This window comes from Cicer arietinum, chromosome 7 (assembly GCF_000331145.2).
Source record: "Cicer arietinum cultivar CDC Frontier isolate Library 1 chromosome 7, Cicar.CDCFrontier_v2.0, whole genome shotgun sequence".
Taxonomy (NCBI): Eukaryota; Viridiplantae; Streptophyta; class Magnoliopsida; order Fabales; family Fabaceae; genus Cicer; species Cicer arietinum.
This window is the reverse complement of record NC_021166.2, coordinates 3,138,491-3,209,065: the sequence shown is the minus strand read 5'-3', so window position 1 is coordinate 3,209,065 and position 70,575 is coordinate 3,138,491. Positions and strand designations below refer to the sequence as shown.

The 70,575-nt window shown below is 30.4% G+C and overlaps 9 protein-coding genes and 1 pseudogene across 14 annotated transcripts; 4 read left to right on the top strand and 6 right to left on the bottom strand.

Moving 5' to 3' along the window:
- Positions 1 to 2,135: 2,135 nt before the first annotated feature.
- Positions 2,136 to 5,008, bottom strand: LOC101506894 (stress-response A/B barrel domain-containing protein UP3). 2 transcript variants are annotated; one of them, XM_004507928.4, is made up of 2 exons: positions 4,127 to 5,008; positions 2,136 to 2,406 (listed from the first exon to the last, which is right to left on the bottom strand). In XM_004507928.4, exon 1 carries the CDS (start codon positions 4,923 to 4,925, stop codon positions 4,131 to 4,133), a length of 795 nt encoding a protein of 264 aa, XP_004507985.1. In that variant the 5' UTR covers positions 4,926 to 5,008; the 3' UTR covers positions 2,136 to 2,406; positions 4,127 to 4,130. The 2 variants fall into 2 exon arrangements, with proteins under 2 accessions (XP_004507985.1, XP_004507984.1); XM_004507927.4 differs by lacking the exon at positions 2,136 to 2,406 and adding an exon at positions 3,569 to 4,005.
- A 3,941-nt stretch (positions 5,009 to 8,949) lies between these two features.
- Positions 8,950 to 9,618, bottom strand: LOC101506559 (stress-response A/B barrel domain-containing protein DABB1-like). Its single transcript, XM_004507926.3, has one exon. It carries the CDS (start codon positions 9,616 to 9,618, stop codon positions 8,950 to 8,952), a length of 669 nt encoding a protein of 222 aa, XP_004507983.1.
- Positions 9,619 to 16,729: 7,111 nt separating this feature from the next.
- On the top strand, positions 16,730 to 17,480 carry LOC101506035 (protein ELF4-LIKE 4-like). Its single transcript, XM_027336617.2, has 2 exons — positions 16,730 to 16,829; positions 16,952 to 17,480. The coding sequence occupies exons 1-2, from the start codon at positions 16,730 to 16,732 to the stop codon at positions 17,335 to 17,337; spliced, it is 486 nt and encodes a 161-aa protein (XP_027192418.1). The 3' UTR covers positions 17,338 to 17,480.
- A 4,814-nt stretch (positions 17,481 to 22,294) lies between these two features.
- On the bottom strand, positions 22,295 to 22,999 carry LOC101505710 (uncharacterized). The gene has a single exon (XM_004507923.4). The coding sequence runs from the start codon at positions 22,883 to 22,885 to the stop codon at positions 22,517 to 22,519; it is 369 nt and encodes a 122-aa protein (XP_004507980.1). The 5' UTR covers positions 22,886 to 22,999; the 3' UTR covers positions 22,295 to 22,516.
- Positions 23,000 to 28,671: 5,672 nt separating this feature from the next.
- Positions 28,672 to 30,214, bottom strand: LOC101505377 (protein BIG GRAIN 1-like B). Its single transcript, XM_004507922.4, has one exon. It carries the CDS (start codon positions 29,867 to 29,869, stop codon positions 28,784 to 28,786), a length of 1,086 nt encoding a protein of 361 aa, XP_004507979.1. The 5' UTR covers positions 29,870 to 30,214; the 3' UTR covers positions 28,672 to 28,783.
- Positions 30,215 to 33,662: 3,448 nt separating this feature from the next.
- LOC101505056 (phospholipid:diacylglycerol acyltransferase 1-like) lies at positions 33,663 to 38,553 on the top strand. Of its 3 annotated transcripts, XM_073370885.1 has the most exons (7): positions 33,663 to 33,780; positions 33,945 to 34,405; positions 35,294 to 35,516; positions 35,639 to 35,922; positions 36,382 to 36,703; positions 37,153 to 37,411; positions 37,919 to 38,188. In XM_073370885.1, exons 2-7 carry the CDS (start codon positions 33,951 to 33,953, stop codon positions 38,047 to 38,049), a joined length of 1,674 nt encoding a protein of 557 aa, XP_073226986.1. In that variant the 5' UTR covers positions 33,663 to 33,780; positions 33,945 to 33,950; the 3' UTR covers positions 38,050 to 38,188. The 3 variants fall into 3 exon arrangements, with proteins under 3 accessions (XP_073226986.1, XP_004507978.1, XP_012573333.1); XM_004507921.4 differs by having other exon boundaries at positions 33,665 to 34,405; positions 37,153 to 37,415; positions 37,919 to 38,553; XM_012717879.3 differs by having other exon boundaries at positions 33,665 to 34,405.
- A 1,065-nt stretch (positions 38,554 to 39,618) lies between these two features.
- LOC101504307 (alpha/beta hydrolase domain-containing protein WAV2) lies at positions 39,619 to 43,776 on the top strand. 2 transcript variants are annotated; one of them, XM_027337071.2, is made up of 8 exons: positions 39,619 to 40,096; positions 40,730 to 40,765; positions 40,865 to 40,943; positions 41,059 to 41,113; positions 41,204 to 41,320; positions 42,368 to 42,532; positions 42,806 to 43,049; positions 43,451 to 43,776. In XM_027337071.2, exons 1-8 carry the CDS (start codon positions 39,859 to 39,861, stop codon positions 43,468 to 43,470), a joined length of 954 nt encoding a protein of 317 aa, XP_027192872.1. In that variant the 5' UTR covers positions 39,619 to 39,858; the 3' UTR covers positions 43,471 to 43,776. The 2 variants fall into 2 exon arrangements, with proteins under 2 accessions (XP_027192872.1, XP_004507977.1); XM_004507920.4 differs by having other exon boundaries at positions 39,621 to 40,096; positions 43,355 to 43,776.
- Positions 43,777 to 44,492: 716 nt separating this feature from the next.
- On the bottom strand, positions 44,493 to 48,364 carry LOC101503777 (protein PLASTID MOVEMENT IMPAIRED 1-RELATED 1-like). Of its 2 annotated transcripts, none has more exons than XM_004507917.4 (3): positions 48,219 to 48,364; positions 45,984 to 48,103; positions 44,493 to 45,880 (listed from the first exon to the last, which is right to left on the bottom strand). In XM_004507917.4, exons 2-3 carry the CDS (start codon positions 48,089 to 48,091, stop codon positions 44,731 to 44,733), a joined length of 3,258 nt encoding a protein of 1,085 aa, XP_004507974.1. In that variant the 5' UTR covers positions 48,092 to 48,103; positions 48,219 to 48,364; the 3' UTR covers positions 44,493 to 44,730. The 2 variants fall into 2 exon arrangements, with proteins under 2 accessions (XP_004507974.1, XP_004507973.1); XM_004507916.4 differs by having other exon boundaries at positions 45,984 to 48,098; positions 48,219 to 48,362.
- Positions 48,365 to 49,356: 992 nt separating this feature from the next.
- Positions 49,357 to 51,530, top strand: LOC101507448 (glycerophosphocholine acyltransferase 1-like; annotated as a pseudogene).
- Positions 51,531 to 52,187: 657 nt separating this feature from the next.
- Positions 52,188 to 68,135, bottom strand: LOC101503438 (myosin-17). Its single transcript, XM_004507915.4, has 39 exons — positions 67,816 to 68,135; positions 65,187 to 65,315; positions 64,559 to 64,702; positions 64,298 to 64,443; positions 64,055 to 64,211; positions 63,849 to 63,907; positions 63,422 to 63,581; positions 63,181 to 63,330; positions 62,943 to 63,079; positions 62,702 to 62,848; positions 62,097 to 62,198; positions 61,959 to 62,016; positions 61,769 to 61,870; positions 61,540 to 61,577; positions 61,186 to 61,312; positions 60,879 to 61,049; positions 60,590 to 60,721; positions 60,360 to 60,469; positions 59,997 to 60,057; positions 59,151 to 59,328; positions 58,615 to 58,820; positions 58,395 to 58,514; positions 58,195 to 58,293; positions 57,867 to 58,088; positions 56,854 to 56,993; positions 55,886 to 56,003; positions 55,753 to 55,803; positions 55,569 to 55,649; positions 55,268 to 55,438; positions 54,997 to 55,152; positions 54,689 to 54,895; positions 54,008 to 54,145; positions 53,861 to 53,931; positions 53,676 to 53,775; positions 53,543 to 53,599; positions 53,401 to 53,457; positions 53,232 to 53,312; positions 53,018 to 53,100; positions 52,188 to 52,922 (listed from the first exon to the last, which is right to left on the bottom strand). The coding sequence occupies exons 1-39, from the start codon at positions 67,816 to 67,818 to the stop codon at positions 52,799 to 52,801; spliced, it is 4,593 nt and encodes a 1,530-aa protein (XP_004507972.1). The 5' UTR covers positions 67,819 to 68,135; the 3' UTR covers positions 52,188 to 52,798.
- Between the last annotated feature and the right edge of the window lie 2,440 nt (positions 68,136 to 70,575).

Genomic DNA, 70,575 nt, shown 5'->3' with positions numbered 1-70,575 from the left:
CTAAGTTTTGTCAAAGTAGCCGTAGGTTTTATTACTTGTTACTTTCCTCATGATAAAATTCTTTTAAACAATTTTCGTTTTCTCGAGTTTTGATTGAGTAGAAGTTAAAGATCATATTGTAGCTAGTGAGTATAGTGGATGTTCTTCTTTATGTACACGAGAGAACCAAATAGCCCAAAACGAAAATAAAAAATAAGACTAGCAACAGCTCCTAACAAGACAGTGGAAGAAACCCTAATTATGTCCTGAATTAAGAGAAGATTCAATTCATCTGAAGTAGGATCAATTCACCATACTATTTAAGAAAAAATAATAAAAGAAAATTAATATATTTAATTTAAATTTTAAATTAAATATACTAATTTTATTTAACTCATTTTTATTTTTATTTTTATTTTGAGTAATATGTATATAAGCAACTTGTATCATTTTTAAAATATAGGTAAAAAGTGAATAAAAATAATAACAGAAGGAAAAATAACGTGCAAGACAGCCATTAGTGATCAAAGCTGTAGTTCATGCATTATATTATGCTTAAAATAGTTGAGTTACTTGAGTATGCTTTCAATTTTTCTCTTTTATCACTGATCTCAAATGTTCAATCGGCTAATCTAAATTAGACATGATATGTAGCTGTTCCGCCGCCTAATTAAGTAGAGTAGAGTCAGTATAAAAGGAAAGTTTAACCTTTAGTTGTCTGCCCCATTAAATGCACTCTAATTAATGTTGTTGTAGTTTGTTTATTTTCATATACTCTTAGCAAAATATATATGGAATGCATCAAGTAAAAAAGTTAATTTTATGTAACAACTAACAATAAAGGAATAATTTTTAACCATTAAAATAAATTATTGAAATTAAAAGTCAAATAAATGAGTCATGTAACTTAGCCTATAGCCACACCCTACCCCTTTCTTCCAATTTCCAACACCCAAATTCTTTTCATCAACCTTTATCGTCTCTTCTCTTACCATTTAATATTCTATTGTTTTTTTTTTTTTCAACCCACTTCATATATTTCCTAAAAAGATTTGGTCATAACAAAAGTCTATCGACATTTGATTTAAAATTTAAATTAAATATATTTTGATTTTAATTTATATTTATTAGAATGAGTATATATTAAAAACAATTATAAATAAAGTGCAACAAAAATGATACTTGATAAGTTTTACCAAGTGTTACTTCCAAATAAGTTTGAATTTATTTATTTACGTTTTAGAGATAGTTTTTTCTCTCACCTCCACTATTTTTTAGATCAATCAATTTAAAAATTTATTTTTGAATTTTTAACAATAAAAACAGGCTTGAAATGGTCAAGTTGGACATGTTAATTGAAGGCATTTGAAAACATAGATATTAGATAGTGAGAGAAAAAAAACTATTATTTTTTATGTTATTATTCAAAAATAGTCTCGTGTTTGTTCCAAAAAAAGTCTCATTTTAAAGGTCTCTTTAAACGTTCAAAGTTGTTGAATTGATTCTATAAGTATTGGTGTTCATCATAAACATAAATACAAAAGTAGAATTTAATAATTTCGAGTTATATGCATCTTATTAGTTAGATGATATAATTAAAAAAATAATTAATAATATATAATAAATTGAAAATGATTACATTTATTTTAGGATAACGTTTTTAGCATTCATTGTGGTAACAGTCACATTTAGTTTATTTTTCTGAATATACCCATGTAATTATATCATAATTTTTCGTACTATTATTTCAAGTTTTCAATTTTTTTTAAAATATTTATATTTATTTTTAATTTAATCATGATTCTAGAGTAATTTATTTGCAAAAAAAAAAATATTCCAAATTAAATGAGAATTTCAATTTTTAATATAACGTTAATTACTTTTTTCAACTGTACACTCTAATTAATATTACATGCATCAATTTTGTTGCATTATCTTTCACTCTACTCTAACAATAGTGGTGAGATAAAAATAATTTAGTAAAAATGTTATTCTCTCTTTTATTTATATATTTTCTTAATCTATATGAATTAATTAAATGAGTCACTTATTGTGAGATAAATAAAATATTTTAAATACATTATCCGTTTTTGTTAATAGTATATATTAAAATTGCAAATAGAGTAGCTCGTAATTGGAGCTAAGATAGTAAAAGATTGTATGAACATTTATATATTATGGCGTACTTCGAAACTACAATTTCACATTTTTTTACATTTAATGTATGAAAGTTACGCGGCTAAGTTTTTTAAAGAAAAAATTGCAAATAAAGCTTATAAATTTTTTAAAAGTTCACAATTCATGAACATCACCCCTATTTGCTTCTCATCAACAAACCTTAGACAGTTAGACTCCTCTCCAGTGGTTAAGACTCTACTCTCCCCACCATGTGTCATCCTCCAGTTGATTCATGATTGTGACGACATACTGAAATTAGAAGTTAGTATCGTCGATCAACTTGTGCAACTAGAACATTGGCACATATCTTCAACTAGGAAGGGTTCCAATTTTTCTTTTATAATATAGTCTAACTTTTGAAAAATTATAATATCCTTAATTTTGTACATTGAACACCTTAAAATTTTATATTTCACCTTATATCTTAAATAAATAATCAAATAACAAATTTTTCACCACTAAATATGTGACAATGGCTTCAAATGCCACCACCTACCATCAAATGTTAGAATCTTGGATCTTAATGTTATGATTTTGTGATTTTAGGAATCTGATTTTTTTTCGAACATGACCTCAAAAAATATTAAAACGGCTTTGTTGAAAGCTAAAATGTGGAACCTAGTTCGCAAAGAGAAACAGATAGGGGAGATATTGTCTTTTTTTTATGAAGTTTCGAGAGGCATACTCCTATTCAGATCCAACCTATTTGACAGAGATTCAGAGAAAGTGAAGGAACCAGTGAAAAATAACCAATACAAAGTGTTCGTTAAGAAGGTTCATCGCATTTGAGAGACAATTTTCGAATAACACATATGGAGGGGGAGGAGAAGCTAACTGGGAACCAAACTTTGTTTGTTTGGTGAACATGGTTTACAATTTAATGGAGGAGCAACCACAACCACGACTTTTGAAATGCAGTCATAACTTTTGTGACTTCTTCTCTAAGGATGTGTTTGTTTTAAGAGAAGTTGGAGAGAGAGAGAGTTTAGGGGAGAAAAAGATTGGGGAGAGAGAAAGAACATATCATGTTTAATAGACGAGAAATGTGAGAGTATTTGAGAAAAAAACGTGAAATCTACCAAAAATTCTCTCTCCATACATGAGAAATAGGTACAACGTGGATGAGAGTATTTGAGTAGGCTCAAAAAATTATAACATTTTGGTGTTTGTTTCATGATTAAAAAAATAATTTCCAAGAACATCGTGGTTACAAATATCTATGTTTGTTTGAAAGTTAGAAAATTAATTCCCAAACAATAAACTATTGTCGGAAACAAAAAAACTGTCCACTAACCCATAAATTTATTCTTTGGAAAATAAACAATTCATGATAACTACCAATATTCTCATTCTTACAAATAATTCCTAGGCATATGATGATTATTATTAACCCAACACAAGTTTTATAAAATATCCAGAAATCAAATTCCTGCTATTATTTATCATAAAAGTTATTCATGAGAGTGGAATTTTCAACTGTGAAACAAACTCCCTAGCTACAAACAGAGGTGCACACCCCATCACTAGTTCCAATTAAAATTTATCGATTCAGTGCTAAAAAAAACAAAAACAAAATATCTGTCAAACCCGAACCAACCTAGCTCGTTGATCCTACCAATTTAATAGTATCTATGAGTCATGCTTAACACCTCTTACTTCAACCCAAACCACCTTGGTTCCCAATTCTGACTGTGTTGGTTTAAATTAGACCCAAACTATAACAAAAATCCCAAATCAAACACTTCAGATTACATTGGATGATCGGATTCATCGAGTGAACACCCTAGCTACAAACATTTACCATGAAACTGCATCTAGAAGAGTTTAAAATTGAGAGACAACAGTACACTGCAGTGAAAGCATCAAACCTTATTATTGTTCCACATTGCATCATAACATAGCAGAGAAGATTTATTAAATCTAATAATAACAAGTCAAATTTCAAAAACTTTGATTGAAAAGAAATAACCTCATCATAAAAGGCTTGCAGATTGAGAAGCCACCGCCGGCACCACATAATCAACCACAAGCACACTATCAAGACGATCCCTAACCTTATCCTTCTGATAATTCACCAACTCCTGATTCGAATCAACCGCTTCCAACTCGCTAACTCCCGGAAAAACCGCTAACGAAGCAATCGAATAACCCTTAGCTCTCGCCGGCGAGAAATTCTCCCCACAACTGAGTTGATTAATCTGTTCAAATTTTTCCGGAATTCCTTTTATAACCTCCAACACTTGGTCGCTAACCGCATTCTCCTTCAATTTCAAAAACGTGACGCGAATCGCCGAACCCTGTTTCGGAACGACGTCAGCATTAAGATCCTCAGCGATCCAATCAACGGCCATGATGTCATCTACGATTGGAAGGACGTTTCCTTTAACGACGCTGACGTGGCTAGGGTGTGCGGCATAAGCTTCGAGATCTTCTTTGGACTTGTAGCGACTATGGAGCATGTGAGTGAAGGTTAATGAGGTGGAGCGATTGCGTAGGAGAGGGCCTACGGTAAGGTGGAGGACTTGATCTAATGAAATAAGGGAGCTTAGTCCGTTTACCATGGCAGTTACTTTTGAGGGTTCGGTGTCTTCTTTTACCTTGAAGAGCACGATGTGTTCAACGGTTTGGGATTGAGTTGACATTGTCTTGATTGAAGATCTAGACGGCCAGGATCGAACCTGAAGTGAGAGCTGTTTTGGAGATGAACAAGGGACACGAAATGAAGAGGGACGAAATGAAAATGATATGTGAGTTCTCAAACACAGCATCGTTTAGTGAGGATTGGATACCAGTGAATCACTTCACTCTTCGATCGTATTTCTGGGTTTTTATTTTTTTATTTTATTCAATTAGTTAATAAATTAATTTGCAAGTTGTTGTTGTCTTAAAAATGGAGCCAGGTCCATAAAATATATATGGGCTGAACTGGGCTGGACCAAAAGGAAAATGTGAATGGGGATGCTTTTTGCACCCTTTTTTTGCTTATACACATCCCTGTTTTTTTTTATTTTTCAAATTACCACAATTTGTAAGTTTTCTTTCTGGCAATCTCAAAAAAGAAAATGTATATTTTTTCTGGAAATTTCGTTACCCACTTGTTATGGTGGCCACATGTTTAACAAGCTCTCATATTTTTCCTATGCTCCAACACAAATAATACTAACAACATACTCCTCTACATTGTTTATCTAATATATAGTGTTTTATCAGTTGAAATGTATGAGTTCCACCATTTTTTTTTTAAAAATCTGCTTGAATTAGTGAGATCTATTTAATTTTCATCCAATATATTAGAGATAGTGTATTAGGAAGAATGATTTACAGAGTAAGTTGTTATCAATTCTCACTGTAATATTCTCTCTGATCATTTATTAAAAGTATTTACATTAACAAAAATTGATATTATGTAAATTAGATATATTAATTTTTATTTATTAAATTTTCTTTTATAAAAAATATAGAAGGAGTATTAACTAGTATATTATTTTTAACAAAATGGCTTTAATTTGCTTTTGCTAAAAGAAAAAAGTTGTACATAGAAGCGGTGCCGCGTATAAAATATGGGCTTAATGACTCAGAGTAATTAATAATATTTTACGAATCATTTTGGGCCTCTGCAAATGATGATAGCAAACCATCACCTCATGAAAATGAAGGAAATGACCTGGTTGTATTATTTTGAAACAAACTATAACTCCAATAAATTATTTTAATGGTGGATAAACATGTGACGTATATATTTGAGAATATGATATCGTTTTGGTATATGACTTTGGTGGCTATGTCAGATGCGATTTTAGTGATATCGGAGAATATCATATAGTTTTGAATCTTTTATACACTATCCATCACTAAAACAAATAAGATACTCCAAATAAGACCATTGTCCATAGAAACACTCTTCAAGTTATTCAAGAGTCATTTATTTAGATATGAAGTAAGAAAATCTCATTAGTTGTATTAACATGAAACACATAGTGGCAGATATGCAAGCAAATTGACAATAATGCAAAATATGAAGGATTGACTCGCTGACGTTACCACAAATTGGACACCGATCACTACTAGTATATGATGACAAATTCGTCAAAGGTTTGTGAGCAAACAAAAATGAGAAACTTTCCACATAAACTCCATCAAACATTCAGAACTCGACCACTTTCAAATCCACTGAAGCTTATCTTTCACCATTTTATTATTCAAGTCTTTTATCAAGTAATAGGCTCTTCTAGAATAAAATGATTTGTCTAGATCCCGAGTCCAAATAACCAAATCATCATTCGTAGAAAAATGAGGTGTGGGCATATCGCGATTGCGTTCAAAGACCTCAAATGGAACCAAGTAAATAATAGATTGTAACTTCCACATACCATTCATTAACAAAGTTCTCTATATTTTTCCATATCTTAATATCTAGAATCCAACACTCTATGGTACCCACAATGCGACCCACCAAAGGAATCCAAGTCTATGTCCAACAGTTAGTATCAACTTTATTATTAATCCTTTTAATAAGATTAACCATCAGAACATCTCAATTAGCAAATAACCCTATCTATAAATTTTAGCTTGACTTAGCCATTAAAACCTTGGGAATATTAGTCAAACCACATCTATACTTATTTCGGATGGCTTTGTCCAAAATAGTTTCAGGATTCGAGTGAATATCCAATCCATCCTTGACCACAAATATACTATTGATGTCTCGCGCCATTGCAAACCCAAGGCACCAAAGTATTTGGGAACTCACACCTCTTCCCAATAAATTAGACGAATTTTCCTATTATTTTTGGAATGTCCCCACAATAAGTTTCTACACTTCTTATCCACTAGATCACAATTTGATCTAGAAAGATGAACAAATTGCATTACATAACTCGACAGAGCTTGGATAATCGATTTCGATAACATGAATTTTCCTGCAAAAGATAGATTTGGCACCTTCCACCCAGTAAGACGTTGGTCAACTTTATCCAAAATAAACTGGAAAAAAATGTCTATTGAGTTTAATATGAAAGAGGGGAACTCTCAAGTCCTTTCTAATATCGTCAGTCATTTGAAATTAAGAAATCTTACAAATTTGTTACTTCATATTACGAGTGACATTTGTTTAGAAATAAATTATTATTTTCTCCTTGCTCACTTTTGACCCGAAGACATACAAAATATATCAATAATATACATAATGGTATGCTTTTTTATTAGGATTAGCTTCCGAAAATAAAACAATATCATCAAGAATTAAATGTGTAAGATTAGCGCATCCCTTTGCAAGTTGAAGAGGTTTCCAAGTCTTTTGATCCACCACCACATTGAGCAGGTGGAAGAGTCTTTTCAAACAAAGAACGAACATATAAGGGGTCATGAGATCTCCTTTACAAATAGCCCTCGACGGATAAATTCCTCCAAGTCTTCCCCGTTCTACAAAACTTACATTTTTGAAGTAGTAATACATTGTCAAGCAAGGCCCACAAAATTTTCAAACAGTCTAACGTTGACAAGTGTATCTTTCATAAAGTTTCATTTGAGTCGACCGTAAGCTTTCTCAAAATCCCATCTGATAGTAATTAGTTTTAGTCACTTTACTCTTCTATTCAAGCATACATATTTGGTTTAACTTTGGGATTGACCAAATTACGATTAGTAATTGTGCTTTTGCCAATTTCATCATAAACTAAAACATAGGCTAAAAAATCAAATTGGAAAGATAAAAAAAAAAAGTTAAGGTAACAACAACGACGACGACAACAATAATAATAATCTAAATTGATATAAGCTAACCAACTAAATAATTGTGTATTGATAACAAATGATTGATTATCGTTGCCACAAATCTATTTTGGCACCTCCGCCACAATCATTATTCTCAAATATATATTATTTTATTTGTCCGCCATTTTGTATCTTGTGCCGACGTCGCAATGTCATGTTTTGCATACTTCTCTTATTTCGAGTTTTTGAAATTCGCTTTGATCGTCATACTTCGACCAACGACAATGGATGTCTCCCTTATGCCTGATTGATATGCTCATCCATTCTGCCACTATAACTAATTTTCAATCATAGATATAGTGTTAAACAAAATTTAAATTGTGTATAGTAAACTCCTCCTAAACTTAAAAGCGTATGTATCATCTCTTGAAAAAAGTGCATACCATCAAGCTTAAGTGAGAGAGAGAGAGCCAAAGAGGTTAAGTGAGAGAGAGATTTAAGGAAAAGTTGTGCAATCCATGAAAAGAATAAAACAACTCAAAGTAAAGTACTCTTTGTCATTTGGTTCACAGTTAATGGAAAAAATGTTTTAGTAATCTGAAATTCAGAAGTAAGATTTAGTATAAATAATTTTATTTATAATTTAAATGTATATTTTTTAAAGTAAATCGTCAATGATTGAAGCTTAGTAACTACTTAAATAAATTAATTGATTATTTAAAATATTATATTTGATTTAACTCGAGAAGAAAATGAGTTTTAATAAATGAAAATTTTGAATTTATGTTTCGCCCATATAGTATTTTAGATCACATTAATTAAAAGAAAAGGATATTTAAGTATATGTATATATAAGCATGTTGTCTAATAAAACATGTAGTTTATAAATAAATATATGTTAGATGCATCGCACCTAACATGACATCACAATGCGTAAATTAAATCTAGCTAGTAAAGAAGACCATATTCAATTATATATTAAAAAATAAAAATAAAAATAAAAATAAAAACAAGAAGAACCATCTCTTGAGGATTGGATGCAGTTTGAAACAAAAGTTATTTATAATCGTAAGTCGGTGTTCAAGACGTTGTTTGCCTATGTGACAGATAATCAAGGAGCAGTACTGTATCCAGATTCTCCTTAATCTTATCAGTCATGTAATAGTTCCCAAATTCCTCATCCGAATCAGCTTCCTGCAATTCACTTAAACCCGCAAAAACCGCAGCCGAAGCAAAGGAAAATCCTTTGTCTCTACCAACAGAGAAATTTTCCCCAAAAGTAAACTGAACAACCTTCTCATGTCGAATTCCACTTATACCCTTCAAAACCTCATCTTTAACTTGTTCACCCAAACCCTCCTTCAACTTAAAGAACGCGACTCTCAAAGCAGATCCAGGTGGCAGAACCAACTGATCAGCTTGAACCTCACTGACCCAATCAAGGGCCATGATATCAACAACTAAAGGCGCGTTGGCTTTGATGGCTGCCACGTGTGTAGGGTGCACCGCAAAGGCATGGAGGTCTTCCTTGGATCTGAATCGGATATGGAGTATGTGAGTGAAATTCAAAGGTGAAAGAGATGAGGATCGAATACTACTTACTAATATTGGACCCATTGTGAGGTGAAGTGGTTGTGGCTTTTCGAGGGTGACAAGAGAATTAATTCGTTCTACCATGGAATCAATTTCTGATTGTGTAGCGTCTTCTTTCACCTTGAACAACACCACATGCTCGATTATTGACACCATCTTTGATCTTTCCTTTCTCTAGGTGGCTCTATGTTTCACCACAAAACAACTCTCCCAAATTTAATACTACTCCCCTTCTTTTAATACTCTTTCCTTTTATAATAAATAAATATTGGTTAAACAAAATCAACGTATGATGTAGCATCTCCAAATATATTCTAAAATAATTAAATAGATTGATAGTGTTCACAATAATTAAGTAATTATTTAATTTTTTAGTGACCATAGATATTGTAACTATGTATATTGAAGTGTATTTAAAAATAAGTATAGTAATTTAAGTAGATAATTGAATGTGTGTAATGGATTAACTAATATGATTTTATTGTAATTCAAGAATGTTGAATTATTCATAAATTGAAAATTGAATAGATCGAGAAAATTGAAAACTTGTAGATTTTGTAAAACATAAATTATAAATTTTAAACACACAAATTAATAATTTAATTCAAAAATAAACTCTTACATCTGAATGATTGATTTTAACTTTAAAGATCACTATATGATAATGAATTACAAATTTTATTTATCAATGATTGAATGATGAATTCAGGAACTTTCTTTATCTTTTCTTTCACTCAACTGTCTTCCTCTCTATTGTGTTTCCTCTCATTTAGTATTGAGTATTGAGCTTTTATATTTATAAGCCAATAAATTGAGAAGAAATTAGTTATAACTGACATAACAGAAAGAAACTAACTTCCTGCTCGCTTGAATTGTAAGCAAATTGCATTAAGAGAACATTAGGCCCATTTTATTTGTACCATAGCTCCACAAATTTAACAGAGAAAACCATTTAGAATTAGGTGCAAATAGTAAGTAGACTAATTAGTAAAATAGAATTTTTAAAGTAAAAAAGAAAAAGAAAATAGTTTAAAATGTGTGTCTACGAAAGATTTAATGAGATAATACAACTTGCTAAAATAAATTTTTCGAAAATTCTTTTAGAGTCAAGAAATGTCTTAAGTTAACGTTGACAAATGTACTTACATATCAATAGTGGAAGTTGAACTCTCAATCTTGTAGATGTGAGTTAACTACTTATTAATTGAATCAACACTCATTGACCGCTAAATTAAATTAACTTAAAAACGTAAAATGATATAAGTTTACCAACAATATAAATAGTTTTATATTTTTAATATGTCACACTCATTCATATGCATAACTTTATGAATAGTTATAACAAAAGTCAAACATATTTAATGATAAAAAAATTATAATTGATTAATAGTTTAAACACTTTTTACACTGACAAAATATATGATTTAATTAAAAACAAAAATTATTGGGACGGTGTATAAAAATTAAATTGGTATATTATTTGAATTTTCTAAAACAACCAATATTTTAAGGAAAACTATATTTATTGTTTTAACTTTTACAGAAAAAATATTTTCAAAATAAATGAAAACTAATTTAATGCCATATTAGTCATATATTCTATTTTCAAAATAAATTTAAAAAAATGAAAAACCAAAATTTAAAGCCCTTAGAGTATGTTGTGAGACACTTTTCCTAATGTCAAAACTTTTTTCAGAATGTGGTATTAAGAAAATATTTTTAAATAAATAAAAAATTATATTAAATATCTCCAAGATAAAAATATCATATTTATCAACGTGGTTGAATTTAACGAAATAGATTAAATTTCTAATACATAATTAATTATGAATTCAAATATCTGGTATTTATTTTTAGTATCTCACGTACTTCAAATAAATCACGTTATATAAAAGAAATTTATAGTAAACATTCACATGTTACAAAGGTTTTTGAGGTCTAGTATTACACACTTATATTTAAATGAGAGCCTTTCTTTTTTAAAAAAATAAATCGTGTATCTCCTTTTACAATCATCAATACTACTCTATTGGGTGTTGTGAGATATAAAGAACAAAAAAATTTCACTAAATGTTTAAAAGTTGTTGCTTAATTGCTTAAACTAAAGAAAAAAGAAAAAGGAGAGATTTGAACCTAAAACACTGATTATATTAGTAGATACATGTGTCATTCAATCTAAACACTCTTACATACAGAGGGAGAGATTTTGATCTCACCCACAACTTTTTTTTAATAAGACTACGCATAATGAATTAGACAAAGTCATCTTTTCCAACCAAGTTGACATGATTAAGCAAAATCCACAAACAACAGACATAAAATGTTATGAAAAGATAAAAGGATATAAATATTTCGGGGCATAAACTAAACCCAAGCAAAAACATAAAAGAACATAATACTAATATACTCATATTTTACATCGTGAAAAACTCATTAACTTACTGGTTACTTTCTTTTTTTAATCTAAACCACTTGCGTTTTTAACTTTTCATTCAAATTTAATTAAATGACGATACATAATATTAATGGTTTTTGTTTATTTTATATTTTTGGAAATTTAATCTTATTTGATACTTTTTATATAAATTTATCTTTCTTATATATCTATACTTTATTTATTTTGCTTTTAGTTAAAATAATTATTGAATACTTAATTAGTTAAAAAATAATGATTTTTTAAATGAACATTAATATTATGTGATTATAAATATATTTATATTTCTTAATTAATAAATTATAAATAATAATAATCTAAAGGATTTATTTGATTAAAACTATATGTTTAAGGATTTTTAAAATGTCAATAAATCATACTAATAAATTCATTAAAAATATAATTTGATTTTAATTATAATTAATTTAAAATTTATACCTAAAATAATTCGTGATTGATTGACTTAAGAAAAGTTTTAAATCAACCTCTATAATATATATAAAGATATTTTAAATACACGTCTAGCAAATATATCAAAGATAATATTATTAGAATATAAAATTTAATACAAAATGATACATAAATACAATATTATATAAAATATACTATAAAACTTATATTTTATTATTTATAAAATATTAAAATATTATATCTGTATTTTATTTCATATTAAATTTTATGTTTCAATAATTTTACTTTATATCAAATATACTTACAACTATTATATTATATGAGTTGAACTTATGGGACTTATAGTATTAAAGATTAAGACACAAATTTGTAAGTTAATAGTTGAAATTTTGCTTAAACGCATTGTGATTATTTTTACTACACAGAGTGTGATTTGGTTAACGTTCAAAATGTCTCCAACTATAATATATTTTAATTTTAAATCCTAATCAAAATTTGTGCTGCATTTATCGCTCAGTTAATATCAGTTTTGTTTATTTTACATGTATTATGTATTATGATATGATTAATATAAATAAAAAAAGGAGAATAATAATTTTATTAAATTATTTTTGTTATTTATTAGTGTATTTTTTATTATCATAAATACAAAGTGATATATGATATTTTTTTGTAATGATATTTTTTTTTTAATATCAGCAGCTATTTTTAGTAAAAAAATTATTAATTTTTTTCTTTCAAAATATGCTTACTTATAGTAAATATTTTTTTTTATGTAATTATCAATATATACTAAACTGAGAAAATTAATTAATTTTATCCCCCGATAAATAAATTAAAAAATAATACAATTTATTAATAAAATTAATATATAATACTTCATCATAATGATTCTAATTGAATTATTTTATCATTTTACATGAATTAAGAAATTAAATATGAGAGATAATATAGAATAATACTTTAATATATTATTAATGACATAAATGTACGATGAAACATAGTATATTAAACATGATACAAAAAATATCTATTAAATATAACAAGTGAAAAAATTACATTAAAAATTTTAAAAAATTATTTATTTTTAAACTTATTTTTTTAAAAGAAAATCGATTATTTTAAACGGAAGAATTATTATTATGGAAGTTTTTAATTTTTATATTTAAAAACTAGAGTTTTTTTATGTATATATCCTTTTTTATTATTTTTTTCCTTAAATACCTCACTCCCAAGTTAAATTCTTTGAATGCCCTACTTTTTTGTCTCAATTTCGAGAAAGCAACCTCCAACTAAATATAATGTTAAATAAATGTGATAATAAATTATTGTTATGCAGTTGGAGGTCGCTTCCCCTGAAAACGACTTCCTAATGAAATAAAAAAAAAATTCTGTGAAGATCGCTTTCCCCCAAAAAAACGACTTCTTTTTAAAATAAAAAAATAGGACATTTAGAGAATTTAATTTAGGAGTAAAGTATTTAAAGAAAAAAATAATAAAAAATAAATATATACATTAAAAACTCTAAAAACTAAGATTCTATATATAAAAAAATGTCCAAGAGGGAGTGTCAAATCTACATATTCTCTCTCTCTGAATTCACAGGATAGACCGTTTGCTCCGCAGATTCGACTCAATCGCCGATCTTTATTACTCGCTGCTCCTCTTCTCACCATCCCCTTTCTTTCCAATCTATGTCTCTTCTCATGTTGTAGTACTACTAAATGTTTCAGATTTTCAAGGTACGATTTTTCATTCATACTTGTACTTCCCATTTAATTTATTTTTTTAAATAATGTTTGCAAAAATATACTCACTTCATATAACTTGATAATAAAATGAGAATTTTGTTCTCTAGTGTGTGTTTTTATTTTCAGTTCCCTCCCTTTATTCAATCACATTGGTTTTATAAAAAAAAAATATTTTCAGTTTGTTTTATTCTTCCTCCTTCTCGCTCAATAAAATAATCCTAGCAATTAGGTCATATTTGTAATTGCAATTTAGTGGGTTTTGAGTCAACAATAATAGATTCTATTATTTTTTCTTCAATAAGTTTATGTTCTTTTTTATTGAATTTGTATATATTTAGATTTCCAATGAATTTTGTAGAATTATAGTGTGTCCGCGTAATTTAATAAAAAATATATGTTGAAGTTTCAATGATTCAAATGCACTGTTCCATTTCAAGTTGTCCAAGCTTAGTTCGAAGTCGGAACATTTTAATTTTTGATTTAATCCAACCACCAGAATATTAAATGAGTTTTTGGTGTTCTTCAATCAATGTGAGCGTGTTCGTGGGATTTGAACAATGTATGGAACATTTGGACTGTTTTTACTTCCTCTCTTATTTTTTTGACCAAGGAAAAAAAAAACCTCTTATTTTTGTTTTTGGTAATTTTGTCTGAAAAGGGTTAATGATTTTGTCTGTGCAGTGATAGTAGTACCTTCGCAGTCTGTGTATCATTGTCATTTTTTTTTCTCTTTATGAGATTCTTGTTTGAAACTCTGTGCTTTAGCTAGGTATTCGATGAGTACAATAAAAAAGGTTCCTTTTATGGAAATGAGATCCACTTTTTACCATCTCATGATTAAAAAAATACAATCAATAAAAGCCAAGTTAGTTGGTGCAGTAGTATCACTTTTGAAAATAGCTCAAAACACTACTCTCTCTGTCTCATTGTGACTTTAGGAAGAAAAAAAATTATTTTCAAATTTTAATATAATTTTTATTATTTTTATACTATTACTTAATAATTATTATATACACGATAATTTATAAAATATTATTATATTTTATATTAATAAAAGTAAAAAAATTTATCAATAGTTATGATGTATAATTTGATAAAATAAATTATCTTTTTGTTTAATTATTATATATTTTAATACATATACAAAAAATTTAAATTATATTCATTATAAGATAAAGAGAATATTAAAGTGTTGGAAATAAAAGTTCATGATTATCTCATGTTTGAAATATTAATTTTTCAATGTTAATTTTGTTAAAACATTAACAGAGTATATAGGGTCCGAACTAACCAATGTACAAACAATTTAAGTTAAAACTATGTGTATTAAAAATTGAGGGTAAAAAAAGTAAAAAATAATTCAATGTAGTTACATATGTATAATAAAATAGATTAGTTATAGATGTTGATCTAATTCAATTGATCGAGTTAAGAGATCTATTTTTTTTTGTCTTAACCCAAATTCGATCTTGAATGCACAAAAACTTGATTTTATTTTTTATTTATTTATAAGATTTGTGTTATTTTTATTTAAAAATACATTATTATGACATTTTGTTTGCCTTTAAACATATGGGGTCAATCTTATAAATATATGTATCAAAACTTATCTCATATATTTTATTTATGAAGTTTTGTCAAAACGATATAGAACCATTATGTACCATCTACTAAGATCATCATCAACTTTATAATTTAGCTCAATTAAAATAATATTTCATCTTTCTAATGATGAGTGATTTTATTTATAAAAAATATTATCTTAAATTGAATGATCATTTTCATTTTCAATATACTATTAGTTATCTGGCTTAATTGCATTTTTGGTCCTTCTAGTTTGGCTGAATTGCGAAAGTAATCTTTCCATTTTGTTTCTCCCCAGTTTTAGTCCCCAAACAAAATTTTAGTCCAAAATTTGGTGAAATTTTATTTTTTTAAAACCGTACTACACCATTTATGATAATAAATTTTAGGTACAATTGTTGCAAATGAGATCTTGAAGCATGACGTGACTTAAATAAATGCAAAAAAAAAAAAAAAATGAAATTTAATCATGTTTTGAACTAAAATTATGTTTGAAGGATCAAAACTGGAGAAAAATAAAATAGGAGGACTACTTTCACGATTCAGCTAAAATAGAGGGACAAAAACTAGAATTAAGCCTAGTTATTTTGTTTTCTTTGTGTACTCTCTGATTAATACTAATTATATCACTCACAAACTAATATATTTTATTTTGCATTTATGATAATTATGAACACAATTGTACTTGATAAAAATAATTTTATAAAATTATTACTCACTTTTATTTATTATACATCTATCATCTTAGAACAAAGAAAATAATAATAATATCACCAAGCAGTATAATTCTTTAAGTATTTATGAGAAAAGTTGATACAGGTACCCATAAAGTAAAATTAATCGTGAATTTAAAAATAATGATATAAAAAAAGTACATGGCTTCAAATACTATTAATTTTGGCTTTGGGTCTTTGGGCCCTCTTTATCTAAAAAAAAATATTTTCAAATAATTGGGTTATTGAGTATTATACTCCATAAAACTCTAAGATACAAATCAATAATAATAATAATAATAATAATAATAATAATAATAATAATAATAATAATAATAATAGCTTATAATCTGATTCCTCTAAAAAAAGAACTGATGATGGTCATCATTTATACCTCAGAACTTGTCTCATCTGCCCAGAGTCTTAAACAATTCCAAACTACTTATGTTTTGTCTCTCTGTTTGGTTAGTGCAGGTACCTACAAATATGATGGATGATATGATTACTATAGATCAATTTCAAAAATAATATTTTTCAAAACATTTTCAATATTTTACATCTTTCTTCTCATCTTATTTCAACATGATGCAGGACAGATTTTACCTTGATTAAGCTTTTTACTCTCCACACCCCCCAAATGGAGGATGACACATACTCCACCCTTCACAATGGTACTCATATTGATGGCAAAATCCTCCAAACATTTCAAAAAAGCTTTGTTCAAGTCCAAAACATATTGGATCAAAACCGAGTACTGATCAATGAGATAAACCAGAATCATGAGTCTAGGATCCCTGACAACCTCAGTAGGAATGTTGGTCTTATTAGGGAGCTTAACAACAACATAAGAAGAGTGGCTGAACTTTATGCAGATCTTTCAACTTCCTTCGCCAAATCCATTGATGTTTCTTCTGAGGGAGATTCAAGCGGTGCTGTTAAATCAGACGGTAAAGCCACTCACAAGCGACACAGACCTCTTTAGACACTTTTTTTTTTTTTTTCATTTTGCTTGGTGGTTAGAGAAAAAAAAAGGTTCTGTAGCTGTTTGTATTACAGAAATTTCTTCACTTCATTAATTACTTATTGCTTACATTTTAAATAAATATATGTATATGATTTTCACCATTCCTCTTACTATGTAACAGAACTTTTCTTTGTTTCTGTTTGTCAAAAGGGGTTTCATAAATTTTAATCGAGTAAATCTCTCATGTAGGAAATTACCCTCTTAATTTTTAATTCAATAAAAAATATAGATTAATTTTTTAATCATTAAAATTTCAATTATTAAGTCTCTTCTATCGTTATAAAATTTAGATATTATTTTTACAGTAAATTGTAATTTTCAAATATTTTTAAAATAATAAATCCCATGTGTTTCGAATTTTTTGGTAGTTTAAAGATTAATTTAAGTTTTTTTTGTCATAACAAATATAAATGTATATATAAGTTGAGTTTCGATCATCCCATAAATGAGAACATATTGGGCCCCTTGTTTTAAGCTCTAGTGTTTTGTTTTGAGATGAAATGGAATACTTTATATTTCTCTACCAACACCAACCATTAAAGTGCATGTAAGGAAATGTAAACATTAGTCAAAAGGCTCATCATCATTTATATGAGATTCTGTTCTTGTGGTGGTGAGTGATCGGGAACAAAAATTATTTTATTTTTATTTTTATTTTTAAATCATAAAGCTAGTACTTTCTTTCATTTGTTTCAGAACATGTGCAACATATATGTACGCAGTTTCCACTTCTCAAATTGTCACGCCCCACATTCAAACACATGAACTAACGCTGCCTACATGGGAATAGTCCTAAAACAGTAACCTCCAATAGTTCAACCTTTTTTCTCTTTCACTTCTCATCCAAAGTAAGAATTAGGAATTAATTGCCTAAATATTAAATATATAAAAAGCTAAAAAGCCGATATATACTTTTAATGTTTTAAAGTTTTAATAGAGATGTGAAATTGGAAAGAATAAACATTTGAGAGCAAGAGAAAAATTAGAGTTTAAGTGTAAGTCGTATTTATATCATTTTTAAATTTTCTAAATGTTACATATACAGAAGAGACAGTTCACTCTTCAAAGTGTATAAATTGAATTTGGATTATGATTGGGATGGCTAGAGTCACATACATTTAACATCTCAGAACCGTCTGATCTTATTTAAATGTCACGAAATTTTTTAATTTTTGTCTAATAAAAAATTTCAAAGTTAGGAATATGGTTCGATTTTGATCAGACCACTTCCAACTTGATGATTGCGTGACTGCATTTGTTTGTGACAACACACAAGCTGAATCCCTTTAAGTTTAGATGAAATGTTTATTGCGGTGTTCTGAAAATGTCAATTATTTAATGGATTGATTAAAATAAGGGACTACAATTGCAATTAATTTTATTATTTAATATAATATAAAAATGTATTCCAAATTTATCTTTAATTTCATCCGTGTTCTTTTTACAATATAATTTCATCTCATATTAAACGTTATTTTAAATTTTTTACCATAAATTATATAAAAAGCAGATATTTTAAAATGTGAACACACAAAGGCAAATATATTATTGGAATATGACGTGAGCATTGATATGATACATGTTCATTACTAAATACTTAATCTAATTGTCTATCTCATTTTTTACATTAAATTAAATTGTTTATCGCCTACTAGTTTTGACTATCTCTTTTTTCTTTCTTGTTTTTCTTTTTCTTTTTCATGTTTGGAAAGCAATTGAGACTCAAGATAATTGAGACACGAATCCGCTCTTCATAATATCAAATATCTCTAAGCAATAATCTTAAGAATATATTTAGTGGATTATTTTTATATTTTATTATTGTATAAAAGGAAAATATATTTCTTAACCTTTTTTAATGTACAAGTGGAGCACTATTGAAATAATGGTCAATATCTTACTAAGCATAGATTTACCATTTACATTGCTATATTTCGCAAAACATTTATATTCATGAATCATCGTTCGTGAATGTGAAACAACCAATCAAGGTATAATATAACTATACATAGGTGAGTGAGTCAAAAAATCAATATTAGTTTTTCATTGGGTTGGCTTTTCTATTCACGTATGTGTGGTTATGAGGTATCTAAGAGATTCAAATCATGTACCCAAATAAAGAGATTCAAATCAAATCATGGATAAACATCATTATTTTGTTTGGTAACTCAATTGGGTCGGTATATTAAAATAAATGTTCTAATTGAATTTCTTAATAAAATTTGCAAATCAGAGCAATATAAACTAACTATTTTTCTCTTATCACTTCAATATTTGTTATAAGTTACATACAATCACAAAGCTTTTACATATACAAGCGAATGTTAAATATAATTTGATACTTCAACTCTTATTTTTCTTGGTAAATTTATACCTCGCGCACAACTATAAAAGATTAATTTTCTTATATAATTGTTATCTATTTAACCTCTCTCAATTAAATAAGTCTTATTGTTATGTAGAAGCAAAAGTTTGTATTAAACTAACTGCCAACTACTTTCGTACCCAGGTTTACGACTTTTTAGACTTCTAATTCAAAATTCAATTGTGTGTGAAGATAAGAAAAAATACCTAGTACTTGTTAGGAGCACCAAGCTGCGTCAAATACATAAGCATGCTATGTTTCGAGGGGAAAAAAATAATCAACGACTAACAGTATCCTATATAAAAAATGGATTTGGTCCCTAAAGTAAGCCAAGACAAAATAGACATTGTGTGGTACATAACATGTGCGGTTGGAATCTACTTTTGCTTTGTTTCCCTTTAATTTGTTCCTTACATTTCCAGCAACTAGGTTAGAAACGAGATCAACTCTAGTTTGCCCAATGAAAGCTATGTTTTTTAATGATAATAATGAGAATTTGTAGATATCTACATCATTGGTTGGACCCAATTACATTAATCCAACTATAATAATACACGTACCATGGCGGAAATGTTTAATTATGACCAATTGACACTTTATAATAATTTTTCGATAATTTTTAACATGTGGCCACCCTTTTGTTTTCACTCTCTCTCATGCTTTTTATAAAACTAAACTCGTTTGAGTTGAAACTTTTGAGAAAGACAATCGCACATTCATTTTTTGAAAATTTGCATTACTTTTAAAGAATATTAGTATCAACTTTCCAATGTTGACATCACTTCTGTTAGGTGACCCGTAAGTGTTGCAATGTTGCGTTTTCAAACATTCTATATTGGATGGTTTGGTACGAAGATCATGTCTAATTGAAGTTTCACCTGCCATAAGGTAACGAAATTCATAGTATGTAGTTTTATTTTCATCTTCATAATTAAGTGCATCACTATTTAATTCCTCCGTTGCCTAATGGCATGTGAATTGTAATCATTTAAAATCCTCAAAACCTATCCTCTCATTGTTAAGAGTTTCTATTTGCACCTTAATTCTCTTGGTTGGCGAAACTTCTAGTTATCGAGAAATGATATTCCAACCACCAATTTTAATTTTCCAAATACATAGATCCTAAATCATGAAAGAAATAACATTTCTAGAGCTCCAATTTTTCTTCTATTCGTTAGTGGGGGCATTTATAATAAACAATTTAAAAATAAAGGTTTCACTTAAGATTAGAAATTACATTATGAAAGAGATGAAGATTGATTTAATATTTAAAAGGCGATAGTTGATACAAAGTAAATATTTAAAGAACCACAATAATGATGTATTGTCAATTTATTAGAAGTTGGCTAAAGGGCTATTTTCATATTTGATAGAAAATATAAGAGATATAATAAAAAAATAAACTAATTTTAAATCTACTTATTTTGTCGTTACTTTCGCTTTTTTTATCATTCAACATTGTCCTTAAAATAAATACAAGATCTTGATATAAAGAAAAGTACCTTATAATAATTCATATTAAATGATTATAAAAGATACGAAAACAAAAACCACAAGAGCTGTATTTATAAAACATATTTCAAAATTAATAAAGTGGTTAAACTCAACTAACTAACTAACACTCTAAACTACTAATGAAATATTCAATCTTAACAGTGAACAAAAGTTAATTCAATTGGTAAAAAGTTGACTCTTACCCCACAAAGACATGAGTTTATCTCGTATTGTCAATGTGAGAATCAAGTTGGTGGATCATTTATAAGTATCTCTGCAAACAATCTTCCTCCCAATGTTAGGTGTCATGTCCTAGCCCTACCTTAGCTACTTTCCAACTCTTCGATTCAACCCACCTCTAACCCCACTCTTTCTCCTTCACAAATATACATATTGACAACTATGTTGACTGCATTCTTAGCCAGACTTACACTGATTGCTGTTAGTTTTGAAAAATTATTTTTAAAATAATTTTCAGCAATCAAATAAATTACTTAGTTGAGTTACAGACTAAATTTCTCTCTTTAAGACATTTCACAACACTGTTCAAAATTATGCAAGAGAACCTATATATCCACTACAATGTCAACCTTGATGATAAAGCACATCAAAGTAACAAAGTAACAATGTATTGGTTTTGCTACTATGTATTGATTTTACTACTGTACTGTAGAAAATTATTTTAAAATTACACCTTCAATATCACTATAATGATACTCTAAAAATAGGTTACTTAAGACCACGTAGTATTAGAACCGTTAAGAAAAATCGAAGAGACGGAAAAGGGAGAAGTGAAAGAGGAAGAAGAGAAAAAATTTGATAATTGCATCCAACAATTTTGATGTATTTTTTTATAATAGTTTGAAACTTTTTATATAATAATAAAAATAAAACCGGACATATATAAAAGTTATTCAATAGATTTTTTAATAATAAATTTTTTATATGTTAAAAGTTATTCAATATATGACAACTTTTCAATGTAAAACTTTAACAATTTTTGAATTCGGCCAGTAACATTCTTTCTATATTCCAAGAGTGATCTAGACATTCTCATAGACCACACAAACAAAGCTTCTTACACTATGTTTGCAGTGGCTTGTTAATCAATGAATTATTCAAGATGGAAGTTGAAAGTTGAATACATAGGAAGTAACGGTAGTTGATTACTGAAAAGTGAGATTATTACACACAACACAGATTTCATTGACAATAGACTTATAGAGATATGATGATGAGAGAGAAATACTAAAATCCCCACTAAGCCTCAAAAGCTCTTCAGCTTCGCTTAACAGGATCGAAATTGGCAACACCAATAACAGCACCAACAATGGCAACAGCAACAAGTCCACCAGCACCTATGCTGAGCAAGAAATTCTTGAGAGAAGGTGAAACAGAAGCAGCTTCAGCCACATTGGGAGCCATCATTGAAGCTGTTAATGCAGCTGCTGTAACTCCTGTTACAACTTTCTCTTTCATCGAAGCTTTCACTTGAAACTTCTTTATGTTCTCTTTTGATGATGATGATGATGCCAAAGCCTTTGAATGTAATGGTGTGTTGAACAATGATTGAGACCTTGGAAGTTGTGTCTTCTTGCTGGCACAACTTATTGGTACGACGATTGAAAATGTTGAAGTTGAAGCCATTTTTTTTTTCTCGTTGTTTTTGTGATCTTGATAATTGGTTGTGAAAAAGAGTGTGGAAATGGGCGTGGTGTTTGTGTTTTGAGAGAAACGATGGTGGAGACACGAATGAGAATTAGTTAGAGGAATATTTGATCATGTCTCTGACGTGGCAGCTTCTCCATTCAAAATGAATTGATAAGGTTATCCTATTTGTCCAATCAACACCTAATCATTGATATTAGGACCTATTGTTATAGTCCAAGTATATAAAAATGCAACATATTATCAATTGTTCTTGAGACATGTGTTAAAAGAATCTGAAACTAAAAATTATATTTTATGTTCACGCACGGCATATTTTTAAATATAGTATTTAATTTTTTAGATGTTTAACGATTATCCTAAGAATATTTGATAATATTTTTAATACAATATGATCAAATCTTTAGATTTTGATTGGATATAATATTCAATCGTTAATATATTTTTTTAACCATCTTATTTTTAAGATAATTGAATTTTGTAATATTTGATAAAAGATAATTGAATTTTTCAACATTTTCTAAATTATTTATTTTCAACTTAAATTTATTTATCATTTGAGTTTAACCACTCAATTAACCAATCATTAATTATACGAAATTACGACGTTATTTTATATTTAATTAATCTTAAAATAATTTAAAGTAAGTGTCAATCTTTCTTTTAAAGATATGTGTATCTAAATAAATTGAAGAGTACCTAAGAATTTACCAAAGAAATTATTAGAATTGTCTAATTAAGTTTGTGTGTCATTTGTGAGCCATTTTAATCTTGTACTCCTCATTAGATTTTGTACCCTCAATTAGCTTTGTACTCTTTCATTATTCTTTCATTATGTAAAAAAGATTCATTTTTATTTTCATTCATTTCATTATAAAAAATTGCTTCAAAATTGTACCATTTCATCAAAAAAGAAAAAATTAGTACGTAAATTTTTTTCTCCAACAATCTACTATACAAATTAACACTATGAGAAATTTTAATTTTCAAAAAATTTGGTATGCAAGAATTTTTTGATTTATCAAAAGATTTTGGATTCTTGAAAGATCAAAATTTACGGTAGTTAATTTGTATATGAGAAATTTCGTTGATGAAATTTCTTGTAGTTATTTACTTTTTGAAAAATTAAGTTTTGAAATTTTCAATAGTTAATTTTATTCTACCAACAATTTTAAAATTTGAAATTTCTAATGTATAATTTTTTTAAGATTTAAAGTTCGATACATAATAGAACTATCAAAAATTTTAAAAACTGAAATTTACTGTTGAAAATAGCTACCGAAAATTTCAGAAAAAATGAAATTTCGAGTTCGAAAAGTTTAGAAAAAAAAATCTATGATTTTAGAATGTAGAGGTCTGCTCAATTATCCAAAATTGTTTTAATTTTTACCATTCATTTAAAAATATTTTAATAAATTAAAGGACAAAAATTATAAATGAAAGCTACAAGTCTAATTGAGGAGATACAAAATACAATTTTCTATCTCACATATTTAGATACCATAGACTATTTACTCGTGATTGGGCTTCTTCTATCACTACATACCGATCTTCTTGGGCTGAAATTAAGGTGTTCGTTGCCTACCAGTATTTGGGTTCAGTAGAAAACTGTTTCATACAGCCCAAAATTGAATATTAAACAACACAAGTTTTGGTTTTCCATTTTGAGTCTAAACATAATTTTTAAATGGCAAATGTGTTGATTTTTTATTTTAGTTACATAAAAATAAAGTTGACAAATTTAATTTTTCCTTCAAAGTACGATTTGAGCAAAAGCATCACCTATGATACTTTTGTAATTTTTATTTTCAGTTTGTTTGATTTATTCTTAATTTATTATTTTTTATGCGTAAAAATTAAAATTATAACTTTAAAAAATAATATCTTTTTAGTAAACACACTTTTAAAAGTACATTTAGTTATATAATCCAAATATATTTTATTTTTATAAAACAATGTTTGTAGAGATATATATAAACATAAATTATATTAGAGAAACCCCTTTTATTAAATAAAAATATATCTGTAAAATGAATTTTTTTCAAAAATACATTTGTAAATTTGTAAATGATAATCCAAACACATACTTTAATAATGAGAATGGAATGTATGTGTCAAACAAATTAGACACCAAAAAGTTTAGTGTCTTTGGATGAGAGAATTTTCTATGGTGATGTAATTTTAATAGGTAGTTCAAATTATTTCAGGTTTATTTATTTGATGATAAATTTGGAGAGTTTTGAAGTGAATGAATTTTACGAGGTCTTTTATTAAAATTAAATGTTGATAGATAAAATCATAAGAAAAAAAAAAAAACAATTAGAAAAATCAAAACAGCACCTAAAAATCAATAATTTGAAATTCCTTGTTTATTTTGCTATAGAATTAGAATTTAATTTAGTTTCTTAATTTTTTTCAAATAATACGTACTGGTTCTATATATTTCAGATTATACATATTGGTCCTATTTATTTATTGAATTTTTGTAGAAATGTCCTCTATTTACAAAAAAAAAAAAACAAAAAATTAGATCAGCCCCTCAATATTTTAAAAATCCATTATTGTGAACCAAATTTTTTTAGTTTTTTATTTTGTTGTATTTTTTTACACCATTTTCTTTTGATATTTATATTGTTACCTTAAATTTTTTTAAATGTATAAAATAACCAAACTCTTATTAAACTTTATTTTTATTTTATTTTATTTTATTTATCCAAAAAATGAAGTTAAGAATGAAGAGTTTAAACTGTTTAAAGTACCTATCAGGATAATGTAGTTTAAAAATAAAAAGAACTCAAATTTTCCAAGCACGTTTAAAGAATTTCCATTTTTCTGATTCTCTTGGAATTTTATGTCAACGTTTTAATCCAGCTATCTTAAGCTGCAAGCACTAAGCTCTTGCATGGGCCTGTGACATACTCCATGGGCCAGGCATCCCCAGATATGGGCTAGAAACTAGAAAATCCATAACATCCGAAGCCTTTCGTTATAACGGGCTCACCTCGGGTCTTAATTTTTTTTTATTGTTCTAACTTTTTTAGATTAACTAATTTTGTTATTGTTCACGAAAAAAAAAATTGTGATTAGAAAATCCTATACATAATACATAGGTAAAGTTTCATTTACACAAAAAATTGATTTTTCTTTCCAGTCAGAATAGCTAGTGCTGAGATTGTTAACCTAAATTAAATGGTGATGGAACACAAACAAACAGCTATGAGAATATCAATAGTATAAATTGAAATAATTGATATTCAAGAGATTTTTCAAAGAAATAATATTCAATACATGTTTGTTTTCTTTACATGCTTGTATTACTATTGAATTCATATGGATTTATTTATGTAAAAGAAATATATATTTTTCAATATCGACCATAAAGATAATGTATTTTGATGTAATTTAGTAAATATGTATATGTACGCGTGCATCGTCGATAAAATTTTATTCATAAATAATTATTTAAAAAGAATTATGTGTCAAACAAATTAAGTTGACAAAATAAGCAAACTATATTGAAGGAAAAATAAATTTCAAAGTATAATTAATTATATTGTTTATTAATATTGATACAATAAGAAAGTAAACATATATAAATGTGTTTGAAGTTTTTTCCATTTCTAAATATATTCATACAAAAGATATTAAAATCGAATTATAAAATCTATAGTTTTAGAAAGAATTTAACTTTTTTTTTTATATATTTTTATATTTTGAAAATTATCATATTTAATAGTATTATAAACTGCAGCCTAAGTCTACACACAGCTAAGGTACCCGCTGTACGTACCAACTAAATTCGAATGACATGGAATTCTTGCATACTTATCTATTATGCTAATATTTCAATAATTTCGACATGTTGAATAATCAGATATGAATTTGTAGAGCATGCGTATGTCAAGTTGTTTCAGTGTGCATCTGTTATTTGATACAAAATTCCAAAAGGAACCATATAGATATATACACGTGTGCATGTTATTGAAGGCACATAGCTGGTATATGTGGTCCTTAATTTGGCTTAAGCGATTATGTGATGTTGCTTCCACATGAAATTGCAATGCATTTATAATCGTTTAGTACATAACACAGGTTGTGCTTGGTTGGTGACAAACATCCCAATTCTGCTCACTGGCAATATTTGTTTTACATAATTATTTATGTTAACTTGATCACATTAATTAGCCTCCAAATTTCATATTTTTAAAATTATTCTTTTCTGTGCAAACATGTGAACTTCTTAAAATAACTTTCACAACGTAAGATTGACTAGGATTTTGGCAATATAATGGCATATAGAAGGACTGAAATGAAGTACAATGAACCCTTTAATGTACTATACTCCTGTTTTTCTCTTATATTGTACTAAATGTCTTCGTTAATTTCTTCAATTAAAAAAATAAAGTTACAAAATTTTACGCGCTTATTTGAAATAAATTAAAATTAAAAATGACTATACCAAAATATGATATTCCTTTTATATTTAGGAATTTATGTTTTGACAATAATATAAATCACAATTTGGTTTATTGAATTTTTAATTGAACAATGCTAATATCACCACAAAAACCATCACGAATAGTAAACTCGTCAATAAAAGATTTGGCTAACTAAACATCATAAATGATTATTAAATTAATAAAATTGTTTCAAATTTAACAATTGATCCGTGATACATTAAAAAGATCAATTCAGGGATGGGGTTTTGGTCAACCATGGTGTCTCACATATATATATATATATATGGATAACAGCTTTAAATTTTAGTCATGCCTTTTATTTTTCTCCAATGGTGTGAAAAGTAAGTTTATTTGGATTTAATCTATTATGGTTGATCATATCATACTATATCTTCTACCATATATTGACTTCTCCAATTACAAATCAAAGGCCCTACTTTGTCTCCTATATATGTGTACAATATTTCAATTCTCTCTAATGTATGTCTACTATTATCATTTTAGCTTCAATTTTGGCTTTACAACCAACAATATCAGTTCCAAAATCACATTGTAATTGCAAATTTCAAATGGACATAAAAGTCATGAGTTGTAATCATTTATTTAAATCTTTCTATGACGTTAAAGTAGGGGAGATTTTTACTATGTCTCACGAGGCCATGTGAAAAGCCAGTGAAAAAGTGTGAGCTTTTTTAACTTTTCAATTTTTATCGGGTAGAAAATTAAAATTAGAATCTGCTTTTTCTTTTCCCTTTTCAGTTTGTCTTAGTTTGCTTTGAAAAATAGTGCAAGTTGAACGTGAGGCTTCCCACTTCATTGCTTCTACCCATTCATCTCTGCCTCTTAACACCAATTCTTAACTCATGTAATTAGTGCATATTTAATTTCACGATAAGATTCACAGATATTCTTTTATAAAAGCCATTTATAATCAAATCATCCATACAGAATCATCTATTTTGACTATTCAAATGAAATTGTGTTTCCGCCAAAAATATAATTCTTATCTATTGTATAAATAGAATCTACATTCAAAAGAATGTACGATGTTGTTTTATCATTCTCATCCAACTCTGATTCCAGCATTAGCAAGTATTTACAAATAAACTATCTTTATTGACAAGTCTTGCTATCGTATGCCACTATAATGCATCTTGGATGACTTGAATTTGAATTATTTGATAGTGAGATTCCAAGTGAATGGAATCTAAATCCCTCTAATCCACACATAGTTAATTATCCAAAATTTATAAATAAATAAAATAACAAAACACTCCTAGCATGCATAGAGTCTAAAACACCATCTAATCTAAATAATGAAATAAATTTCCATGAAAAACAGAACAAATGAATCGTTTATAGATTGAGTCCCCAAAACAAAATAAAAAATAATTACAATTAATTTATTTTAAGAAAACTACAAACATAGACCATTAGCAATGGCCTTATTAGTTTCTAAATTTGTAGTTTCATAAACTGGAAGCTCTTCTTGATACCTTTCACCTCCAATAAGATGATCAAGCTCAAACAAATCCGAACTCGAATAACTCACAGCATCATCATCGTCATCTTCATCTTCTTCATTATCATCTTCACCGTTATTATAAAACCCTCTAAAATCAAATTCACCTTTATCACAACTTTTATTATAACCCTTCATAAAACCATGCACTATTGCTTCATCTCCATTTTCTTTTTTCAAAATAACACTGTTAATATTCTTGGCCTCCTTTACTGAAGAACATTTGGTAATCTTTCGAACACTAGTTTGTTGTTTGGTTTCAGAATCCTCACCTAGGATTACGCTAACAGGGTAGAATCTAACAGACCTTTTGACACCATTGTTTGATTTTGAGGTTGTTTTGGTCATGCAAGACCTTGTAGAAAAAGATGAAACAGTGGAAGAGAAACAAGGTGACTTAGATTTGTGATCAAAACTAACATCTTCAACAGCACCAACGTAACACATTTTGGCTTTCTTCACATTTTGTGAGTTGAAAATTGAGCTAAGAAATGTAGCTATTTTACTCCCGGGTGAAATTGGTTGTCTCACTTTTTGATTCAATTCACCATAGATTTTCAAAGCTTTCAACTTTGTTCTTGTAAAACCATCTTCCCATGGTTGTTGCTTCTTCTTCTTCTTCTTCTTCTGATGTTGTTGTTGTCGCTGTGAATTGCTATCATGATTCATATGTTTTTGAGGTCTTGATCTTGGTTTGTTAATGTTGGTTGAATCTGTTTCTGAGGATGAAAAGATTCCTCCAGAGCTACATTCTGAGGAGCTTGAACTTGTGTTCTTATCCAACCAATCTTCTATCATCACAGCTTGCCGAAGATTCATTCTTTGTTTTCCAATGCAACCTTTTTCTCTGTGTTTGTTGGTTTTATTATCATGGTTTTCCTCATGAACAAGATCGGTTTTCGATTCGTCGATGGAACGATAAATGTTGTCGAGAAGAATAGAAGAGAAAGAAGGTGTTCTTCTCCTTTCTCTGCTATGCATTTTGGTGTTTAGAAAGTTTTGTTATGAATGGTTAAGGGACAAAAAAAGGAGGAAAATTTATAAGGAAAATGAAAAGAAGGGGAATTGAATAATTGAGAAAGTGTGTGTGTGTGTGTTATGAAAGAAGAGAACAGTGAAGATTAGTTTAAGGGTGGTAAATTAAAAAGGCTGTGGTAATGTCTGCTATGAGAGTATCAAAAGCTTCATGGTTTCATTAAAAAATAATGCAACTTGATGGAGTGAGAAACATGCGTGTGATATGAGTATCAGATTTCAGAATTCAGAATTCAGAGAGGAGAATTTTTAATAAGAGATGACTCACAGAGTATCAGGGTTGGAATTCATCCAAATAACTATGTTTAATTGTGACTCTCATGTTTCTCATACGTTTAAGGATTAAACATTATGTTTAATTGTTAATTAGTTATTATTAGTACAAATTAACATCACACATTTTCAAGCATTTAATTTAATGAATACTAATTGTAAATACCAGTTGGTGTTAGTGACACTAGTGGTGGATACACATAACTCCAATGCACTAATCTAGATGTCTTTGATATCAAGATTGTGGTTACAGATTTGTTTTGGTAGACAAATATAAATTAATCTATTTTATAAGCAAGTGTTCGCCAAATTTTAAAATATTTTTTTTTTTATTTTGGATTGAAATATTATTTTTTCAACTTTAATTTCTTTCATTTTTTCACCATTCTATAATTTTATTAGGTATAATATCCAATATTTAATATCCACTCTTTGAAGATACATTATATTTTTATACTTAATTAATTTTTAAGTAAATTTATACTATAAATTAATTGTATTTTAAGGTAAAAGGAGTTCCAATAATGTTGACGTTGATCTAATGTAAATTAGTAGGAGCAACAACACGTTGCTAGATGTTTATATGTTTCTTAATTATTTGGTCATTTGTTTCATCTCTAGCCCATCTATATGAAACTATATATATATATATATATATGGAGAGAAGCCAAACTCTTAATTAGAATAAAAATTAATTATTTTAAAGTTGATACTCACCATGATTTAATAAATTTCAACTGAATTCAAACAAATATTTTCCAAATGCACAAATTATAATTCTCTTAAGTAGAAAAACTTGATAAAACAATGTGTTACATCTAAACCCTTAAATTATAAAAAGGAAGAAGTTTGAAATTTAAAAAAATAGAAAAAAGTTAGTTAAAAGTTGAGACTAAAGATTTTAAAAATTAAAGACATTGATACAATATTTATCTGTTTCCGTTTAATTTTATAATTGAAAACAAATAAAAAATAAGTATTAACGTGGGGTTTAATGGATTAAATTTTCTTACATCTCAGATTTTTTTAAAGAATAAAAAAGACGCTAGTATATTATAATATATATAGTGAAGGAGCTAAGAAGAGTATAGTGTAAAAAGTTGAAACTGACTACCGCGCGTGCGGTTGTTCTTTTCAGAATTCAGATCTCACACACCCCACACATTTTATACACCAATTATTACATTCACTAATTACACTACACTAACTTTTTTTTGTAAAGAACATACTTCACTAACTTAACACTGAAGCGTTAGCGTTAATGTGTATACAATTTCATTTATTTTTATGGTAACAACAGGCTTAATCTCCCAATATCAATATTTGACTATTGAGTTTAATTTTAATAACGTATAAAATTTTATTTTAATGATATAATATAATCATGGCTAAAAATCTAATTTTAATCTCTATTAAATATAATAATATCTTTTTTATTAAATTAATTTATGTCTATTTTTTAAATGATTTTTTTTTAAATATGTTTAAGATATTATAAATAATTTTTCCACAATTTTTTTTTAAGTGCTAAGAAAAGAAAATATCAACTTGGAGTTAAAAATTGAACTTTAAATTCAATTTTATCATTACATAGAAAATTTATTTACAAAATTATAGATAACATTTTAATAAAGTCTTAATTTATTTTGATCTTTATAAGAATTAAAATTGTTCATAGAAAATATTGTGATAACTAAGAGTAAAAGAAAAAGACTTCAAGGCTAAAAACAAAACTTAAAATTTTATAAAAATTAAAAATATATTTAAACTTAATAATGAACAACCAACAGAAGTTAAGTAAAATGAATTAAACTATCACAATCTGATGAATTTAAATATAAATATTTACTAAAAATAGTATCTACATTTAATATCCGACAAACTTCAAATAAAATTAACAAAATTTATAAATAAATAAAACAAAAATTTAATAAAGAACGAAAGTACATAAAAAAATGAAATTCAATTCATTTACATTGTATTTGTTAAAAAAAAGTACATTATTGGGCAGATCTAAAAGAAGAGAGAAATTTGAAATATTAAGATGAATTGACAAGTAAGTGATTTGGATGTACAAATGTCATAGTTATGACATATAAAAATAAACAGTTGTATTTATTGAAACACATTTTTTAACACATAACGTATGTACTGTTTTTTTTTCTTTCAAAAATTTTAAAAACAAACTTTAAAAAAAATTTAAAACTTTCAAAAATAAAAAACACTTTTATAACACAATATATAATTTGTGCAATTAACCATTAAAATGCATATTTTTAAATATATATCTCATTAACTATAAAAATATATGACATTGATTATTTTAGAATATTATTTTAACTACTCTAAAGTGATTAATGTCTTGCATTTTAATAATAAATAAGATATGTGTTAAATAACTAGTTAATAATTTATATTTTAATAGTTAATGAAATATTTACAGCGGTTAATAGTATAATTTTGTTTATATATTAAAAAAATATCTCAATTATAAATAAAAGATTGAAAAAGTAATTTTTTTTAAATTTTAAAACATAAAATATTATTTATGAATAAATACAGTGAACAATACATAAATGTAGAGTATTGTTTAAATGTACGAGTTAGAATATCCTTTTTGTAATTAAAATAACATAACATAACATATTTGTATCATCTTTTCTAAGATACGTATTTGCATAAACATATGAGGTATTATATTTTATCAAATGGTAGAATTGATCCTTCTATTTTAAAATTCAATCATTTTGATCCTCAATAAGATTTTATAACTAAAAAATGGTGATTTGATCTAATTAAAATTATGTGATGTATGATTTTTATGATGTATAACTATCTAAGCATATTAATTATTTGTATGGTATTGTTTAAATTACAAAAATAAATAATTACATAATTTTAAACTAATATATTTTAAAAAAACTTTTATTGCAGTTTCTTAAGTATTAATCATTCAACGTTATCTATTTATAAATTATGTTGTATAAAGTATTTTAAATCGTCATTTTTAATCAATAAAATTAAAAAAATAAATTAAAATAATTAAATTTTAAAATAAAAAGATTAATTTCACACTTTAATAAAAAAATATAAAACTACAGTGAAGTTAAATATGATTATTTTCCCATAAGCTGCATAGGTCACAACACTTTTTTTAGGGAACAATTTATAGAATATATTTTCAAGAAATTGTTCATAGAAAATGATAAATAATCAATCGTTTTGAGCTTTAAATCTATAACGATGAATTAAGAAATATTAAATTATTTTTAAAATGATTCAACGTAGGTTAAAATACTCTTTCCACTAACTATTTTATTTAACTTTTTGTTTGAAAATTAGAAAGTTCAAAGTTTAATAAGTAAATTTGAAGTTTAAAAATGGCCAAACAAACAAAATTTATGGGTGTTTACAAGGACGCCACGTGTCCGAATATTAAAAAACCTTGTATCATTCTGTAAACCGCATCGTAGCTGCATGTTCGACACTTCAACAAATATACGATCCAGCAGAGATGGCAAACCAGTAATTTGTTCTTCCGGTGACCGGCGATTAAGGCTCCGACAATGCTCTAAGCAGAAAAAGTTTGTAATCAATCAGTAATTTAAACTTCTCTAATCAATTACTGAATTCACAAGCTCACTGTCTAGCTTCCATTGCTTAACGAAGAAATTATTATTTTCCATAGCATTTGAAGTGTACATTTGATTTATTTATTTTTATTACAACATTCTCTATTTTCTCCAAGAAAACGATGTCATTTCTACGGCGCAGAAAGACCGTTGCAAATTCCACGTCGCGTGGTTCAGATCGCGGTGACGATGAAGAGGAGAAAAAGAAGAATGAGAAAAAGGGAGAAAATATTAAGAAGGGGAAGAATGTTGAAGGCAAAAAGATAGAGAAATGGTCATGTATTGATAGCTGTTGTTGGTTCATTGGATTCATATGTTCAGTTTGGTGGTTTTTGTTGTTTTTGTATAATGCAATGCCGGCGTCGTTTCCTCAATACGTGACAGAGGCAATTACAGGGCCGTGGTTGGACCCTCCCGGCGCGAAGTTGAGGAAAGAAGGGTTGTCGGCGAACCACCCTGTGGTTTTTGTTCCGGGAATTGTTACTGGTGGATTAGAACTATGGGAGGGTCGTCAATGTGCTGATGGATTGTTTAGGAAAAGGTTGTGGGGAGGCACATTTGGGGAATTATATAAAAGGTATACTTTTCTTGTGAGTACATTTATGGGATTAAAAGTGCTAACAACACTCACTTTAACATATTCTTTATCACAATTAGTTTCTTATTGGGGGAAATTTGTGCAGGTCTCACTACTTTATATGGGACTCATTCCAAAAATGGTGGGATTTACATGAATTTCAACTGATAAGAGAGAGTGGTTGAAAGATAGCGTTAGAGTGAGTGTTGTTAGTAGTCTTCATTGTGCAATTGATGTTGGGTTCATAACTGGATTATATATGATTTTGCATGTGTTTGGGTGGCTTGATTGTATTTTGATATAAGTGAAACCCACATTGACAGCTAGAATGGCAGTTTCCACAATTGGATTGTCTATTTTAAAAATATTAAAAAAAAAAACTAGAAAGGTAATAAGCAAGTGAATTTTAGAAATAAATTTGTGTTGCTAAATGCATCTACAAAGTAGGTTCTACTAAGTTGGTATTGGATTTGCATATAAACTGGCATATTTCTTGTTGTTGAGAAGACAAAAAGCTTTGTCTCAGACACTTGTGAAATTGCCTTGTTGAATCTCTTAAATATTGTATGCTTTAGTTGATTGACCCTTTTAAGCTATGATTTATTGGTTTTGTTTTACTTTTCCTTAATATATTCTTGTAATATTAATTTCATTCATCATTTGGTATAGTAGTATAGCTTGTGAGATACAGTTCCAATTCACAGGTCAATAAAGTTCATTCAGTGATTCATATTCTTCCTACATTTGTCTTGTTGTGTATTTAGTTTTCTTCCTTTGTTAATTGTGAATTATACTTCCATCAAGATTATGTGTTTTATTGTTGTTTCGTGACTTCATACAATTTATCTATGGTGGTATACTATGATTGTTTTTTTCTACCTTCTACAGACCATTATGTTGGGTTGAACACTTGTCACTAGATAATGAAACAGGACTAGATAGACAAGGCATTAGAGTTAGACCTGTATCTGGACTTGTAGCAGCTGATTATTTTGCACCTGGTTACTTTGTTTGGGCTGTTCTAATTGCTAATTTAGCACGCATTGGGTATGAGGAGAAAAACATGTATATGGCTGCATATGATTGGAGAATCTCCTTTCAAAATACAGAGGTGGTTCACAGTTCGCCGCGAAGTTTTTTATTTTATTTTATGCGCTTGTATGTACTTTTATTGTGATATTAATTTATGATACATTCTTGACGTTCTTGTCTTATCTTGCTTAATTTGTTTAGGTCAGGGATCAAACATTGAGCAGGATAAAAAATAATATAGAACTTATGGTGGCTACAAATGGTGGTAAAAAGGTGGTTGTTATTCCACATTCAATGGGTGTTCTGTATTTTCTGCATTTTATGAAATGGGTTGAGGCCCCGCGACCAATGGGTGGAGGGGGTGGGTCAAATTGGTGTGCCATGCACATTAAAGCAGTGACAAACATTGGGGGACCTTTTCTTGGTGTTCCAAAATCTGTTGCTGGACTTTTCTCTACAGAAGCCAGGGACATTGCTGTTGCTAGGTTTTTACTTTTACCACTATAACATGGATTCTTGGTCCTCCATAAGTTTTTATTTTTAAAATCAAAAGTATAATGTTCTTCTCTCAACAAGTTGGTTTTGGATGCTATTTTCCAAATTTTTAAATTATATATGAAGGAAATGGATGTGTAATTTACGTCCCCTTTGAAAGAAAAATATAGCTCATTTTGAGTGTTTGTATTTTGTTTCACCTTGAAAGCTTTCAAATCTATATTATTCTTACTTAATAAGTTACTTATCACTAAATTATGCATGAACTACTTTTATTCCTCCCAAAACTGTTCTATAATGTTGTTGATCAGTTTTTATGATTTCCATTCTTTTTATAGATTTTTTAGTAAAAGACCTGCAATTGGAATTGATGATATTACTAATATCATTATGAATATTAATAATATATTATTAAACTCCGTATTCATGAAGCTCTGATCCTCATACAGGGCTTTCGCACCAGGTTTTTTAGATAAGGATGTTTTTGGTCTTCAAACTCTACAACATTTAATGCGGATGACCCGAACATGGGATTCAACCATGTCAATGATACCAAAAGGTGGGGATACTATATGGGGTGGCCTTGATTGGTCCCCTGAAGAATACTACAACTGCAGTGCAAAGAAGCAAAAGAACAATGATACTTCTGGTGCATTTAAAAATGACAAAGCGAATATTGTCAAGAAAAATATCAATTATGGGAGACTCATATCATTTGGGAAAGACAACGCCGAGTTACATTCCTCCAAGCTTGAGAGGTTGGATTTTAGGGTAATGTTCCTCATTGTACATTTAGTATTTTATTTATAATTTTATTTTATTTTATTTTTTTTATGTTTGAATGAATAATATAGTATTTGCAATCAATTGCACAGATAAATATACCTATTTTGTCCTCTTGAATATCTGGAATTTAGATACAAAACTTTAAGTATTTATTTTGCGGTGATAAACCGAGCTTATGAAACTTTCATCACTTGCCATTTTCTAGTTTCTAAATTGCTCATTCACGGCTACAAAAATTAGCTTTTAATTTTCCCTCAAATTGAAGTGAAACTCCCCCCCTTTATCAATTGCATCGCCGATAGAAATATCTTTGTATTTGTCTCATAATACTCTCAAGCTATAGATATTTTTTAACTGTTTGCAATTGGCATGAATTACATTTCTAATTGGCAAGGTTACAAGTGTCATGTTTTGTTTGTTGTTATAACCGACAGGAATGTCTCAAGGGGAGGAACTTTGCAAACACATCTAGTTGTGATGTTTGGACAGAGTATCACGACATGGGTGTTGAGGGTATCAAAGCTGTTGTAGATTACAAAGCTTACACAGCTGATTCAATTTTAGAACTGTTTCATTTTGTTGCTCCCAAGATGATGAAACGTGGAGGTGGTCATTTTTCTTATGGGATTGCTGATAATTTGGATGATCCGAAATACAACCATTACAAATATTGGTCTAATCCTTTGAAACAACGTGAGCTTCTTTACTTCATTTTTATTTTTTCTTTCAGCTCTTTTCATCCCTACTTAGTGGGATAAATCTTGGTTGTTGTTGTTGTTTTGGTTCTTTTCTTAAGCTCTGCTATCAAGTTATCCTTCAAATAAGCCTTAAAAACAATTCTCGTGTTATATAAAAAATTGACACTAATTTAACTCGATCAAGTGGTGGGCCAAGAAATCATATTATTTGCGTAGGATTTTTTTGTCTTAAGAAAGGGGCTATGATAATCTGGAGTTTGGTGAGGAAGTAAGTATAGTCTGACCAAGGGTTGTTCTAGCTAGGGTTCGAATTTGGATACTTACAATCAATTCTTCTTTAATGAAGTTCATTAACTATTTGAGGCCAAACTCTTGGTTGACTAGGATTTAACTAATATATGATTATTACGTTGCCTGGATTGATGGAGCTAACATATATTTACTTATGCTCTATGCTATATTTGGGATACGGTGTTTCTATTTTTTGTTTCTACTATTGCAGATTACCAAATGCCCCAGATATGGAGATTTACTCTATGTATGGAGTTGGGATTCCTACAGAAAGAGCCTATGTCTACAAATTCAGTACACAATCTGAATGTCACATTCCTTTTCAGATTGACACATCAGTAAATGGTGAAAATGAGGACTCATGTCTAAGGGGTGGAGTTTATAGTTCTGATGGTGATGAAACTATTCCTGTTTTAAGTGCTGGTTTCATGTGTGCAAAAGCTTGGCGTGGAAGAACGCGCTTTAATCCCTCGGGAATCCGCGCGTACATAAGAGAGTATGATCATGCCCCTCCAGCTAATCTTCTAGAAGGCAGAGGAACTCAGAGTGGTGCTCATGTTGATATATTGGGGAACTTTGCATTAATTGAAGATATCATACGAGTAGCGGCTGGAGCCTCCGGCGAGGACTTAGGTGGAGATAGAGTTTACTCTGATATTTTCAAATGGTCTAAAAAAATTGATTTAAAGCTCTAGATTTACAATAGTAATAGTAATCTTTTTTTCCTAATCTAACTTCTCAAACTGCTGACATTAATTTTGCCGCGTCCTAGACTTGGTCTACTACTTCCATATCATGTCTTTAGTGAAAATGTTCAATCTTATAAATATTACAAAATCAGGGTTATATGTGATGCTTCTAAATTTTCACCTACTACTTTTGTGTTCCATTTCAATGGGCCAGATTACTAATCCTTACTAAACAAGTTTGCAACTAATGTTATAAAATTGATTCGGTCAAGGTTCAAATTGTTAACTTTGTGGTTGAACTATTGTCAAACCACGATTAAATAGAAGGATAAATAAAATATGCTAGAGTATCTTCGACTATTTCAATAATAGTTTTTTTTTTTATATTTTTTTTACTATATCATAATTTGTTTCCTTGTTTATTGAGGATTAGGAGCCTAATATTTGTACGAATTCAATCTATGTAAATTCAAAAATTATACACCCATGAATTGACAATATATAATTGAATGACACTGAAATATAGTGTTTAAAGTTTAATTTATATATATTATATATATTGTGAAGTATAATGTTTAAAATTTATATTTTGTATATTATTAATATAAAAAATCCAATATTAACAATAATATGTACCCAAGAGATGACAATAGTCTATTTCTTCTTAATTAAATGTAATGAGTTGGAATTGAATATTGAAATTAGAAGATGATTAATATTTGTAATTGCACACATGATATTGGGATTAAAAAAAACAAGACTTAATTGCAGTTTTGGTCCTCCTATTTTAGCTGAATCGCAAAAGTAGTCCCTCCATTTTGTTTCTCCCCAGTTTTGGTCCCCAAACATAATTTTAGTTCAAAACTTGATGAAATTTTATTTTTTAAAGCCGTACTACACCGTTTATGGTCATATATTTCAGGTACAGTTGTTGCAAATTAGATCTTGAGGCATTGTGTGACTTAAATAAATGAAAAAAAAAATGAAATTTCATCAAGTTTTGGACCAAAATTCTGCTTGGAGACCAAAACTGAGGAGAAACAAAATGGAAGGACTACTTTCGCAATTCAATTAAAATAGAGGGACCAAAACTGCAATTAAGCCAAAAAACAAACAAGAATCATGTGATTGGTATCGTAATTCCTTTTAGTAAAAAATGAATTGTAACATAAAAATCTGACTTACCGCGGTGATATAGGACGTAGAAGGAACCATACAACGCTCCCAGTCCTACGTCTTGACTTTGTAATTTTACGCCCAAAAAATCTCAAGTCTCAACCGGATTCCAATTTATCAAACAAACAATCCTGTTGGCTCGGTGTTCCCAACAAACCGCCCCCAATTCATTTAAATCTCATAGTACATACCCCAATTTAAGAAGCACTTTTTAGTTACCTTTCCACTTAACGCAAACGCACTTAATTTGAAGAGAAATTAGAGATCAGAGAGAGAGCGAGAGAGAATGGTTGCGTACATGAACATCTTGCTGTACGGTGTCGGAGGGTTAGTGGTCGCCGGAATGGCATTACTTGTGGCGTTTCAGGAGAAGCTCGTTTACGTTCCGGCGTTGCCAGGCCTCACCAAATCCTACGCTATCAATCCTTCTCGTTTCAGACTCACTTACGAAGACATCTGGCTCTCTTCTTCCGATGGCGTTCGCCTTCATGCTTGGTTCATCAAACTTTTCCCTAATTCTCGAGGTTACTTTCCAATTTCACTTTTCCTCAATTTCGATCTCATTTTAGATTATTGAATTGTTATTTGAATTTTAACTGGAAACATAAAGCTGCATCGGGGAAGTATAGATCCAAGGAGAATAGGGTTTTAGATTATCTATAATAATGGTTGAGTCAATATTCATCGTTCAAGAGTGTTTTTTTTTAGAGTTCAAGAGTGTTAAATGGAGTAAACAAATAATTGTTTTTTCCTAAATGTGTAAGTCTATGTTATTATAGTCCTTGAATGAATCAAATTACAAAAATGTCTTCTCAATGTGTCTTGTGGTAGTAATTTTGGGGACCAAAACCAACTAACAGACACATTTGATGATCAAACTAACTAATTAAAGAAATACACATTTGAGGACTAAACTGACAACCAAAATACACATTTAGTTTTTTTTTTTTTTTTTTTTTTAGTTTTGATGCATTTAGGAACTATAGTGACATCGTGTCACTCAATTAAGGATTAAAATGATTGTTCACTCCTGTAAATTATTATTTGGTGTTGCTGATTTGCTATGAAAACGCAGTGCTCTTTGAACTCTGTATTGTAATTCATGTATGTTGTTCTAAATTCTAATGCAGTTTTTATTTCTTATTTTCCTTTGACAGGTCCAACCATTTTGTTTTTTCAAGAAAATGCTGGAAGTATCCTGATTGTTGTAGAAATTAGGGTTTAGGTTGTGATTATTATATCATATATTATGTTCAATATGCTTTTGAAGGCCTTGACTACTGACTTTTTAGATATTGCTCACCGCCTTGAAATGGTTCGCATAATGTTACAGCAGTTACAATGCAATGTTTTTATGCTTTCTTACCGAGGGTATGTATTAGCCTTAACACCTTAAGCTTTTCATTTTTTATATATACAGTTGTGTTATTAGATTCATGCATTTGATATGACTGAGTTGGAACTAAGGCGTCAATTGATTTTACAGTTATGGAGCAAGTGATGGCTCTCCTTCTCAGCATGGAATTACAAAGGATGCTCAGGTATGCTGTTTTATTGATATCATTGTGCGTTATTGATCTTCAAATTTCTTAATTGAAATTTCTCCAATTTTATTACCTCCTGTTGCCCAGGCTGCATTGGATCATCTTTCTCAGAGGACTGATATTGACACATCTAGAATAGTTGTATTTGGACGATCACTTGGGGGTGCAGTTGGAGCTGTACTAACAAGAAATAACCCTGACAAGGTACCTCCTGTAAACTATGTATCTTGTGCGTGGAGAAAATTGATAGCTTCTTTATTTTATTTTCACTTGTCACCCTAGTTTATAGTCAGTAGATAAACATTCCTTTAGAATGTCAATACTACATGAATCAATACTGCATGCATTATAGGTAGCTAGATTCATAAGTGAGGGCATATAGAAAGGCTGTATAATGTAGCTCTAAATTTCTAGTTTGCTTAGGTTTCTCTTGTCGTAGATTGATAACTAAATTAATGTCAATGATTATAAATTTTGGACTTGTTGAATCAATCTTGTTTTAGATTATTGATTGTAACAATTTTATTGGTCTCCCCCACTATGCATGTTTGGAAAAAAATGTGGCTATTAAGATTGTAGATTTGTTAGTGTAGTCTGCTTTTAATTTTTAAAGCACCGCTATCAATCAATTCTTTGAATTAGAGTATGGAAATGTTTTTAGTTATGCATAAAAAGCTTTTGTTCATTGCCTTTATATGTTGCGAAATTGTCTAGGAATCCCTTCCTTGAGCATTTTTTTCTTTGTTATGGTATATTTATCATGAAGGGTTTTACTTGATTATTCTCTTGGGCTTCCATAAAGCATAAATAAGATTCCTTGCAACAGGTTATATGGGGCCAATTTTTTAATGCTGATTTTGGAGAAGTATCAGCATGGTTGTGCTACACAGTTAATAAAAATTATTACGTAAAACTAAAGATCTATGAAAATGGACTCTATTTTCAAAATACAGTAATTCCAGAATATTTTCATGGCTCCAGTAGAGAAAATTCTCCTTTATTGCTTTGATTGTATTTAATCAAGTGAGGCTTCAAGCAGATGCTTTTACCTGTAAAATGTTAAGAGCTTTCTTATTTTGACAATTTTTTACGTCGAAATCCTTTTGGAAATTGAAACTAAATTAGGGCGAGTAGTCTAAATGAAGATTGGACTGTTGCAATATCTAGGCATCTCCAGAGTGTTGTTTACGGCAGCATTTTGCTTGTAAGCTTTAATCTACAAATTCTGTTGACCTTCTTTCTGCATTTTAGGTTGCTGGACTGATACTCGAAAACACTTTCACGTCTATATTGGATATGGCTGGAGTTTTGTTACCTTTTTTGAAGTGGTTTATTGGAGGCAGCGGTTCAAACGGTCCTAAGCTACTCAATTTTCTTGTACGTTCTCCATGGAGTACCATTGATGTTGTTGGCGAGGTGAGGGATGCTGGATACCAGTACTAAGTTTTGCCCTTTATTTTTCTGCTCCACTGATTAGGATTATGTCACTTGGGCATAATGAATATGCTTTTATAAAATCAATACATAGATCGGTGACTTATGAGAAGGATACCAAATTCAATTTTTTAATTTATTTTTGGTCTCTAGGAAAGAAGTTTGCAACTTGCATTGTTTCGGTTCTTCTATAATTCTCCGGCTGAATTCATCATGTGTGTGCGCATCACATTTTTATTGCTGGTTTAATTGCAGATCAAACAGCCTATCCTTTTTCTATCTGGATTGCAAGATGAGATGGTCCCTGCATCACATATGCAAATGCTATATGCAAAGGCAGCTACTCGTAATAATCAGTGTCTCTTTGTGGAGTTTCCCACTGGCATGCATATGGATACTTGGCTGACTGGTGGTGATCACTACTGGAGAACAATTCAACAGTTTTTGGAACAACATGCTCCCGAGAAAAAGGAAGACAGATCATCACAAAATGGAAACGGTAATTGTTTTATTTTTTCCATGTTGTTTCAAAACTGAGATTGATGGGTTAAGAAAGTGGGGTTGTTTCTACTTAATTAATTGCATGATTTTTTATACAGCTTTTGTATTTTTCAACATGGAGGTTTTCTTTCTTTTTGTTTGTTCCTTTTTTATAGGGCCCTGCCTTTGTGATATGTTTGTATTAAAAACTTCATCTAGCAATTGTTGTGATAGTCTCTCATCCCCCTTTTTAGCACTAACTGCTAACAATCTTCTTTGATGCTCTTGCTCACTTCTTAATTGCTGTTTTAATACTGCTGCCAGATGTTGGGGCAAGGTGATTGGCTGACATTAGATTATTGCAATGATACTAATTGGCTAACTAAGGATTCAAACAGTTTCTGCCCTTTGAAGTTTCAGCCCGTAAGAGCACTCTGTGAAAAGATGCTTACTACTGGGACATGCTGCACCACTTCAGGCTATTTCATTGGACAATATTTGTTGGATTGCGGTTTCAAGAACTTGGAAGATGCCCAGAGGATTTGCTATTTTGCTATACTGTACATCATCAACATTTTGGATGCCTAATCAAATTTGACAAGTGTCATGTAGAATAATAATTTATAAAGTCTTAGATACACGTATATGTACACCGTTATTTATGCTGTTTTTACAGAATGGGTTCTTGTCTTTCCTATTATTACAGGCAGAGACAGTGATATCGATTTCTGTCTTATGATTTCCAATTTTTTTGGTGTATGTTTGGTTCTACGGTGTCAAAAATTGGTTTTAATTGATTTTGGCTAAAATTGAGTTGAAGATAAAGTATTTGGATACATTCATGAAAACATGATTTTTATTTATTCTTGTAGTTTTGATGAAAAGGTGTGTATTTGCCAAAGTAGATTTTTACGTGTATAATAAACTAGAGTTATAAAGCAACTATGGGTAATGCATAAAGATGCACCTATCACAAAATAAAATAAAATTTAGAATTGATTTTGTCCACCGTAAAAGCCAGGAGGATGCTTAACTTCAATGTGAAAATGATTTTGAGGTTGGAATTTATTTACATTGATGGAAGCCATACAATTTATTTTGCAGTCAAACTAGGTTTGGTTATTGTAAAATTGATTCTGGATCCGTAAACGGGGATTCAAACCTGTAAAATTGATTAATCCAAACCTAATGTTATTGTTTTCAATTCTCTATAAAAAAATTTATTGCCAAACTATATTTTGAAGTGAGGACTTGAACTGCTAAGTCATTCATACATGAGTTAGGATTGTGTTAACTGGTGTATTAGGCTCATACGAGCTTAAATTTGCTGGTAGGTATTGTCTATTTTTTTTAAAAATCTCGCTGAAGAACGGTACATTTAAGTGTATATCAAGTTTCATTGACCAAGTCTGAAACATTTGCCTACAAATGAATCCATCCAATTTTATATTTCTTGATAAAATTCATCTCATTATTTTATTCACATAAGATTTACTTTCTTTTTCCAAAATCTAATACAACGTGGCAAAGTTACTCACGGCAAACCCTGGCAAAACAAAACAACCCCAATTCTGGGTCCCGAGTCCATGTGAGTTCTTAATCATAATGGCAAAAATCAAGTAACTTCTTCAAACACTGCCTCTCATAAAGATAGGCCCTTTTCTAAAAAAAATTAAAATATATATACATACATTTACTAGTCAACGTATTCTTATAGATTCATTTGGTATAATGATATTGGGATTTCTTATGTGTGGATTTAGTGCTCCTAATTCCTTCCATTTTGCACCAGTACCATAAATACGAGACGATATGCTCCACAATGTGTCCCCAGGTTGCACCTTTGTGGTAGTGCCCTGAGCGCCAATCTTAGAAGCAACCTTAGACTTCATCAGTGGATTCTTATTGCTCTTGCTCATTCCATTAGCAATCAACCAGCGCGAACCAGATTGTTGCTGACTTGATGTACCCCAAAGTTTCTTTTTTTGGGACTCAATCTTAAGACCTGCAACATGGACTTCTGTAATTCTGAACTGAGCAATGCCTTTTTCTTTAATACTTCTCTCCTCTTTGTTGTCTTTCATCTCCACCTTTGCTCTTATTTCACACTCATCATCTTCATCAGTATTGTTCCCTACCTCAGACACAGTCAAGTAAAGCTTTTGCTTTGGTGGGGCAAACACTCTCTCCACTTGTATAAGAGCAAGCATTGGTGTTCCAACTGGCTCGTAATTTCTCAGAGGATCGCGAAGCTGCACCATTAGTGCTACTGTGAAATTGTTTCCTAGCAAACCACATTTCCTGCCATGACCTTTGCCTTTTTTCTTCCTTCCTTTTGAACTCTCACGGACAACGTCGAAAGAGTTGGCATGATGGGCTGCAAGAAGTTTGAAAGTATGTTCACTGATATCATCTATATCATCAATCTCACCCGAATCTAGTCTCATCCACTCATCAAGAGTTAATGATAGTTCCATTATCCCATCAACTTCATCGCTGCTGTCTCTGTTATTCAACAACTGTAAAGCAGCAGCTCCATCTAGGCCAAGAGAATTTCCAATGTCAACCCTCTTGGCCTGGAGACCAGCAAGATTTTTAAAGGAATTTGCAATGATGTTTGATGGGGCATCCTCCTCAGACATCCCAGATTGTATTTTTAAACCCTCCATCGAAAGTGCTTCAATTTTATCCATAGCCAAAGGAGCAAGATCTTCCAATGAAAAGAATCCTGAACCTCCTTGGTTGCCAATTGAAATTGAACTGAACTCATCAGATGATAATTCTTTCAAGCCCCTTTGCATGCAAGAAGAACCTTTCCACGTTGCCAAATCATGCTGCAAATGGCATTGCCTACATAAAGTGAGGAAAATTCAATAGGTGGAACATTTTAATTTTAAAGGAAAGTAATGACTATTCATAATATAACCGAAGTTTACTGATAAAAAAAATCTACCTGCCATTGCCTTCTAAGTTTGGCATAGATTCCCATGATATTTGTTGTATTGTCTTCCCTGTGATATCTTCAAGAGGCATAAACTTGTTTGCCTGCATCGAAAGCTTTTCAATTCCGACTGATGCCAAATAATGCAAAGTCTCCATTATCCCTGAACCCATTTCTGCAGGCATAACAACAGGGTTGGAAACCTGCATGATTAAGTTCCCACCACTTTTAGCATTCCTGAAAAGTGAGGAATTCATAGACCGTAGAAATCCGCCATTTTTTGTCTGGAGGAAAGGACCAAACCCTTCTGCCAGAGGAGGTAATCTAGGAGGCTCTTCAGGTAGTTGAGGTATTGGACTTCCAAAACCGGCAACGCCTTTTGGTGGAGAATGCTGAAAAGACTCCTCACTCCAACCCCATTCACGCATTAAGGCTTCTGTTTCTGAGTCTTCTAGTATGTGACCCTTTGGTTTGCTCCTCACATTTTCAAATTCAAGCCCTTCCTGCAGATCATGCAACAAGGATGGTGCTCTAATACCAGTAGAGAACTTACACTGCTCAGAAGCATCATAAACACAATCTTCTTCTTCTTCTTCATCATAATCCACATTAAATAAAGAGAAACATTCAGACCCAACATCCTTCTCAAATTGTCTTAAAAGGCACTCTCTTGGAGACTCGGGATCACTTTCAGAACTAAAGCCCGTTGGACTATGGTCTACGCCTAGCATACTCAAAAATTCACTGGCAACTGATTCAGTGAAATCATCCAAGCTCTGTGACTTTCTGAACTTACACTCAGATGTGACTTCCATAATTTTGGGAGATTCCAATGCTATTGTCTCCAACTCTGAGATACTATTCAATGCTGATTCTATTTCTTGCAGGAGAATTTCTTTCGTCCATAACTCATCGCTTTTGTTAGAAATTTCATGTACCACGACACTTTCCTTAGAACTATCACTGACATTGAATTCAATGCCTTGATCAACAACAGAAAAATCATCAGAATTCTCATTTACAGACTCAGATAAAGAATAACCATCTGTCTCAAATGTCTCCAAGCTTTCTTGAAACACATCAAATTCAGATTCGCCACACACTGGACTACATGTTTTTCTTTCATTACACTGATGTTCTACTAGCTTTCCTATTTCAGTATCAGGCGAACGACATGCATCAAGTTTGATTGGCTCAAGATTCTCTTTTAATACAAGTTCATGTTTCATGTGCAGGGGACCACATGTGTTTTCATCATCAATTTTCTTATACAAGACATCTGCTGAACTTTCCATTACTGATTTTGATGACATCAATACCTCATGAAGATCCTTCACCTCATCTATAAACCGAGGCGAATACTGACACGGATTTATATCGGTTTCACTCAAAGCTATACAATTTTGCCTTGAAGTCAATACATAAGGAGCACAAATGTTGTTATCACCAACCACTACATACCCAAAACTTACATTCATCACAGCACCTTTAGCCTTTCCTGATAACCTAAAACTTGTAGTCCATTTCCCTGAACTCTTCTCCTCTTCAAGATCTTCCAAAGCAAGAGGAAGCAACCTTGTGATATCCAAACGATGCTTCCCTAAATCAAGTTCAGGAACACCAACCACAGAAGCATAGAGCAAAAAATGTTTACCTTCATATTTTGCAGAATTGTGCGGTCCACTTTTACTTCCAGTAATTGAACACGTGTAACTCAAAATGTCTTGAAATTCAGCAGAACCTTTAATTACTTTAGCAGGAGGAGTCACCAAATGCTCGTCGCGCCTCTTCCAATGAACACAAAGGGTAGAATCATTGAAACTCAAAGGTAAACCTTCAATCAAATGGATTTGGAGAGAAAAACAACAATTGAATTTCTTACTCCTTGTTAGGGAAAGTGCTCTTAATAGATTCCAATTCCATATAGATTTCTTATCCTTTTTCAAATTATCTTCTTTATTATTAGGGTTTGGTTTAGGATCTTTGTCTGTGAATTTTGATGATGATGATGATGATGATGTTGAATTCCTAGAAAGGGTTCTTTCCATGTAGAGAGTTTTTCTAATAGTTTCAACATCTTGTAACAACGTGTTATGCTCTTCTTCAATTTTCGGCAACATTATCTTTCTTTTCTTTTTTTTTGCGGATTCAAATAAAATAAAACAGAACACAAAATTCAATAAATAAATAATTCATGAGAAAGAAAACGCAACCAAATATAGCATGTAATTAAGGAAAAAGGATTACCAGGTGGTGTTGGAAAAGACGAGAAGAAGAATAAGATAAAGCCAATAAATTTAGATTAAAAGTCTGTAACGGAAATGATAAACAAAAGAGATGGTTGGATAATTGTTGTTCTTTGCTTGCACTTTTCTTTTTTCATTTCAAATGCCGCTGCTTCTTTCAAACGGTTAAATAACTTAACGGTCAATTTTTTTTATTTTTTTTTATCATTTTTTCAAAAAAGAAATTCATTTTCTATATTAATTCACTCAAATTTATATGAAAACCATAAAAATTAAAAGTCTCTTAAAATCCTAATTATTAAATTTATAAATAAAATAACAAACAATTTATAAATATGACAATTTTTACTATTAAAATATATTTTTTATATAAAATTTTCTTTCAATTATAACCGTGGTATTGTTGAAAACTTTCAAAATATTTAACACTAAGGTATATGCCAATTAACTTTTCTTAATTTGTATACTTTTACAAATATATTTATTTGTTATTGTTTCTACTCAATTTATTTATGCAATTATCATTGTCTACACATTTCACCTTTATTCTTTTTTTTCTTTTCAATCCTGATAAGCTATTTGCAAGAATCTTCTAGTTATGCTCCTTGGTGTATCTCAATCATCATTATCGTTATTTTATGGTATTTTTTAATTAAGAAAATAGTATACTACATCACTTACGACTCAAGTAGATACTTCCATGAAAATTCCTACCCTTTTTCGTACCTCTTAGCATTAAGAATTTCATATTTTAGATTTGATTGACCTTTGTAATACTTTTAAGTCGCTTTGATTATTTATATGTTTTATTTTAGATTTAATTAAGATCAAATTGTGTCAACGATATATTAAGTTCTATTAATAAAGTAAAAGATATTTTTTTTATAAATTATTGTAGAACTTTATTTTTTTTATCTATATACTTCAAATTTTTTCAATAATTATAAAAAAATAAAAAAGTCGGATACCAAAATTTTTTTTTGAATTTTTTTTTTCGGATAAACATGAGCACAATTGTTTTATTTTTATGCTCTAGATTAAAAAACAAGTACATTACTATCGGAAGAAAAAAAAACTAGTCATCAATTATTGGTGGTTATGTACATTTAAATAATTTTTCAAATTTTAATAATATAACGATGAGTCACGAGGAATGGACGGTGGTTTGGAGGAACATAACATAATTTTGGAGAGATAGGTTATTTGTTGGTTTTAATCTTTCACAAACATTTTTAACAATTTTTTTCCCAACATGTACCCTACCAATTGCAATAAAAAATGTAGAACATGTTAGTTATTTGTTATATTGATTTTAATATTTAGTTTTTTCAATTCAATCTTTTTATTTTAATTTCACGACAAAATATACATACTAAATATGTAGAAGAGAATTAATGTGTTTAAAATCTACATCATAATATATTAACGAAAAATTTAAGAATTCTTATTGGACGTTACCCATCTTTTTGGGTTTCTTGCGTATGGTGGGTTCTGCTTCCTCTTAGGGGCAAGTAAGTGTGTCATTCATTCTTGCATTTCTTTCAATCAAATCATTATTTAGTAATTCACTAGTACTATCTTTTAATCAATTAATTCACTTCATATTGATACCGCTACCACCACTGATAGGACCCCAACTCATTCCCTATGTATATTGTTTGTTTTACTTCATCTTTGTTCCTCTTCGTTGGATATACTATAGATTCAAGAAATATCATTACTACTTATTGGTAAGTAACCAAACATTACTCTATTAAATGCTTCCAACAAAAGTATATTTTGGTACATTAAATATTCTATTTTCATTGACTACTCATTAACATTAATTACCAAATAAACAAGATGAAGGATTAATTAATTGCATTATAAGCAATGAACTAAATCAATCACATGATTGCTGGTGTTTCAGGATTTTTTCTACTATGCAAATGCAATTTTCTTGGTAGATCTTCTTTTTTATCCTAGGAATGAGAAGCTTTTCATGATTTTCTTTTCCTTTGCTGAGGTAAGAGCTTTATCCCTAGTAGTTTGACTATTTGGAGAAAAATTACTCACTCCCTTCTTAAATATAAACAAAAATTAGTCAAAAAAAAAAAAGATTATGTATTTTGAACTAAATACATTTGCAGGGTCCATTAGCTTGGGCTTTGATTATCTGGCGCTGCAGCTAGGTTTTCAGTTCTCTTGATAAAATTGTCAGTGTTCTTATCCATCTTTTACCTGGTAAATTCCACCTTCCTTTTTAAACTTTCTCTTTTTGGAACTGCAATGATAATTGTTGACTATTATGATGCCTTTGATGTTATTGTTCTTTCCAGGAATTGCTTTCTTTACCGTTCGGTGGTGGAATCCTGCAACCTTTGAAGCTATGCATCCAGAGGGATCTGTTGGAAGAGCTACATGGCCTTGTGTTGAAGATAAATTCTATCTCTGGACATGGCTGTTTCTAGTACCCTTAATAGCTTTACACCCTATGGCAAACTTTATACTTCCCCATCGTCAATGTCTTACGCCGACAAAGGCTTATAAGAGATTCTGAAGTCATGACTTCCTAAAGATAAATGTTGTGTCACTCTCAAAGTCTCTGAAGCACCGACACTTCTAATTGAATGAGTCTCGGTGTCCGACATTGACACCTTCATTTATTCAATTAGTTCATTTTTTCAAATTATTTTCGGTGTCAATGTCATAAATTTATATCTGCTACTATTTCAAAGTTTATGCACTTTGCTTTTCTTTCTCGTTGTTGACTTCAATCTTTCACAGGGAACTATCAAAAAAAAGTTCAGAAAGCAAACATCTTATGGTGGCGATTAAGTGAGTTGCTTGGGGATCAAAATCGTATGCTAATGTACATCTTTCTTCAAGGCATATTTACTGTGGCAACCATGGCACTGAATGTCCCAATATTCTTGTCATGTGAATTGCATGCAGTCTTCCAAATACTTAAGGTTTCCGCTTCAGTATGGAATGGAGGAAGTTTTCTGTTGGAAGTAATCCCTAAGCAGGCAATTCTTCAGGAGAAAAAAAAATCAGAGATAAAACCAAAGTGAGGAAAAATGATGGCAAGTTCAACAATGCTGTTCTTGGGACATCTGATTCCTGACTTACACAGCTAATATCCATGTGTTTTGTTCTAGTTGTGGTTGTATTTGTTTGAACTTGTGCGGTTAAGAATACCAATTTGGGTAGGTGCGTAAATGGAGCTATAAATGCATGTTTCTCTTTTTCTTTTCTCATGCAAGCATTCTTTAAAATGGATACTTGTAAACAAAGTGTAGTTATCTTGTAAACAAAGTGTAGTTATTGTTAATATGTGTCACTCTCTTTAACAATAGGGGAGGGAAAGAAAAGGAAAATGGATACTTGTTAATATGTGTCTTCTCTTTTATGCTATGGCCTGTAGTGTCTCAATTTTGTAGTGAAGTATCTCAGCGTTAGAAATTACAAAAAAAAAATCTGGAAAGCATAATGTGCCATTTTTTCATTTTACAACGTTCTGCCTCATTTGTTTTAGTAAAGACACTGGTTTTCACAAAAGTTGAGACCTTGACACCAGAAATTAAGTGCGGTTAGTTCATTTAGTTATAAAAAAAAGTGATTAAAATGAAACTGAGGGGATATAATAGCTTAAGCCCGCATCTATCTATATCTATTTGACATAAAAGTAGGTTAGTAAAATTATCATAAGAATCTATCAAATCATCGACACTAGGGAGGTAAAAATGATAACAATACCTTTCAAACATGATGCATGGCAATGAACTGAATACATGGTATAAAACAAACCTTCAGAAGGACTTACAGTTGTAACTTATTGTAACCGATAATGTTTATTCGCTGAAGTATACATACTCTCATAAAATAAAATCAAGTATACATACCTTTTATACGTAATAAGTTACCACTACACTAAATTTTTACCTTGAGTAAATAATGTCAAAGAAAAGTATGAGGTGACAACAAAAAATGGGCAACTTCCAGTTGTTAATATTAAATATTTTAGTAATCCAAATAATTGTGTATCAAGTGGCTTTCAAAATAAATAAATGAAATTCAAATAAATGATCACACGTCTGTACAGGTGCACTGAGTTATCTCATTATAACTCAGCCGTTCAAAAAAACTAACTTATGTTTAAACTTGATAAATAAATAAAATGCACATGCAAATACAAATAGCAACCACATGAAACAAATATGCCCTATAAAATATATGGAGTCACTAATTGCACCCACATATAATAAGACTTGCAAACCAACAAAATGAGAAAAGAACCTTGGGCAGGTGTGACGACAATGACTGTACATCAACCTGTATGGCTGTACCAACGATCGCCATTCGTCACGTGCCTTGCAACATAGCTTCTTAACAAAACCCCTCGCGTTGATGAAACTTGATGGGTAAAAATGATAACCCAGGCAACTCACCAATATTAGAAGCCTGAGTTGGTGAAAATATACTATACACGTGAGTAAAGTAAAATTATATGCACAGCTTGGCACCTGCATCTTTGTGCCGGGCTCTGGGGATACCCACAAGATGGATCATTAGAGGCAATAATCAACGATTGTGTGTGTATTACTCCGAGCGAGCTAGTAAGAACCCAAACCCTGAGTTCTCACGTATCAACGGAGGAGGATCCACATCAGCTACTTCTACTTGTTGCATGGATTTGGAGATGTCATCCACCGAAAATGGAATGCTGCATCCATATTCAAAGGTTAAAAAGAAAAATGCTACAGCAAAGTCAAAGGCAAGCAATGAAATATTAAACTGGTTCCTGAAGTGATACTGTACCTCGAGTCATCATCTAATAGGAAAGAAGTGCTGACAGCATTATTAGAATCCTCAGATACCATAGCTCTCATGCTTGTTGTAACCTGAATAGTGCATAGAATTATCACATCTCAGGTGTTCCCACCTTGGGAATTGTACAAAAGAGGTGCAATTCAATCGTAGAAATATTACAAACAGATTAATGACAAAATAAAAGTTAGCAATGTTAACTTACGTCCGTAGACACACTGTGAGTGCCGTATTTGTCATCCCAGTACATTGTACTTATCCTATATAACTGTTGTATACTGAGACCCTGCAACACCAATATGTTATACTAAGCAATAGATTCAGAGCGAATTGTGAGCTCATGAATAGTTAATACAAAAAGAGAAAGCACCCACAGGGCAAAGCTCCTTAGTTATTTCATTCAGGGACTTCTTGGGTTTTTGATGTATCACCTGAAACAGAAAAATGAGATTCAGTCATTTACGTTAGATATCAATATTGAATTTATTTTGAATATGTATGAAAGCTGACTGTTACCAGGAATCCAACTGCCTGCCTGATATGTTTCAGTTCCTCCCAAGCTGAGCCAGAGTACTGTACACACAATAGATTGAGGTAAAAATTGTAAAATAGAAAAGTAAACAATCTGAATCAGTTGCTTGGTGCTCACCTCCTCCGTTGCCTCGACGCACCACTGTTCTAATTCAGCCAAACCTGTCTTTACGTACTCCCCATTGCTGAATGAACAACACTCACGGCGCAGCAGAAGACTGCAAGTAATGACCAGATTAAGTCCATGAAAAAGTCTGCATTCTGCAATATAACATGCAATGCAAAATGGGAGAAAGAGGTTACCTGTTGAATAATTGAACATCGATGAACGAGAATATTTGTGTGAACACTTTGCGGACCAAGAAAGGAGGTGCCTGTTAAACCAGACCTCTAACAGATTAAGATCAAACTCTAATAATGGAAATGTAGAAACTAGAAACTGAAACTCACATAGTTAGCTTTCATTATCTTCAGATAATTGTTTAAGCTTTTCACAATACTTTGCCAGTGAGCTACTAAAGCTTGCTGAGCTACCGCATTAGCATGTGAGCGCCCTTTTACTAAACCTTGACGGGAGGTCCTTGGAGCCTGCAGTTGTTTTATCATAAGATAGTAAAATGAACAATATATTATACAACCCGAGAATTAAGCTTATCAATTACTGGGTAGCCGAAACCTTGTAAGTTGTGACTGCTGCATATAGAAAAGAAATGCAAGAATATGCACAAGTACCTACTGGTGATTTAGGGATTACTTGTAAAAGAAAAAAATATAACATAAAATAAGAGGATAGTCCAGGTGCAATTAGCAGATGAAAACTTTTTCTTTCTATGAACTGCTTTCTGAATGATCATGTAAAAAGAGAAAAGTTCTATTTTCCTGGTTATAAATCGGCCACTACAGGCACAGTGTGCCTCCTTTATGTATGTCATGTGTGTTTGATAGTCTCTATAAACAATTTATATTTTGCTTAATTTGCATAAATATTGGTTATGATTCTTGTAGAAGTAACATAAACAAAGATGGCATTCAATTAAAAGCCAGGTATGATTGATTAATTGATTGCTAAAGGGCCCTTAACCAATGCAAATTTATCACAATTCTTATTGCCATTTCCTGAATTTTTTTTACCTGTATACACAGTCCAAGTAATGGGGATATCTCCTTTTTCAGGTTGTCTCGTATCATTCCATATAATTTTTCAAGGAAGGCGGTAAGCTGTTGCTTAAACAGAAGTGCCGGATATTTCGCTTCTACTTGCCGTAAACCATCAAGTCTACTGAGACCTCGACCATTTATAAATGGCAATCCAGCACTTTGAGGAGATGCCCTTAGTCCCTAAAATGCCAAAAGGCAATCAATATCAAACTGTAGCATATAAATGAAACCTACATAAAGTGACATAATTTATTCAGCAAGGGTAAGCAGTTGATTTTTACTTGAGACATTCTTCCAAACAGAGAAGATGATGCTGTTCTCCGGCGTTGTGGTGTTAAGCTAGCAGCTCCACTTGCTTTGAGAGTGCGTTGGAGGAGCATCAATAAAGTAGATGTATTAGACAACCAATAGGCTAATACATCAGTATTATCTTGGGCCTTCAGTGTTGCAGAACAGTGTCAGTAACATATTTTGGGCATTTCAGAAGTTCCTAAAATGCAAAACCACTGCATCGTGAATATTTACACAAGTAATCCAAAAGTGTGACATTACCTCAACAGCTGAAGCTATTGTTTGAATGATTCGGTCAAAGACAGTTGTTCTTTCAACTTCAAATGACCTCCAGTGTAGAAGGCATTTATATATGACGCATGCAGCAACAGGTTTGCCCCCAGAAAATCCCAAATCTTGTGATATGCACTTGATCAACAAGTCCTGGTTTTCCTGAACCAGAAAGTGAAAAATTTCAATAGGAATGGTCAAGAAAACGAAGGAAAAATTATTTAAATTGAAATGGCAATTTGAAGCATGTATCACAATTCACATTATTCAGTACATATATGTAGCCACTCACTTGTTGTTTCTCATTGAGAGATTTCTGTGGCTTTCCTTCAGATTCAGGCTCACGTACATTGGATAGAGCAAGAGTCGTATCCTAATATATACAGAAAGGTATGAATTAACAGATTAAACATAATGTTCCATTACCAAAATTAATTGCTGATATAGGTTCATATAAAAAAAAAGTATCCTCTTACTGATCCAGTTTTTGCCTCCCCATTTAGAGCATTCCCGTTTTCTGGTGTCCTCTGCATCTCATGCACAAAATCCCGTAGTGAGTCACTCTTATATACAATAGTTTTAGCGATGACCTCATGTATGTTTTCTTACCTGAATAATCACTGTCCTAGGTCTTGCAGATAGAGCTTTTCCAGTTGGTGATGCAGCCAATGCTTGCTGCCGAAGAATTTGATTTTCTGACTCTGAATTGGAAATTTTTTCCTCCAATCTGCACCATATAGAGCAATTTTTAAAATTTAATCATATTTATATTAACAAACGTCCCCAAATATGTTTAGTTTAAGGTTTGTTCACATAGATTAAGAAAAACAATAAATGAATGAATGAGTTTGACAATTTTATAAAATAGTCCTCATTAACTATCAAGTATTAGTCTGTCATACATGCACAGTGAAGTGTAATGACTTTGTTTATAAAAAAAATAGGAAAGGGGGAAATTTTAATTAATCAAAGTGGCATTAAGGACCAATTTACAACTGTCCCCCAAGGGATTTGAACTCGATACCTTGAGATTACAAGGATAAGCTCTTACCACTGAGCTAGCATGGTGAAGTGTAATGACTTGTTTGAGAGTAGAATTGAAATTTGAAACATTTGTAGTAGGCTAGTAGTAATTGTTGGATGCATTACAGATTTAAAGGATAGAAAAATCAAATAATCAAATAATGCAAGTTAAAATATGAAAGTTGATACATCCTGGATTTTTATTACGTATATATGCCAAAAGCTAACACATTAGATGAAAGCATGTGAATGGTTTTATATCTAACACGCATCCTGATTCTCAAGCAAGAGCCGCTTTGACCTTGAAACAGAAGTGCACAGGCTCACTAAGCCTGTGCTTAATTTCAAAATGATTTGGTCAGAGGACCAAATACCATGTAATGAATCAACTATCTCAACAGTTTAAGCTATTATGTGAAAGCAGATAAATGTTTTATATCTAAAACTTTGGTTGTTGGCTCTTTTATTTTGAAATTTGATACATTTGCATATAAACCCAGTGAAACTAATACTCATGACTATAGAGATCTTTCTACTCATCAAACATTACTAACCTCTGAACCAATTCTTGGAGTTGATCCACTTTGCGGTCAGAATCCTCAAGTTTTTTAACCAGCTCCTTATTTTTAACTTCAGCCTCAGCCTGAGCTTTTTTGACCTCTTCTTTAGCCTCTCTTTCCAATAGCAGTGACTCCTGTATCACATATTAAACAATGGGAGTCAATAAGTACTATGTTGCTAAAGCACCCCATACAACAATTAATGAAAATTTCCTGGCTCTGTCCCTCCTTTCTACGTAAAGAAAGCGACTGAATGATAAGTAATATCAATACAATCCAATCCAACTATCAATGATTATACGTAACAGAAAAGCTAGATATCCCACTAATGCACTCTCTTCCCTCAAAGTCTGCTTGAATGACACAAAAACACACCTTCTATTTTTGAAGAAACACTCACCACCTCTGGAGTTAAACTAGAAAGGGTGGTGAGTGGAATCTTATTAAACAAAAAAAGTTGGTGAGTGTTTATTAAAAATAAAGGGGACATGTGTATCTTTCAACAATATTGTCAAATGTGGATCGCGGATAATGGCGGTTTGTTCAACTTACGCTATTCTATAGTGCTAGAGCGCCGCAGTAGTGGCTATTTAACAATATTTTGTACTCAATGGTGTATCGTGGAGCAATAGCAATTTGTTCAAATTCCACTATGCTATAGAGGCTATTTGACAATATTTTGTACTCAATGGTGTATCGTGGAGCAATAGCAATTTGTTCAAATTCCACTATACTAAGTGTCTTTTCTCCAAAAAATTAATTATTTAATCAATATCTTCAAAAAGATGTAATGAAATACAAGGATGCCTTGAACATTAATTTGAGAGAATCAATAGGAGTCAAAGTTAAAGGGGAGAAGAAACAAAAAAATATAGCATTCTTTGGATGATTTAGCTGAAGAAGGCATACATTTTCCCTTTTAAACATTTTTTCCTACTAGAAACTTACAAATTACTCGCTATAAAACGTAAATTACTAAAATACCGGTGTATCACTAATAAAAATACCTTCAAACTATTGATATCAGCCAATAAAGAATTAATCTTTTCAGTATCTTCAATTATAACAGGAGTCTCTTTAATAACTGGAGGTGCTTCCTCAATGGCTTTCTGTGCTGCTTCACGCTCTTTGATGACCCTGGCATTTGCTTCTTCAACTTGTATTTGCATTGCATGTAAAGCATCATGTAACTTAGCAACCTCTTGTGCCTTTTCGTCTTCCAAATCAGTCTGTAATCAGTTAAAATCATACAAGTTTATGATATTAAAAGTTGCAACATTATGTCAGCCATTAAAATGGCAATAGATGTATCTGAATATTCGATAATGAAGTTACTCTCAAACGCTTCTCAATTTGCAAACGCCATGTAAGTTCTTCAACACGCTTTTCTAGTTTGTCTTTTGCTTCTTTGAGAGCCCCTGTTTCTCTTGCAGCCTGAATGCAATTAAACAATATAATTCCATGAGCAAATTCTTATAAAGCAAGACGTAGTTCACTTATTACACAAACATCATGAAAGAGAGTATCATCCAGACCATTTTCAGCATTCTAAGTTCCTTTCTAGCAACCCTTCTCCTCCAACCACACTGAGTAACAACCACTGCCTTTTGCAACCTCTTATAATATGAATATGCAATATGCCGACGCAAATGAGCCTGAAGAGATTAACAGAAAATATCATTATAGCAGGTAAAAGGATTATATGATTTACTTTTCTCAACGTAACAGTCTAACTAAGAAGATCAACAAGAGAACCTGAATTTGAATTGCAGCCTTTGTCTGCTTTCTAAATCTAAATTCATCACGAGCCTTCATAGCCCTTAAACCTGTCTGTATTATAATTGCAGACGATCGTTCTTTTAAGTAAGATTTCCTAGCAATGTATCCTCTGAAGTTCTTTTCTATTTTCAAAGCTGCTGCTTCACGTCGTAACTGCTCATAGAGCTTCCGGGCCAATATTCCTATTTGTTATTGAAAAGAAACATATTAAGGATAATAGTTTATACAGACCAAACCATGAGAAGGAAACCTACTTTGTGAGAAAATCCCAACTAATTTAGTGCTGCATGGATTCTAAAATGTTACGAACTAAAACACCAAACTAACTGGGGATAAATATGACACGGGCTTACTTGGTATAATTGAAATTTTAATGAAAATTGTTGAAAAAAAATATATATATATTTATTTTCTAGGGATTGAGTTAATCTAAACATGCAGTTAAGGTCACAAACCACTAAACAACAAAGTAGCAACAGAACTCAAACATGTAATGAGAAGATTAGGGGTACCTCGCAAATTAGATTGCAAACTAATTGCAGCTCGACGCAATTCAACGAATTCCTTGCGTGCAATATGGGTACGAGTTTGCCTCTGGATGATTCTAGCTGCATTTCCCAGGACTTCGGATCTTCTTGCATCCAACTCAGCCATTTGGCCTGCTCTTAGGAAAACCTTTGTCTTGCCTATCTGGTAAACCATTAAAAAATCTTGTATGACTTCATTGTTTACAAAATTCATTCAAATAGATATACTTCTGAATAGTTTAACAAAATACTAAATGAAAATGGTAATGGTTGGAAAAAAGTAAAAAAAAATAAAATAGAAAAATTTTCAATTCAGGAGTCACAGTAAGTCCTATAGAAATTATGGAGAGAGTACAGAGTGGTTCATAATTCAAACAATACGCCTATAAGCAAATATGTCTATTTTCTCATTAACTTTTTCCCAGCGATAGTCTACATTTAATAGCATTAGGATGCTCCACAAGTCTCATTAGTCATGTAAGTATTCTTAAGGGACTATCATGCATGCATTATAAGATAAAGAATACTAGAAAAACGCTCTGTCCAATGCACTCTTTATTGTTACAGCGAATTTTATATGGGCCACACACCAAATAGATACTGGAGACCCAAGTTATATAATGGGAATCATGCAACAATCCCCCAATAATAGTATGTGATACAGAGTGTTCCTAGCATTTCTCTAACGAACAATTTAAAGATTGGTATACATATCCTGGGTGCCAATTATTCGGAAAATAATTGAACATGGTTTGCTGGTCCTCTTTTATAAAATTGACCCTCCCATGGACAATCACCAACATATCTAAGTTATAAGGAGAATTGAATCACCTGATAGCCTTTCATACCCATTTTATCCAGGATCATTTGGCATGCAACCATGTCGTCGTAACTGAAAAGGAGCAAGTAAAAACAATTTACAAGTAAACGGGCACAACATGCTAGCAAAAGAAGCCAATAATCAATTGATAAAATAATGACTGCTCTAGAAAATATAGAAACACGAGACATAAGTTTGCATGAAAAACCAAAAAGTCATTTTCCTATTCAAGTATAAGAAGCCAATAATCAATTGATAAAATAATGACTGCTCTAGAAAATATAGAAACATGAGACATAAAGTTGCATGAAAAACCAAAAAAATCATTTTCCTATTCAAGTATAAGAACAGCCCAACAAGGAGATGAGCTTTACTTTCCATCCAGAACTTCAGGGGCAAGAACACCAAATCGGTTGAGAAATTCATAAAAGGTCCGTCTTGTAGGATATCCAGCACAGCTGATTCTAATTGCCTCTAGAACACCCTAAATCAAATAACAATGAGACAAACAAATTTAAAGTATAAACGCATGCCAAAGATATTTTCACTCTAAGCTCAAGTTTGTAAAGCTAACAAAGAGAAAGAAAGAGTGATATATACTCACACCACAGCGCAGTTGTTGGATAATGTTGAGATTTTCAAAAATAGCAGGCTTGAGAACATTATTTGGTTTCACGCATCGAATATAGTGAGGTTCTGTTGAACTTAGAGTCTCCATCAAAGACTGAAGTTGTAACTGCAATTTTCAGAATTGTGTCATTTATTACTAGTTACTAATAATTACTAGTAAAATAGTAAATCAAAACCCCACAAACCCAAGCTAGGAATATCACAAAGACTGAATAATAATGAAATACAATAGAACTCAGAAGAGGAGTGGTATAAATTATTACCTTAAAGCGAGATCCTATTGAAGAGAACTTTGATGATTTTGAAGACTCCTCTGGAGAGGGGGGAAATAGACCTGCCACAAATGAGCATTTTGAGGCTATCAACAGATCCTGATGTTCTGCCACCACATAATCCTTGTTTTTGTCAATAAACATATCAGCCTGATATGTCACCTGGACAAAGGAGAAATAGTCAAAAAGAAGGCAAATAATATATTAAAGGAAAAGTTCAATAAATGAATAAATAAATATATATAAATAAATAAAATGTCGTGAAAGGAAACATGCAATAAAAAAAGAGAAAAGTTACCTCCCCTGCATAATGAGATATTGTGAAACTAGTTCGAGAAAGTTTCGGTTTGATAAAGCGCTTGTTGTTTTTGAATGTCTGGTACAACTTCTGAGAAAATGTTTCATGTGTAGACTTAGGAAACATACTGTTTCACACAACAAGGCTGACATGAGTCCAAGCAGAACTACAGAGTTCAAGTAATGCCTGATATTAAGTTTTACATATATCCTACTTTCAAAAAACTGGAAATACCATACAATCACAAAACTAAGATAGTAAAAGAAAGTGGCATCAGAAAAGACAATGCATCTAGCTTCGATCAAACATAAAAGCAATACTAGTTTAACAATGAAATCACTGGCAAATGCATACCAGGCTTCATCAAGAAGTGAAATTATTCCTCCAGGTTTCTGCAAAAGAATGAATATCAAAATCATCATTACAAGAATTTATTGTGTAGGAAACAGAGAAAGTGCTAATATAACTAAAGCAAGTACTTCCCTTCAATAACATTTGATAGGCTACACACTTAAAAAAATACATTTTATACTTGTAGTTGGCCGTAAGGCAGCCAACAAGAGAGCAAGCAACAGTGAAATACCTTCTCAATTAGATCCAAAACATCTTGGTTGTCAACAAACTCTATGTAACTCCAATCGATTTCTTCCTTAGTGTATTCTTCTTGTTCCATTTTAAAGACATGCTGCAACCATTTAATAAGAAAAAACTCAATTATCTGGGAGAAAATATGATAGAATATAAATCATAAATTGTACAAGAAACTATGATACCTGATTAAAATGTTGCTGTAGCTTCTCATTTGTAAAATTAATACAGAACTGCTCAAAACTATGACAACGAAATTTATCAGATACAAGGCTAAATACTGAAGTACTTACCACAAATACTAGATGATATCATTAGCTCACCTGTTAAATTTAAAACTTTCAAACCCATAGATATCAAGAACTCCAATGATAGATTTTGAATTTGGATCTTGCCCAATTGAATTGTTAATCTTCTCCACTAGCCTGAAACCAATAATGAGAATTTGTCAGAATATGAGATCTAGAAGAAAGGAAAATTATACTTAGAAAAAGGGAAATGCTAATAAGTGCCTTTGTGGCATTTGTTAAGAATCCAAATGTAGAAAAGAAATCTTGGAAGTTGTGTAATTCATACTTTGGAATTACAAAAAGTGATATTTTTCACTCAAAACTTGTTTTTTATTTCCTTTTTTGGTTGCTTATCAAGTTCCCTAAGGGCATTTGTTAGCATGACCCTTAGAAAAATTATGGTCCAATCACATAACTAGTTTTTCCTGGAGACTACTGATAGCAATAATAATTCCAGTTCGCTACTCTATACCATCCTATAGTAAGAATTAAATTGTTTTGGCCATTCAATATAATACATTTGAGCTTTAACTATTTTTAATAGTTCTTTCTTTCTTTGAACACATTGTTGCAAGAGAGAGAATCTAGATATGGCTTGCAATATTGTACACATAAAAGTAGTGCTCAGGGTTCATTACCAGTCAAACAAACGAGAATAAATAGTTTTAGCAAATGCATCCTTGCTACTGATAGCTGCAACAGGATCAAGTGTTCTTGTAATAACCTCCTCAGGTGTTACCATGACACGCTTGATCAGTGCATCTTCCAAGCTCTTAACATCACACCTACAATAATTCCATGGTAAAGTATACAGAATATCAACAAAATCATAATGCAGTAATGCAAATGATATGCACACAAGGATTGTGTTAGCCATACTTAAGAAGCTCAGCAGTCGTATTAAGATGGAACCTAGACTTCTCATCCTTAAGGACGGAAGAGTCGATCTCCTCTCCTTTTGCAAATTCAACATTTCCAAGGTGCAAAACTGCTGCAACAACCCTAAAAATTGCTTCCTGAAACATAGGTCTATATCATTAAAGCAACATACAAAAATATCATAGTTTTTCAAAAAAAAAACCCAAGGTGTTAAAAAAAAGAACTCAGGAAGAGTAACCTGCTCCTCCTCACTGATTCCAACAATGTCCATTGCTCTTCGAGTTGCAAGATATTCTTCTGCATCGTCCACTCCATCCAGCCCGTAGCAGTTGGATTGGTTTAAATAATGGAAGGAGCTAGGACTTCCAAGCTTATACTTCTCTTTTTCCTGCAGAATATCAAATATGACATTAATATAGAACATGATCTTTGTGACAAAGATATGGAAGAATTGAACTATAAAGAAAGAATACTTTTACCTCAGCTGGTGCTGCACAAAGAAGGTAAAAGCAGTGGTAATTTCTCTCAGGATCTGAAATTTGGCAAACACGGGACCTCTCAAGTAGATAAGTTCGTATAGCTGCCCCAGAAATCCTTCCTTTGTTGTCAAATTGTATCTCAACAAATTTACCAAAACGACTGCATCTCAAAATCAGGAGGAACATGAAAAATACATGTTATATCAAATTTGAAGAAGAGAACAATGTTTTTCTATTGTGCAGTGATTAATGCAACATATTCCTGGCAAACAGAACCCACAATTCTAAGTGTTCATAGATTTTAGCCAATGACTAACTGAACTGATATATCTCAGTTCTACTATGAAGCAACATTGTTACAATCATTTTGCCAAACCATTTTATGACATCGTTTTACTTGATATTTCATGCAGCTGTCAGCACTCACCTTGAATTATTGTTTCTCACTGTTTTGGCATTGCCAAATGCTTCAAGAACTGGATTAGACTGCAAAGTAATTAATACAGAACCAAAAATGAGAGAAAACAGTTTCCACATTTTTTAACATCCTACATATCTGACAAAATATGAAATAAAATGAAGTAATATAAAGAATGGGCCATACAAAACAAAAAAGATGATGCTACATCTTACTTCTAAAACTTGTTGTTCAACTGTCCGCCCTTCTACTCCGGACCGGCCCCCAAGGTATGCAAGATATCGCATAAGCATTTTTGTTGTCTCTGTCTTACCAGCACCACTCTCACCACTAACCAGAATTGAGTTGCTTTTTCCTTCATTGATCATTGCCCTAACACAAATAAAAACATAAATATGGTCATAAACAAACCATACATAAAGAACATAAGAAAATAAAATTATATTGACATTTCTCACCTGTATGCAACATCTGCAACTGCAAAAACATGGGGGCTCAACTCTCCAAATCCAGCTCCTTTGTATTGTTCCATCATGTGAGTGTCATATAGATGTGGTAACCTTTGAAATGGGTTTATCGCAATCAGGATATTTCCGGTATATGTCTGCAATGATGATGGAGGAGTGGCATGATTATAGTATTCACAAGTTCTACTCTTACTCAACATAAACAACCTTAATATTATTAAATGAAAAAAGTAGATATTTTGAGAATCTTACATAGATTTCATTAAGTTCGTATCTAGTTGCCAAGTTGTTCAGAACTCCTGGCTCATGCAAGTATGACAATTTTGTCATGTCATCTACACCTCCAGGTGGGGCTTCATTGTCCTTGGGAAAAACCTTTGAGATGCTTTTGACAACCTACAACCAGATTCCCCGAGTGTTAAAAGAACATTAAGCTCAAGTTACTCTTGTCTAGTTACTGGTCAAAGCGGAAAATCTGTAACTATAAAATAAGAATTTGGCTCCTCCAAAGTGAGAAGTTGGTAAAGAAAGTGAATCAATGGTTGATATTATAACCACCCATGATTGGTCGTTCATGTGCACATAATATCAACTATTCATTTGATAATCAATGGTTAATATTACTCACTTTATTCTCTAAAGTAAAGTGGGTTGCTCACTTTAGAGGAGCCAAATCCATAAAATAAAGATAAAAGGCACAATTTAACAAAATTGCACTGTATAAGAAAATTATCGTACAATTCCTAAAAGTGATTTATCCCTGCTAGAATCTTAGAGAAGTAATAGAAAAACAGTTTCGATAACCCAAAAACAATATACAAAACAAACAGAGAATCTATGCAAACAACTTCTTACACACAGTACAGACAGTTTGACTCACCGTTTTCCCATCTCCAGTGCGAACATGGAGTTGTTCGCCATTGATTTTAGTAACTTCTCCACCAATCCATGCTTGTGCTGGATCTTCAACCCAGACATGAGAACCAACAATAATGTTTACTGGTGCAGACTGCAAAGACAAACATATTGAACATTCAAAGGAAAATGTTAGTTCAGAGAAAAAAACACTGCTGCTATTCCACAGTATCAATCAAAAGCAATGGATTAATTTTGAAAATAATCATTTTATAAATAGGTATCTATGTCATCTGCTAAAACTTAAATAACTGCTCATTGAAGCTAATGTTCCCAACAGACATACACAAAATGGAAGATAAGTAGTTTTTCTACAGTAAAAAATTACAGCTACTAAAGGCAAAGCCATATATGTAATGTAACCAAGTTGTTAATGGCATTATCAACCCGTATAGATTTAGATAATTAGTACACAGGACTTATGAACACTACTTAAACTTTCATTTTCATTTAACAGAAAGAATAATGATTTATGATAAAGAAGAAAACCAAACAAATGTCTAAATCAATAGACAGTGATATAAAATAACCAATGTTAGATACATATATAAATAATAACGGTGACTGATCACAATAAGTGAGTACAAATTTTGGAAATAATATGCACAAATTACAATCACATATGTGGTTTGGCTTTGTCATTATATATGTCAGTGAACATAACGTTAAACGTCGTAGATTGTGCTGCAAGCATAAGTTTCAAAACGACAAAACATAGAAGTGTTAATATCATTTTCTTTTGAGGTGTTATTTTATATCGTTCTTTTGAAGTGTTAATATCGTTATTTGTATACACTTTTTTCTGTTGTCGTTAATTCTGTTTTCCTCTCTCTTATTACATATTCATGAGATTCGCCTCATAGAAAATAGCACAATTTTTTGAATCAAAACATAGTTGCTCCCCTTTAAGTTTTAACCAAACATTTAAAAATGTACAAGCAAACATAATTACAAGGGAAATATATGCCAAATAATTTATACATATTAATATTTTTCTTAACATTCCATTTCCCTTCAATGACTTATGGTATAGTAATAATACTCGATAATTAAATTCATCAAGTAATATTTTCTGGATTCTATCAAAATCCAAAATCAAGTTATGTATATACTCCCTCAGGTTTCGAATATAAGCAAAAAAAAACTAGTCTTTCATGATCCAAAATATAAGCAACTTTCAGCAATCTTTACTATATTAAATATTATTTCTCCCGTAATACACTTCATTTAACTGAAACTTCCTTACTCCAATTTTCAATGTCATTTACTACTCTCATTTACAGTTAGAAGATAAAAATCCACTACTCTCTTCTTTTCTTTGCAAAACATAATAAAAAGGCATTCAAATCATACCATACTTTCTTCTTTACTCAAATAAAATTTGTATTGTTCCTCCTAATAGCTAAAAATGGCAACATCTAGTTATGGTCCATTGTTTGGAGGTGATATGAAATCTTATGAGACCACACTAACAAAAAAAATTTGTATTAGTTTTTGAAAGATGTTGCATTTCTATGATTGAGATATTAGTGCAATTTTGAATGAAATGAAGAGTTGATTTTGAAAGATGTTTAATTTTTTGTGATTGAGATATTAGTGCAATTCTTTTGTTAGAGTATTAGTATGTGTTTAAGTTTGTGAGAAAAATATCCAACTAATACCACTAGTATCACACTATATTAATCACAAGTTCTGACTATGTCAATGTAAATAGGAAATCATGTTTTGTATGCTTTATAGTATTGATATTAGCATCCAACCAAAAAAATATTATTGATATTAGCATGAATTTGGCTTGAACTATTTTGCTTAATGGTGTGACTATAACAATAAAAATATAGCTTCCACTAATAAAATAATATGATAGTAAACATAGTTTCCATTACCTCTCATCAACTAGTTATCAACATATGATTGTAAAAATAGCTCCATTAACTCTCATCAAAATATGACAGTAAAATAGCTTTCAATAATCAATTTCTCATCTATTGTTCTACTTATAACCAAAAATTAGCTTCTACTCATCACATGAGCGATCTCCAAGAATAAAATTGCGGCTTCCTCATAAGTGCAGCCGTTCTATTTAAAATAACTTTCATGACAAATTTTGTAGTACTAAGATTTTTATGAAAATTTGGCGGCATTACTAGAATGTTTCCACCAATTGTAGCCATCATTGCATTCATGTGTACAAAGTATTCCAAGGGTAATTTTGGAAGTTGATTTATTTATTTTCCAATACCAATAAAAATTGGCTGATTCTGTGTAACCTCTTTTATTTTCCCTTAAATACAGAATTAAATATCCAAAATTAACCCTCGATCTTATATACCACCCGTTCATGTTCAGAAAACTTCATTTTGCACAATTTATTTTGAATAATGCACAGATCGACTAACATAACTATCACTTGTAAAAAATTAAAAATAATCAAAATTCCTAACTAATAAAACTAGGCTAAAAACACAATAATATCCCCAAAGATATGAGTCATAGATAAGAATTAAAAAATAAAATAAAAAATTCGAATCGAAGTCCAAATAGATTCAACGAAGCAGCTGATATAGTCAAAGGAATAGAAAGAGCGATATTACCATGGCGATTAATGCGGAGCGATGTTACGGACTAACTCATCCGAGTGGAGCGGAAAGAGGGAACTCAGTGAGTCAGATCGGACAGTAGAGAACGATTAGTTATGAAATTTGAAAGAGAATTTAGAGAAGGAAGAAGCTAAAATTAGAAGCCGGAGAAAACGATAAAGAACAACAGAACAAAAGGTATCTAACTCAGCGATTGTATGTGGTTTTTTTTTTTCTCTCTCTTTCCAAAGTCTTTTTTTGTAGAAATGATGTAAATGAGAAGACAGCTACAGTAGCTGCTTTTTCTTTCTCTGTGTAGAGATTTGATATGCTAGGTCTTCTTTAAGTCTTTTTCTCTCTCTCTTAATTTATTTGTTCAAATTTAAATTTAATAAATAAATAAATAAATAAAATGAGGTTTCTTGTTTGCTGAATGGTCGGGTGGGGTCACTGAGAAGGAAGTGAATGGGATTGGCTGGCAATTTAACATTTTCGTGGTGTGCACAACATACCACCCGCTGGGTTTTTTGGGCTCTAAACCCAATTTTGCACGCATAATAAAAATTAGAAATTAAAATGGACGACAAAATTATTAATTTCGAATTCCCCTCCCACTTTACCACACCTATCTCAAGTTATTTACAAAATCACCATTAACTACTGATTGATTGACTGTTTTTAGGGAATTTTTACAGTATTTGAAAATTAAATACTACTTAAATTAAATTATTAATAATTAAATAATATATCATTTAATAATTTGATCATATTTTAGATTAATATCATTAAATTCTAAAATTTTATTTTTAAAATTCATTTTAAAACAACTTTTTATGATTTTATTTAAATTCTTAAGTTTAATTTTAATTATAAAAATAATTTATGTAATTATTAAAGTCTAAATTAAATTGATAATATACCAAAACATTTAATTTAATAAATATTATAATTTGTTCACATAAACTAATTAAATAAATTATTAATCAAAAAATTTATAAAACTCATATACTAATTTTTTATTATAATATAGTACAACGTGTCTTTTTTTATATTTTTTACTTCTTGTTAAGTCTGGCAAAGTTTAACACGCACCGTTTACAAAAAGTTGCATACCTGAATACGACACAGTAGCCGTTGAATATTAGTATATTTTTTTAAACTAACATTGTTTAGATTTAATGTGTTATCAATAGTATAGATTTAATGTATCTTTTTTTAATTTGATTTTGATATTTCTAAATTTTTCATTCTATCTTTGTTGTGTATGATTCTCTTACTTTTAGCTGTTTAATGAATTTTTGAAATTAAAAAAGGTTGATGTGGCATCAGACATGGCAAAATCTGTGTTGGAAGTGGACTAATAAATTAAAATTTATTATTTATTAACTTTATTTAATAAATGGATAACAATTTAAAAAAAGTGAGTAATGCAACTCACGAAGGGATTAATAAATTATTTTTTTAATTATTTTTATTTTTATATTATAATTAATTATACATAAAATAATATATATTTTATAATTAATAGTTATATTATTTATTTTATTATGTAAAGTAAAAAATTTACTTTAAATGAGTCAAATATCGTTTATTGCATTATAATCAAATGTATGATTTTTAAATAAAATGTGAATTTAAGTTATAATCAAATACCATTTATTGCGTGATCTGGAATTTGAGATATAATCAAATGTATGATTTTTAAATTTGGTTGTGTTCATAGAATACGTTTTGCTTTTATAGGTTCATAGCATATGTTGACCCAAAAAAAGAAGATGGGCACGGAAAGATTATGATGACACGCACACAAACAAAAAACCTGCTTCAATTCAAGTTATTTATTTATTTTCATTTATTAATAAACAAGTAATGGTAAATTTTTAATTACTAATCCTGATCTAACTCACATAATTTTTGACATTATTTATACTACATAGTTTTTTGGAGTTTTAAAATCATTAATTATGATTCATTTCTTTTTGTAACTTTCTCAGCAACAGAATCTCTAATTAAGGGATAAAATAAAATAAAAATACTAGTTAAAATTAAATTTAGTCTTTTGTTATATTATACCTTTTGTTATATTATTAAGCTGATTTGAAATAATTGATTTTGTTTTTTATTTGAAACGCAAATTTATTTATATTATACTTGTATATGCTCGTGTAGTTTATATTTGAATGCAATTACATAAAAGTAGCTCTTATTAATTAAGGTTGTTGAGAGAGTTTTAATCCACATCATTTTTTAAAGTGTAATTACAAAATAGATTTTAATTGTATTTATAATTATCTCAACTACTTTCTAGCTATTATTACTATATATTATAAAGCAAAAAAATAAAAATAAGAGAATTTCAAAGTGTCACTCTCGTGTACATCTAAATTTCCCCCCTTGTTTTTTTTTATTGCAATTCAAATAAAAAATATTAATATACTAATCTTGTCTACGGTGATTTGTTCTCATAATTTCCAAATTAATATTGTCAACTTTTTTATAATATATATTACTATAAAACAAGATTAATCTAATAAGAATTTTGCATGCTTACTCTTCGGTGTTTGAAATTCCCAGACATTTCATATTTATTAGATGTTATTATATTTCAATAATTTTATTCAAATAGTTTTTTATTTTTTTTGTGTATCTCACTTTTATTTTATTTCTAAAGCATCTCCAATAACCATTCTAGTTATAGTTTGAACTTTAGTCCTTCATATATTAAACATTTGAGTTCTTTAAGATAAATTTTCAGTATAAAAAGTTATTTCCACA

What these genes read in the sequence shown, in the direction of transcription:
- LOC101506035 (XM_027336617.2), top strand. Translation starts at nt 16,730, where the DNA reads ATGATGGTCATCATTTATACCTCAGAACTTGTCTCATCTGCCCAGAGT. An exon ending in TCTCTGTTTGGTTAGTGCAG is followed by an intron (nt 16,830 to 16,951) that starts GTACCTACAAAT and finishes GATGCAGGACAG; the next exon opens with ATTTTACCTTGATTAAGCTT.
- LOC101503438 (XM_004507915.4), bottom strand. An exon ending in CAATAGGATCTCGCTTTAAG is followed by an intron (nt 60,722 to 60,878) that starts GTAATAATTTAT and finishes TGAAAATTGCAG; the next exon opens with TTACAACTTCAGTCTTTGAT. An exon ending in CTCTCAATGAGAAACAACAA is followed by an intron (nt 55,439 to 55,568) that starts GTGAGTGGCTAC and finishes TTTCTGGTTCAG; the next exon opens with GAAAACCAGGACTTGTTGAT.
- LOC101506894 (XM_004507928.4), bottom strand. Translation starts at nt 4,925, where the DNA reads ATGCTGTGTTTGAGAACTCACATATCATTTTCATTTCGTCCCTCTTCA.
- LOC101503777 (XM_004507917.4), bottom strand. Translation starts at nt 48,091, where the DNA reads ATGTTGCCGAAAATTGAAGAAGAGCATAACACGTTGTTACAAGATGTT. An exon ending in AACTTAGAAGGCAATGGCAG is followed by an intron (nt 45,881 to 45,983) that starts GTAGATTTTTTT and finishes CACTTTATGTAG; the next exon opens with GCAATGCCATTTGCAGCATG.
- LOC101505377 (XM_004507922.4), bottom strand. Translation starts at nt 29,869, where the DNA reads ATGCATAGCAGAGAAAGGAGAAGAACACCTTCTTTCTCTTCTATTCTT.
- LOC101504307 (XM_027337071.2), top strand. Translation starts at nt 39,859, where the DNA reads ATGGTTGCGTACATGAACATCTTGCTGTACGGTGTCGGAGGGTTAGTG. An exon ending in TTTTCAAGAAAATGCTGGAA is followed by an intron (nt 40,766 to 40,864) that starts GTATCCTGATTG and finishes CTGACTTTTTAG; the next exon opens with ATATTGCTCACCGCCTTGAA. An exon ending in TTTATGCTTTCTTACCGAGG is followed by an intron (nt 40,944 to 41,058) that starts GTATGTATTAGC and finishes TTGATTTTACAG; the next exon opens with TTATGGAGCAAGTGATGGCT.
- LOC101505710 (XM_004507923.4), bottom strand. Translation starts at nt 22,885, where the DNA reads ATGGCTTCAACTTCAACATTTTCAATCGTCGTACCAATAAGTTGTGCC.
- LOC101506559 (XM_004507926.3), bottom strand. Translation starts at nt 9,618, where the DNA reads ATGGTGTCAATAATCGAGCATGTGGTGTTGTTCAAGGTGAAAGAAGAC.
- LOC101505056 (XM_004507921.4), top strand. Translation starts at nt 33,951, where the DNA reads ATGTCATTTCTACGGCGCAGAAAGACCGTTGCAAATTCCACGTCGCGT. An exon ending in AGGGACATTGCTGTTGCTAG is followed by an intron (nt 35,923 to 36,381) that starts GTTTTTACTTTT and finishes ATCCTCATACAG; the next exon opens with GGCTTTCGCACCAGGTTTTT. An exon ending in AATCCTTTGAAACAACGTGA is followed by an intron (nt 37,416 to 37,918) that starts GCTTCTTTACTT and finishes CTACTATTGCAG; the next exon opens with ATTACCAAATGCCCCAGATA.